We start from the raw sequence: 72089 nt of genomic DNA on the forward strand, positions 1-72089 counted from the left end.
ATGTGAAATCCCAATTAATTGGCCAAGTGAAGAATACCCAAGAGATGCGAAAACAGGAGCTCCTTCAGATGATGTGATAAAGAAATATCACCAAGTAATTACTTTCTTGAAAGGGGAAATGCCTCCTAAAGAAACGGATTGAGTGAAGATAGATAGAACCACCCACAAACCAAATGTATCTGTTCATGCATATTATGAACGACTGCTGCAAGTCTTCAAACAGTACAGTGGTTTTGAGAACATTGTAGTTAAGGGTATGGGTAATTTTGTGTATCGGTTTGTGTACGGTTTGAAGCCAGAAATTAGTCAGGCGATTCAACAACACATTGTGTTGGCAGGGAAAGTCCATTGACGACATTCTAAAATACACAAAATATTGTGGGGACGATATTGAGGCAAAGCATAACAAGTTAATAGAGAAAATGATGTGGGTACAAGTAAAATGGAGATTAAATTAAATGGTCAGGCAGAACAGATAACAGAACAGAGTCAGAGTGATCATGTGGTGAATGGTGGTAAACCAAGAGTATGAATGAATAGAGGGGATGCAAAGAAGAAGTTTCCATGTCATGGATGCGGAAAGCTTGGAAATTGGAAAAACAAGTGTAAGAATATTCATAATGATAATGGGCCAACCCAAAATTTAAATCAACAGACCAGGATGAGGTGCTTATGAATCATCCACAGCAGGTAGTTAATCAGCAGTGTCAGGTGCCACCTGCCCCTATGCCAAATTTTGTGAATCAGCCAAAGTACAGTGCGGACGCCAGATTTCAAGGAGGAAGTGGTAAGAAAAAGTCTGTGATTTCACAATAACTTTTACTGAATTACAATGAAAATGAAGACGAGCAATGATGGTGCCTGAGGGGGGATTAAGAGGAGTGCGTACTTGGCTCATTCTTGCCGGTAGATCAGTCAGGTCCATTTATTGATGGGAAAATGGAGGCAATGATATAGTTTTTCTGTTGGATACTGGTGCAATCCATTCTACTGTGAGAACAGCAAACATCCCAAACCTACACCTCTCTGGAGAAGCAATCCAAGTAGTCGGAGTTTCGAATCAACAGATTAGAACCCCTAGTACAGATGAGGGTGCATATTGGAAATTTTATAGACATGCATAGGTTTGTGGTCTGTGATTCTAGTCCAGTGAATTTATTGGGGAGAGATTTACTCTGCAAAATGAATTGCACAATTTATTGTACATCGGATGGTGTTACTCAAATCAAATCAAATTCCTTTATTCGGTTTCCATAATTTCATAGAAAAACCATAAAAGTACACATAAAAACATATACAAGCAATAAATACAGTCAATGCATTGCGAGTTCAGCAAATATTTACAGAGGGGCGATTAAGACAAAACACTTCAGATAAAATATCAATGGGTCAGAAATTAGCCAAAATTTGACCGGTGTTTGAGACAAAACTTCAGAAAACAGGCTACATGTTTGGCGTAAGCTTCAATTTCCAAGAATTGAAGCGCGAGAAAAGCTGGGCAACAACAACGTAGACCCATTATTCTCAGTATTGGTACTATCCATCGTTTTCTTGGGTCTGCGTAGAATCTGCAAAATAACATTGCATGAATCGAAGACTGTAAGGAAACGGAGTCACATGGACACACAGAGAGATTCTTGGACCAGTCATTCTGTTGTAGGAACGTTATCAGACGATGAAAGATATTAAATCTCAAATGAGTCAATAAGAATTTCTAGTAAGTGTTCAGGTTATAAGTTAAATATAGCTGCACTGTGAAGGTGGTCTGGATAGCTAAAATGTCTGCACTGAGCTTTTTCCAATCTCACTAGAGAGTCGTAACTGCTCTAGATGTGATAAGTATAACTATTTTAATTCTTTCATCGATAGATCAGAGATGGTTAACGGATGGTGAAAATATCTTACTAGGCCTAAATCATCAAGAAATTTGTTCACATAAACAAGCCAACTGATCTTGTGCATCTTTTCTAGCGTAAGGCAATCGTGAATGAGGCATCGGGACAGTTCGCACTGTTCCGATGTCCAGACACAATGCCATAAAAGGATTGGTTGAATTTTGATGGTATCAGATATACATACCAACCCTAATTCTAGGTGGCAGCAATATGTTGAGGAGCTTTGAGGAACGGCAAGTAAATATCTCAAGAAGCTATTCTGGATCTTCTGTAAGGCTTCCACCTTAGCATAGCCCCAGACCCCGGCGCCATAACTGGCTACGTTAGTGCATTTGGCTTGGTATATTGTAATCATTTCTGGCGGGGACCTCTTCCCTAGCTTCTGTGCAAATGCTACAAGGGCTGTAGTGGCCCTAAGAAATAATAGTTTTCTCGCAGTAATAGCCTGCTTCCATGAGGACTTATTATATATTAAAATCCCTAAGTAGGGGTAGGAGTTAGTATACTCCAGTTTAGTGTTATTAATAAAAATATCTTTTGTTTTTTGGGGTCTTGTTCCTGCGTGCATTACGTAAGTTTTTTTTATATTAACTATAAGATCCAAACTCGCCATAAAACTGTGCTATCTGTGTAAGACATGCTGGACTTGCAGGGGTGTTCTTGCCATAATCACAGTGTGGTCAGCATATAAAAGTGCCGGTATTGGACGACGATCAATGGTAGGCAGGTCCTGTCTCCCTTCCAACATTGCTGCTTCTAGCCCGTTGGTATAAAGGGTAAATAGGAAGGGAGCCAGGACACAACCTTGCCTGACCCCCTTCTCCACCCCAAATGACGCGGTGAGTTCTCCCCTCAGCCCGTACCTGACTCTTGCTGATGCACCGAATAGAGCTCACAGAGAAAATGTACCAGCGGTAGGTCTACACCCATTGCCAAGAGGATCGACCACAATTTCGTATGGTTAACACAATCAAAAGCCGTAGTCAAATCAACATAGGCCATGTGTAAATACCCCCCTTTGGCTCCAACGTATTTCCCTAATAGAAGAGAGAGATTTAGGGCTTGCTCCACAGTACCCAAACCCTCTAGAAAACCCATACTGTAGGTCAGAGATTATGTTGTGGTCATTGGCCCAATCCTGTGGACGTTCTAAGAGGATGCGGCCGGCGACCTTACCAAGGGAATCTAAAAGGGATATAGCTTGGTAACAAGTCGGTCTCCCTTTTTAAAGATGGGTACTAAAATGGAGGCTGACCATGATTCGACTAATCCTATGGAGTTGCCTGCTTCAAGTACTCTTGTAAGAATGGGGGACCATAAGTCCAAATTATATTTAAAGAGATCGACCAGAACCCCATCGGGTCCTGGTGCTTTCCCAGCTTTACTGGCCAATAAAGCGTTGACCACCTCTGAGTGAGTAAACGTGAGTGGGATCAGATATACAGGATGGTTAGGCAATACTTCCCTCCCATCTTTCTCAGATTGCTCAGAATTTCCATGCGGGGCTGAACTAAATATTTGGGTAAAATGATTGACCCATGTTTTGTCGTTCACAGCAACGTCTATCTTGGGGGAATCGTTCATGTCTGAAAGAAAAGGAGATTTAACATCTCTCCAAAAGTTGACACTGTCGTTCGTTGAACAACTCTTATGGAGTTGATCCCATAAACCATTTTTTAATTAAATTTTGGGGGGTTTTAGGGCAGTTTTATAGGCCTTTCTAAGTCTAATAATTTCGTCTTTGTCCCGATTTGATTTATGGAGTACAATTTTTAAACTAGAGTAAGCTTTTGTGCACTCTGTGTTAAATCACCCTTTATTAGAGTTCCTTTTTTTTGTTTGTTTTTGACGTAATACATCTTGTACAATTCTGGTGATGTTTGTATAGCTGGACAATATTTTTTCATGAGAAGTGTCAGGGTTAAGACATATTTCGAGTAGAGGCAATGCTGGCTTAACTACTTTGGCTGTCGTTTGGACGGGGTCAATTTTTGCCCATTTTATGGAGAGACCATTTAATCTGTCTAAATTCAAAGTTTGTTGCTCCAAAAGACTCATTGGATTGGGCTTCCCCAAGAGAGTTGGTAAAGATATTGAAAGGCTATTGGGGAAGTGATCTCTGATGGCACTGTTAATAGTGGTAAACTTCCGGATAATGAGCTCCATATTATAGGAGACAAATATAAAATCAATTATACTAGAGTCCCCCTCCTTTTGAATGTGGGAGAGAAAGGGACTAAAGGAACCACCAATTTGTTAGCGAAACCCAGTTCCATGGCAAACAAAATTTCATTCATGCGATTGCCGATATGAGTGTGAGAAAAGGGTGTTAAGTTATTTTCACACTGGTCCTGGATTCCACAGTTTTTAGTGGTGTTATTTTTACAAAGTGATAAGGGATACGTTAAAATCTCCGCCCCAAATCAACATGAACGATTTGTTCATGTACTTATTTCGCAAATCTTGTAGAAAAGAAAAAATATTATTTAAAACAATAATAAGATCAGCTTGGTTAAGATTATTATAAAAATTTACCAAAAAATAAATGGACAACTTATTTACTCTTAGGATAAGAATCTGGTAATTACTCTCCAACCTCAACGGGACAATACCCTTGAGTTCCAAAACATTTGATATATACGTTGTTAGTCCCCCCTTTGGCCTACCCGAGGCAGAAGGGAGAGCATTCGAGAAATAGGTTTTGTAACCCTCAAGATGGATTGGGGTGCTTAGCCAGGTTTCTTGTAAGCACACAATATTATGTTTCCCCACCAGTTCTAGCCAGATGTCATTTGACATTTTAGAACGAAGACGCACCATGTTCGTTCCAAAAGATAATATCAAGTTTTAGGTCTCTTGATTCAAGCTGACCTGTTAAAACATGGGTGGTTGTCTCTGAATTTAATCGAGGGGACATCAACGGGACTTCACCCTCCCCAACATGCGAGTGAGACCCCACATCGTCAGATACTGTAGTCGATACTAAAAGTTGGGGTTTTAGAGTTGGGGGGTTAATTACTAGAGGAGTACTTGGGCAGTTACATAGCGTTTGCATTTTGACTTGAAATGGGACCAAGCTAGGAGAAACAGGCGGTGAACCCGATATTGAGATGTCCATAACTTTCAGTCAGTCATTGTCTTCCAAACCTGAAAGAACATTAAATCTGGTATAGATAGGAACGGACTGCATTTGAGTGTGGAGGGGGAATGGATTTCTCCAGTTGAGAATACTATGATGGTTTCTTCTAGGAGAGTAAAGAAACCCTAACTGTAAAATATTAATCCCAACAGCATCTACAGTATGATATACACCTTTCTTTAAGATTTCATTAACAAGCAACGATGAACCAAATGTCATGACTATACAATCCCCTGCTAACATTTTTTCACATGGCCCCACCCACTGCACTCTTCTAACCATCTTGAACTTGTGGAATAAGTGTCTGTTCAGACCTACCCTGGTGCCCAGCCAATGTAATGATTTATTTTTGAGGTCTGACCATGATTCCTCCTCAGCGGCCTTATTTTTTGGGACTTTACCCAGCACGATAATTTAAGGGGTAGCTTCCGGGGGAAGATCAAGATGAGTGTCTGAAACAAGTGGATCCTCAGAAAGAAGTGGCTTTGAGTGGACTTGTTGTTGCGGTTGTTGAGGAAAGGGTGATTGTGCCTGATGTATCGCTTCCAAGGCGCTTTTTGGAATTCTATCACAATCATTGGCCAGTGTAGTAGATAAATGCTGTACCCATTTACCTTTATTTACTACTACAGGTCTATTATTACTCAAGGGATTTCCGCTTACAACCTGCTCCGCCACCCGATTTACAGTAGCCACAGTTGGTGGAAATTTTGATTTCCCTGCAGGGATGTTAGTATTCGTGCTGGCATTATCACAACTATTCGAGCTTTGGGTAGCCATTACCGCTTGGTTGTGCTTGCTGGTAAGAAGATCCTCAATGAGGGTCATTCTGGATGATAACTGATCCAGCCTGACCCTCAAGTAAAGATCTAATCTTTCTACTAAAGATGACAGGTTCTTGATATCCGATTGAATTGTAAGGCTACTGTTTGCTTCAGCCTTTCACTTAGGTTGGCCTTTATTCTGCCCTACTCGTTTTTTCCCATACGGGGTACATTTCACCGTTTTTTTTGCGTTGGAAGATAAATGAATAACAGCTTGAACTACATCTTTAGAGATATATTGTGCATCATTGGGGTGTGGGTTTTTGGACTTTTTTAGGGGCGGTTGCGTTGGAGAGTCACTGACGATAGATAGAATCTCGTCAGGGCTCGGTTGGATACAACCATTGGAAGGATTTTCAACTGGCTTACCTAGGTCTCATTGAATGATTTCATCTTGATGGACTGAGTCCAGGCTTAACTTAGAAGAGGTCCCTTCAATTGATTCTTCAACTGATAAAATCTGTTTGTCTAACACTCCCACCACCCCAGTAAGATAGGTCAATAAGGTTTTCTGAGAATCAGCAATTAGCTTATTACCCCTGGGCGGTTTGGGACTCGGTAGTTTCCTTTTACCCATGCTGGTGGCCTTATACCTGATCTCTTTCCAAGTCCAAATAGTATTTATTTTAACAATACACGTTTTGCAAACAACAACTATTGTTGATAAAAATATTCAAAGGACAGAACCAAGGGAGTAAGCCCGGCCTCATATGGTCACAGATAGGCAAGGACGGGCCCGCGCCGCGGGAGCCTGCGCACAGTTTTGAAGCCCCAGGGGCGGGAAAGTTGCTCCATGCCTCTCGCGAGACCGCAAGGGGGAGAGACGCCAAGCTTTACAGCGGCAGACCCGAGGCAGTTGACAGTCCCCACAGCAGTTGACAGTCCCCACAGAAGTCCAGGGGCAAAAGAAAATCCAATGGCGAGAAACCAGGTAGGCAATTATAATTAGGGCTCCCGGTTTTATGGTATTTTTTTTTTCAACATTTCCATCTGTATTTATCCATTTTTATTTTTGGCTATTTTATATGTATTTATCCATATTTATTTTGTGTTTTGCGTATAAAAGAAGTTAAAAAACTGTACATTTCCATATTTATTTAACTGATAGAGGCTCACTCATAATTTGAAGTTAGCTGTGTTTTAGCGATTTAAACTGTCAAATATTACATACCAATACATCCACTGGTAAATACTAGCATTATACCATGAAGATTTGTTGACATATGCCATTATTTACAGAAATGTCATCCTGTTTTTGAATTTCCCATGCTCCCCATATTCTCTGGTGCTGGCCAACAATTCATTAAAGACAGCATGGAGAGTCACTTAAAAAGAGCACCATTTTCTGTATTATTCTCTTTTAAATATAAATGCAGACAGAGACCGCGTTGCCCTATGGGAGTTGGAGTCTAGGGCAGCGAGCGGTCCGCGAGGTGGAGAGACGCCAAGCTTCACAGCGGCAGACCCGAGGCAGTTGACAGTCTCCACAGCAGTTGACAGTCCCCACAGAAGTCCAGGGGCAAAAGAAAATCCAATGGCGAGAAACCAGGTAGGCAATTATAATCGGGCAGAAATCTCAAAAGTGGTGTTACTCTTCGAACCCCTGATGAAGATATGGTATACAAGATAATGTTAGCTAAGCAAGACTTAGAAATAGACAAAATGAATTCTTTGATGACATAAGATGATTTACCAGAGGAGCTGAATACCACTGTGAATCCAGAAGTATGGGATTTCACGGGAAAATAAATCGGGCTAGTGGTGTCAGGAGTCCCCAGGTTGCGCCTGCATTATCGAACTGTGGGGCTTGTATGAGGAGGAAAGCACAGTACAGTTGGTAAGGGAGTAAAGACTACAACTCCCAGACTCCCCGGTGTGGGGAAGTATATGAATCAATCAATCAATCAATCAAAGACATTTATAGAGCGCACTACTTACCCGTAGGGTCTCAAGGCGCTTGGGGGGGGGTGCCGTTACTGCTCGAACAGCCAGGTCTTCAGCTTCTTCCTGAAGGAGAGGTGGTCTTGGGTCAGTCGCAGGTCGGTCGGGAGGGAGTTCCAGGTCTTGGCGGCCAGGTAGGAGAAGGACCTTCCTCCTGTTGTTGCTCTTCGGATGCGGGGTTGGCTGATCGGAGGTGGCGTTTGGGAGCGTAGAAGTTGATTCGGTTGTTGAGGTAGCTCGGGCCTTGGTCGTGTAGGGCTTTGTGTGCGTGGGTGAGGAGGCGGAAGGTGATTCTTTTGTTGACGGGGAGCCAGTGCAGGTCTCTCAGATGTCCGGAGATGTGGCTGGTTCGTGGGATGTCGAGGATGAGTCTGGCTGAGGCGTTCTGGATCCGCTGGAGTCTCTTCTGGAGCTTGGCGGTGGTACCGGCGTAGAGGGTGTTGCCGTAGTCCAGTCGACTGGTGACAAGGGCCTGGGTGAAGGTCTTCCTGGTCTCGGTGGGGATCCACCAGAAGATCTTCCGTAGCATGCGTAGGATGTTGAAGCACGCCGAGGAGACGGCGTTGACTTGCCTGGTAATGGAGAGGGAGGAGTTCAGGATGAAGCCCAGGTTGCGAGCGTGGTCTGTCGGTTTGGGTGCGGTGCCCAGGGCGAGAGGCCACCAGGAGTCGTCCCAGGCGGAGGGCGAGGTGCCCAGGATGAGGACCTCCGTCTTGTCTGAGTTCAGTTTCAGGCGGCTGGTCGTCATCCACTCGGCTACATCTTTCATCCCTTCGTGCAGATTGGCTCTGGCGGTGGCATCGTCGACACGCATCCTGTTGTGTGTAATTCATTGTTTTTTTTCGGATTTCGCCCTGGAGGTGGTTGGGAGACGCTGCAGGCCACGGCTGCTCGGCTGGTTGGAGTAGGGCGCCGCCGGAGTTCTTCGGCATCCTATGACCCAGGTAGGATCTGTATTGTCAGGCTTAACTCGTCAGCGAGCGGTTTGCCTTTGCCAGCCCCGCTCGGAGTTTCCAGTATCGGAAGAGCGGAGCGCGGTGGTGTTCTGCCACACGTTCCCGTTCTCACATTTCGGGAGTGAGTTTAACTTCTGAAAGGACCTTGGGGAATCTCTGCTTATTAGTTTTGTTTCGTAAAGACTTCATTTGTGACACAGTTCGTGGGGCGTGGTGGTGGTAGAAACTATGCGCTACCGTGTACTGCTATTTACTTTCAGACAGCATTTCTAATCAAAAGGCATTGCACTTGTGGATCTATTATTGAAGACTGTGTACTTATACCTTGTTGGAAGGGTTATGAACTACATTCTTTCCTTATGCTACAAAGAGCAGAGTGTAGTGGTTCTTGCTTCCCACGCACTACCGTTTCTGATAATAAGGGAGCCTTGAGTTTCTACCATCCTTGTGGATATATATTCATTTGCTTATACAGCAGGGTGATGTGCCTTAACAGACTCCAGTTTCAGCGTCTCTCGTCTGTTGTCATGGTATGCAAAATACAGGGGTTAGCCAATTGTGATATATGTGTTCTGGAGAGTGTGTTTTGTTGCTGACTTGTATTTGTGTCTAAATAGGCGGCTTGAGGTGACAGGAGGCGATAGAGGAGACGTATTTGCCAAAATCGTTTTTCATTCATTACCACAAGGTATACGCCTGTTCTTTAGCGAGACCATATGAGAGTAGCTTGTTAACACAACTATCTTTCTAAGTATATGTTTTTGTCGTTACAGGATTTCCCTTCCCCGCTGGCCCTTCCCTTTCCCTTCCCTGTTCATTCATCCCTCACCTAATGGCTCAAGTCCTCTGTGTATTTGTACAAGAGGACTTGTGATGTTTGGAGGTGGACCCTTATAAGCATCAATCGGATTCCGTGGAGCAGAACTGGACAGAATTACACGCCCACGAATACAGCTTTACCCGATCCGTTTGTGCTTATAATGGCTACTCTGGAGGATGTACTACAGGCCTTAGTGTTAGTCCAGCAGGAATTAGCTGCCTCCAAAACAGAGGCAGCAACCTTGAGGGATAAGGTAGACAGGTTAAGCAGAAACCCCTTTGATGTTTCGCCTTCGCAGGTGCAGGTCACTGTCCTCCCACCCATACCGTTGGCTAGTCCAGAGCGTTACTCTGGTGATCCAGCCAAGACACAAGTATTTCTAACTCAAATCATGCTGCATTTCTCATGCAAATCGGCCTCCTTTCCAAATCACCACTCGAGGGTGGCTTTTGCCATATCCTATTTGATCAGGGATGCTGCTAACTGGGCAGTGCCCCTGGTGCGAAACGACGCCATTTTATCAGATTGGACAGCCTTTCGTGCTGAGTTCGAAAGGGTTTTTGATCGTCGTGCCACTACTTTTAGCGCAGATAGGGAATTGCTCACCCTTAGACAGGGTAGGAGGGATTTAGTGTTCTACTTGACTGATTTCAATAGGTTAGTGGCAGAGACATCATGGCCGGAGGAAAAGAGGATGTCGCTCTTCTATCAAGGGCTAAGGGACGGACTAAAGGATATCATTGCCCAGATTGACCCACAACCGGTTACTTGTACTGATAGGATCAATCTAACCTTGCGATTAGATGGTAGATTAAGTGAAAGAGGAGGAGAAAGAAAAAGATGGGACATGGGATCTTTTGGGTCTGAAGCAAATCCTAGGAAAACCTTGCCTTCCTCTGAAACAGGCTCAGAACCCATGGAGATCGGCGCTGTAAGAGCAGCCTTGTCTAGAGAAGAAAAAGAGAACCGTAGAGCACTGGGTTTATGTCTCTATTACAGAAAGAAGGGGCATTATGTAAAAGAGTGTCCCACTAAACCAAAGACGTCAGGGGCATGGAACAGAAGCAAAAGGTTAGCAGTCTCCGCAGTGGGTGCATCCGAGGCGGTGACAATAGAGGTCTCAGGAACAACAAAGGGCATCACAGCCATTAAAGATTCCTTCATTAACTATCCTGGCTTTGCAGGATACCGAGACACATATAGTTCTCCCTATGAGCTTAGAGAGTCAAAAACAGATACACCAGGTCAAGGTCATGATAGACTCAGGGGCCACGGGAAACTTTATAGACAGTGGTTTGGTCTCCTCTTTTTCCTTAGATAGAGTGACTAGGGAGACACCCGAGGAAGTACTGGCCGTAGATGGGAAACCTCTAATATCTGGCCTCATTACTGAACAGACTGACCAACTGGTGTTGACATGTAAGGGACCAGAGGGTCTGCACAGAGAAGAACTAACACTAAATATAGAGGCCCCACAATACAAAGTCATACTGGGGATGCCTTGGTTAAGCTACCATTACCCGTCGATTGATTGGAAAACCAAAGAGGTCCGGTTCTTGTATGAAGAATGCAAGGAGCATCTGAACGCCTCCTGTACACAGCTAGCAGCAACCTTATTTCTCCCTGTAGTGGTAGCTACTGCAGCTGAGAAAAAGGTTAGCCTGCCCCCTGAATACAAGAGTTTCGAGAATGTTTTTAGTGAAAGTCAGGCAGAACAGTTGCCCCCACACCGATTATATGATTGGGGCATAGATTTAGTGGAGGGAGCTACACTACCATCTTGTCGAGTCTATGCCCTGTCGATACCTGAGACTGCCCATTTAAAAGAATACCTTGATCACTATGTTGATATCGGGTGTATTCGACCCTCTAGATCCCCCGCAGCCTCTCCTTTGTTTTTTATCAAAAAACCAAACGGAGAATTGAGAGCCTGTGTGGACAACCGGGTACTTAATAAGAACACAGTAAGAAACAGGTACCCTTTGCGTCTCATTTCAGTCCTCCTGGATCAGGTGAGAGATGCCCGGATATACACCTGTTTGGACTTGAAAGGTGCGTACCATTTGGTGCGTGTTAGAGAGGGGGACGAGTGGAAAACCACCTTCAAGACTCGTTACGGTTTATACGAATACACTGTTATGCCGTTTGGGCTGTGTAACGCCCCCGCGGCATTTCAGTACTTTCTGAACGATGTTTTGAAGGAGTTTGTGGATACATGTGCGGTCGTCTATATAGACGATATTCTCATTTACTCAGACAAAACCGAGACTCACAGACACCATGTCTCTCAGGTTCTACAGAAGTTGGGGGAAAATCAGCTCTTTTGCAAACTGAGTAAATGTGAATTTGGAGTGACTGAGGTGGAATTCCTGATGGTGGTTCTGAGTCCTACAAGGTTGCAAATGTCGGAGAGAAAGGTTCAGGCGGTTCAAGAGTGGCCGATTCCCTCCGGTGTAAAAGACGTCCAGAGATTCCTGGGATTCGCGAACTATTACCGCAGGTTTATTTCGCAGTTTTCACAGGTAGCTTCACCTCTATCTAAACTACTCAGAAAAGGAATTGCTTTTCTTTGGTCTCATGATGCGCAAAAGCTTTTGCGACTCTGAAAGAAGCTTTTACCACTGCCCCTATATTGGCCCATCCTACACCGGAATTTCCTTTCATAGTGGAAGTGGATGCTTCCGATACTGCGATAGGGGCTATCTTGTCACAGAGGAATCAGACCACAGGGCAATTACACCCGGTTGCCTACATGTCTAGGAAATTGAGCACAGCAGAGAAGAACTACACCATAGCAGAAAAAGAGCTGTTAGCGATAAAGAAAGCCTTTCAAGAATGGCGTCATCATCTGTGGGGGGCGGCGTTCCCGGTCACTGTGTTCTCTGACCATAGAAATCTCCAATACATGAAAACAGCAAGGAATCTCACTCAGAGGCAAATGAGGTGGATGTTATTCTTCTCAGAATATGACTTCATAATCACTTACAGGCCTGGGGTAGAGAACAGGAAATCAGATACCCTGTCCAGGCAAAATCATGCTGACACTGCACTCGGGAAAAAAATCCCCAGAGGCCATTATAGATCCAAGAAAGGTGGTTTGCACTGTTCAAGCAAACACCTTTTTGGATCTGGTTCGCCAATCTAAAACCCAAGATGCATGGGTGACGTGGGCATTAGGGGAAGCGGTCACGCTTTGAAACAAGGGCTGCCTTTTCAGGACGGTAAATTATACCTACCCAGTCTCGCATTGAGAAAAAAGGCTTTTGAATGGTGCCATGATACCTTGTTGGCAGGTCATGCAGGTGTGAGAAAAACGTATCAATTGTTGCAACGACATTTCTGGTGGGAGACAATCCAAGGAGACGTAACCACATGGGTAGGAGCATGCGAAGAGTGTGCCCGAGCCAAGAGTGAGACAGGTAAAAGGAAGGGGTTTTTGATGCCTCTACCCACACCAAAACGACCTTGGCAAACCATCAGCATCGACTTCGTTACAGGACTGCCCCCGGTTCAAGGTAAAACAGCTATCCTGGTGGTAATTGATAGTCTCACCAAAATGGGACACTTCATTCCCTGTGTGAATCTCCCCACCGCCGGACAAACAGCACAGTTGTTGTTGAGTAACGTAATTTGTTTGCATGGGGTGCCCGAAGTTATAGGCTCGGATAGGGGCCCACAATTCATTGCCAGGTACTGGAAGGCCTGGTGCCAGGCCTTGCAGATCCAGTCTTCTCTCTCCACTAGCTTTCACCCTCAGACTGATGGGCAGACAGAGAGACTAAATCAAACTTTGAAAAAATACCTCAGGTGCTATGCTGCTGAAGCCCAGGATTCATGGGTCTCTTTGTTGTGGATGGCCGAGGTGGCCTACAATAACGCCTGGCACAGTTCACTGGGGGTGTCACCTTTTCGCGCCACCTACGGTTTGACGCTCGAATACTTCCTATCAGCATTCCGGAAGGGGTAGCTGATCAACCTACAGTGTTGGGGCAGATACGTAACCTACAATCTGTGCACAAAAAGATCAGGGCTCATCTGCAGAAAGCAAAGATTGAGTACAAAAGAGGGGAGGACAAACACCGGAGAGCAGGTCCATCCTATGCAGTAGGGGATAAAGTATGGCTATCCACCAAGAACATACGATTCAAACTGCGCAGTATCTTTCACCCCTGATACATCGGTCCTTATGCCGTCGTAAAACAGATTAATCCAGTGGCTTACAAGTTGAAACTGCCAGGAACGCTCAGGATCCATCCAGTGTTCCATTGCAACTTGTTAAAACCTGCTTTTGGTGCCAGGAGGCGTGCGCCTCCTCGCGTGCTTTGTGATGATGGTTTTGAGTATGTGGTGCAGAGTATCAAGGACTCAAAATACCGGAGGGGTGTGTTGTGGTATCTGGTTTCCTGGAAGGGGTACTCGGCAGAGGACGATTCATGGGAGCCGGTGCAGAACATCCCTGCCCCTGAGGCTATCCGTTCCTTTCATCGTAGGTTCCCTCTGCCGCCTGGCCCTGGAAGGCGCTGAGGGGGGGGGGGACATACTGTCAGGAGTCCCCTGGTTGCGCCTGCATTATTGAACTGTGGGGCTTGTATGAGGAGGAAAGCACAGTACTGTTGGTAAGGGAGTAAAGACTACAACACTCAGACTACCCGGTGAGGGGAAGTATATGAACATCGTCGACATGCATCCGGTTGCGTGTAATTCATTAGTTTTCCGGATTTCGCCCTGGAGGTAGTTGGGAGACGCTTTACGCCGCGGCTGCTCGGCTGGTTGGAGTAGGGCGCCGCCGGTGTTCTTCGGCATCCTATGATCCAGGTAGGATCTGTATTGTCAGGCTTAACTCGTCAGGGAGCGGTTTGCCTTTGCCAGCCCCGCTCGGAGTTTCCAGTATCGGAAGAGCAGAGCGCGGTGGTGTTCTGCCACGCGTTCCCGTTCTCACATTTCGGGAGTGAGTTTAACTTCTGAAAGGACCTTGGGGAATCTCTGCTTATTGGTTTTGTTTCGTAAAGACTTCATTTGTGACACAGTTCGCGGGGCGTGGTGGTGGTCAAAACTACGCGCTACCGTGTACTGCTATTTACTTTCAGACAGCATTTCGAATCAAAAGGCATTGCACTTGTGGATCTATTATTGAAGACTGTGTACTTATACCTTGTTGGAAGGTTTACGAACTACGGGCCATATGCAGGTAAATTGCAAATACCGACTCCTTAATACCGAATCATACCGAATCGGTATTAAGAATGAGGTAAACATGATGTAGGTAAAAATTCGTTAAACATTACCGATTCGTTGCAAATCGGTATTAAATACCGATTGTGAACAGATCGGTAATAAAAATACATACCGAAAGGCTATTACCGATTCGGTGTTACCGAATCCACACCCAAAATCGGAAATACCGAATCGGTAATTTAAAAAACAGCGTTTGGTGAATCAGCCAATCCTGATACACCCATTTACTTCCCAAACAGGAAGTTGCCACACCCAGCCAGGTGCACAGGGCCTGGAGCTCACTGTGAGGCAGGCAGGCAGGCAGGAGAGCTGAGGAGCCAGCAGCAACACAGCCAAGAAAAAAAAATAGATAAACCACTGAACAAGCATTGAAATGGCAATCCAGGACAAGGAGAAGGAGGGAGGTGAAAGAAAAAGATAACTCAAGTTCAGCGACAAGGAGCTTGAGATCCTGATCGAGGATGTCACCCAAGAGTACCACAAGCTGTTTGGAGCCCAGTCCCACCAAGTGCCAGACGCACAGAAGAGGCAAATATGGAGTGGCATTCGGGACAAGATCAATGCCATAGGTGTGACCCTGTGCACCATAGAGGACATCAGAAAGAGGTGGTACGACCTCAGAAAAACAGCAAAACAGAGGATGGCAGAGAGACATAGGCTGGCAGGGAAAACTGGAGGAGGAAAAAATCGAGCCCCAGTACCAACACCACTGGAACAGATGGTGGAGTCCACCATCCAGCGGGAGAGTGTGAGTGGCATAGGAGACGCAGACAGCTCCGCCAGAGCAGCTAGAAAACAAGGTAAGAAGCATGCCCAGCATGCTGCCCTACCCCCTCCCCAACCCCAACCCCCATAGTGGTAAAAGTGCTCCCACTCCACACCATGTCTTACTGCTTACCTGCAATGCATTCTGGGTGATGTAGTCAGTGTGAAATCATGATGAGGACTGTCAGGGCAGCTAACACAATAGCATGGTAATAGAATTGGATAGGTCAGGATAACCACTGTGCACTGTTGGCATGTACTTTAATGCAATGGCATTGCAGACAGAGCATTGAGAATATTTACATTTGTGTCATTTCAGGCGAGTCATGTCACAGTGCAGCTGAGGGCAGCAGAGGCAGGTCAGCCAGGCCAGAGGGGAGTGAACAGGATGAAGACAGCATGCCTGCAGGGAACACCAGCTCTGCGCCATCGCAGCCAGCCAATCCTCCACCACAGACATCACCACAGCGCCAGGGAGGGCCGCAATCCCCTCTCACTCAGTCACCACTGCGACGTTCACCAACACCACCACCACTACCACAGTCAGACAGGAGGCATGCCGTGATCACCCTCCATCTGCTGGAGGCGTCGGAGGAGGAGGGCAGCCAGCGCGAACAAAGTCCTATTGTAGAGAGATCCAACAGGGAGCGGGCTGGTTCAGCATCCGAGGGTGCGAACATCTCATCACGACGCCGCAGGGCAAGGCCGGACAGTCCAGTGGCATTTGAGCAGGGTGACAGTGTGTTTGCTGGACTGGAAGGCAACATGCTGAAGGTCCAGCGCCTGCAATGGAGGGAGATGAAGTCGTTACACAGGGAGGTGGCAAACATTAACAGACATATGCACAAGATGGAGAAGGGTATCAGTGCCATGGGGGAGAATATGTCTGCAGGGATGGAGAGGGTAGCAACCTCGGTGGACAACCTCTGCAGCCAGCTGGAGCAGGACCGTGTTGGCATGCGCCGACAGAGACTGAGACTCCAGGACTATACCAAGTCGGTGAACCGGCTGGCCACTACGACATCACTGATGTGTCGCCAGTCCATCGCCATGCAGGAGGAGATGGCGCATTGCAGCAGGGATGTGGCCAGGGGGATGGTGTCCGTGACCTCAGTGCTAGAGCTCATGCAGAATTCTAAGGCCTCAAATATGGAAGGGGGGGGACAGTGAGGAGGCTACCAGCCGTGGTAGCATTACACCCTCACCCACCGAGTGCAGGAGGCGTAGTGGACGTAATGTCCCAGCACAGGAACGGTCCAACTCACAAGTCTGTGTCGATGGGGAACATGCACGTGCAGCACGGGGATGCAAGAAGTGAAGGACACTGGCTGTCCACATGCATGTGATGGGTGATGTAACCCATGTCCAATTGGACAATGCTCACAATGCTGGAGGTGTGCCAAATAAACACCTGTACATGTAATTTGAAATGCCTCAGTGTCGTTACTCACTCAGAAATAGTGTGATGTTATCTCTGCCCGTCTATGTCTCCCATCATGTTCAATAGCAGCACTAGCCGCGCTGGGCTCTGGCTGAGGGTTGTCCTCGTCCTCGTCCTCTGACTCAGTTAGTTCCACTGCAGTTCCTTTTTTAGTGGCCAGATTGTGTAGCATTGCACACGTAGCAATAATCTTGCAACATTTGATGGGGCTGTACAGACGCGCACCTCCTGTTTTGTGGAGGCAACGGAATCTGCTTTTGAGCAAACCAAAAGTGCGCACCTTCGGGTGGTTGGGTTCAGATATGGTGTGAGGAGATACGGCCGGAGGGCATATGCGCTGTCACCTATGAAGAGAAGTAAGTGGCATTGATTGGTGTGACCAACAGCTTGTGGCAGGGTGTGGCAGGGTGTACATCAGGGTGTGTGACATTTACTTACCTAGTATGTATCCGTCGGCAAATTCACCAGCAAGCAGACGTGTATGTATGCCACTGTTCCTGTAGATGGGGTATTTTGCCACAATGTCTGTGATAATGTGTTTGGCATTGCAGATCACCTGCACATTGATTGAGTGGGTGGATTTGCGGTTCCTGTAAATGTATTCACTTGCTGCAGGTGGGCAGATGGGAATGTGGGTCCCATCGATGCAGCCGATCACGTGGGGGAAGTGGGCAAGTTGATAGAACTCCAGCTTGGTTCTCTGCAGCTCCGCCTGCGTACTGGGGAAGGATATGTAATGTTCCATTCTGTCCATCATGGCGTCTAGGAAGGTGTTGAAGAACCGGGATAGGCAGCTCTGTGATACTCCACCCACTGCTGCTATTACACCCTGGAAACTTCCTGATGCAAGGAGGTGCAGGCAGCAGAGTACCTGGACATGGGTGGGGATTGCGTGGGCCCTTGGCGTCTGATGCTCCAGATAGGGTGTTAGGTCCCGTATTAGCTCCAGGATGGTGTCTGGGTGCAATCTGTATCTCTCGTGTATTTCTGCGTCTGTCAACTGGAACAGAGTGATGCGTACTCTGTACACCTGCTCCTCACGTCTCCAGATCCTCATTCCTGCTGCTCTCAGGCGTAGCCGCCTTGCTATGAGATAGAGGCCTGCCATTGTGTTCATACTGATGCATTTTGGGTCTGTTTATATAGACTCCTCCTGATTACCACATGCTCCTGAAACGTGGTAATTAGCGATTCGTTATTACCGATTTTGGCCAAAATCGGTATTACCGGGGTTTGCTACATAGCATATTTGGGGGTTTTACCGAATCGTTTCTACCGATTCGGTATTCATTGTTTCGGTAATTCCAAGTCGGTAACTTAGGGTTTTTACCGATTCGCTATTATCGATCCTATTCGGTATTACCTACATCTCACATGGCTACATATTTGTCGGTAACACAGAAAATGACCCTTTTTCGGTGTTACCGATCGGTATTTGGTCACCTACATATGGCCCTACATTCTTTCCTTATGCTGCAAAGAGCGGAGTGTAGTGGTTCTTGCTTCCCACGCACTACCGTTTCTGATAATAAGGGAGCCTTGAGTTTCTCCCATCCTTGTGGATATATATTCATTTGCTTATACAGCAGGGTGCTCTGCCTTAACAGACTCCAGTTTCAGCGTCTCTCGCCTGTTGTCATGGTATGCAAAATACAGGGGTTAGCCAATTGTGATATATCTGTTCTGGAGAGTGTGTTTTGTTGCTGACCTGTATTTGTGTTACAATAGGCGGCTTGAGGTGACAGGAGGCTATAGAGGAGACGTATTTGCCAGAATCGTTTTTCATTCATTACCACAAGGTATACGCCTGTTCTTTAGCGAGACCATATCAGAGTAGCTTGTTAATACAACTATCTTTCTAAGTATATGTTTTTGTTGTTACAGGATTTCCCTTCCCCGCTGGCCCTTCCCTTTCCCTTCCCTGTTCTTTTATCCCTCACCTAATGGCTCAAGCCCTCTGTGTATAGAGGACTTGTGACGTTTGGAGGTGGACCCTTATAAGCATCAATCGGATTCCGTGGAGCAGAACTGGACAAGTGGCAGACGTAGACCCAGTGAAAGTGACAGTGAAGGAAGGTGCAGTTTACCCAAACACCAGACAGTACAAAATGAGTTCAGAAGTGAAAGCAGGAGTGGCTTCTGAAATTGACTGTATGATTAAACAGGGCATTTTAAATGAAATAATGAGTAGTCCTTGTAATTCGCCTATAACAGGACTCAAAAACCCTAGTGGAAAGTAAAAGATAGTACAGGATTTGAGAAAAATTCATAAAATTGTAGTGCCTTATTGTCCCGTGGTGCCAAATCCAGCAGTGATTCTTTATCAGATCCCTTGGAATGCAGTCTGGTTTACCGTAATTGATTTGTGCCAAGCCTTTTTCCCAACTCCTTTGCATCCAGACAGCCAGTATCTTTTTTCATTTAAGGTTGAAGATTGTATCTTGGCATGGAACTGAGTTCCTCAAGTGTATACAGAAAGTCCCTCCATTTTTTATCAAATACTGAAAAAGTGTTTAGAGAAGTTAGTTATGCCCATAGATTCGGTTTTAGTGCAATATATCGATGTTTTACTTGTGGCATTGAAATCCAGAGAAGACTGTGTTACTCATTCCATTGCATTACTAAATCATTTGGCTGAGGGAGGACACAAAGTATCTCCAGAAAAATTACAATTTTGCCGAACAGGAGTCAAATACTTGGGTCACCAAATAGAAAGGAGAGTGAGGAAAGTGACCACTGAGAGAATTAAAATAATAAAGCAAATGCAGTTACCACAGACACAAAGAGAAATCAGAATGTTTCTCGGAGTGGTGGGGTATTGTTGATTATGGATTGTAGGTTTTTGCTTGCTAGCGAAACCACTGATACAGATAACACAGAAAAGATTGAAAGATCCAATAATTTGGGATGATGAAAGTATGGAAGCGTTTGAAAAATTGCGAAATTGTCTATGTGAGGCTCCAGCTTTAGGTATGCCTGATTATTCGAAAGAATTTGCACTATTCTGTTGTGAAGGGGAAGGTTGTGCACGTTCAATCCTAACCCAAAGACATGGATTAAGCTTACGTCCAGTTGCATTTTCTTCTGCTACTTTTGATCCTGTGGCTTCAGCATTACCTGGCTGCTTAAAAGCAGTAGCTGCTACCTGTATGAGCCTAGAACAAAGTGAGTCAATTGTGATGGGACATCCAGTGAAAGTATATGTTCCACATTCAGTCGAGATTCTGTTAACAAGGACTCGAACACAGCATCTTACTTCTAGTCGAATGACTAAGTATGAAAAAATTATTCTGGGAGCAGAAAATGTGACAGTAATCAGGTGTACTATGGTGAACCCAGCTACTCTATTGCCAGACTCACTTTTGCGAAGAAGTGAAAGATGAAGTAGACCATGATTGCTTAGATGTAACTGAAATGTGTACTAAGCCCCTTCCAGACATACAGGAAGAGCCTCTGAAAGAGCCAGACCATGAACTATTTGTTTATGGTTCTTGCTTAAGACTTGAAAGTGGAGGCCTAAGTGCAGCTTATGCTGTTTGTAAAATATCTGGAATCATTGAAGCGTCCTGTTAACCTGGAGTCAAGTCTGCACAAGTAGCTGAATTGATAGCTTTAATAAAAGCATGCAAAATTGGGAAAAACTGGAAAGTGACCATATTTACTGATAGTCAATATGGTTACAGGGTTGTGCATGACTTTGGCCAGCTTTAGAAGCAGAGAGGATTTCTGACTTCTTCAGGGTCTCCTATTCGAAATGGGAAATTTGTGAAAGACTGTTGGAAGCAATACAATTGCCAAAAGAAATAGCAGTGGTCAAGTGTGCTGCTCACCAGTCAGGAGATGACTATGTAGCGGTTGGTAATCGATATGCTGACCAGGTTGCACAATATTGTGCAAGACATAATATGTCAGTAAATAAGAAAATGGAAACATGTGGAATCAGCTGCCAACTTATGCTATTCTCAGCTTTCGAAACATGGGATGAGGTGAGATAGTTGCAGGAAGAGGTAGAAGGGAGTGAATAGGAAAACTGGATAAAATCAGGTTGTGAAAAAAGGACAGAGATGACGTGTGGGTGTACCCTGATGGAAGACCAGTCACGCCAGACTGCTTGCTCTCTCAATTTGTAAGAATGTATTATTGAGACACTCATGTAGGCAGGGACGCAATGATCTGACAATTTAGACAAGATTTGTATAAACCAAGGTTTAGGGTAGTCGCAGAAAGTCTTTGCCAGAGATGTTTAGTATGTCAACAAATAAACCCAGGCAGGAAGACAGTGGTCAGTTAGGAAAAATTGGAAAGGCAGAAGGACCATTCTTAAGATTACAGATTGACTTTATAGAGTTACCACCATGCAGGGGAATGAAGTACGTCCGTGTCATAGTGTGTTTGTTTTCACAATGGGTGGAGGCTTACCCCACTAGGAGAAATGATAGCATAACAGTTGCCAAACTGTTGTTGAGAGAGTTAATTCCACAGTTTGGTTTTCCAGTAATTTTAGAATCAGATAAAGGACCTCATTTTAATAATGAAATAATTGGATTAATCTGTGAAGCCCAGAGGCTTCTGGAGTGGTAGAACAATTGAATGGCACAATCAAGTCAAGACTGGCAACGGTGTGTGCATCCACATCAATGGATTGGCCAGATGCATTGCCTCTTGTCTTGATGGGACCCAGAAGTATTCTTGAAAAAAACACAGGATTGAGCCCCCATGAGATTCTCATGGGAAAGGCAATGAGACTAGCATTTATACCAGGACATGAATTACTGAATATAACTGATGATCTGGTACTGGATTATTGCAAAGGATTGTCTGACCTAGTGCGTTCTGTCTCTCACCAGGATGGAGAAGATGCAGTTGCCAGGCAGCCCGCTCAGGCGCATGATCTGAATCCTGGAGACTGGGTGGTAGTGAAGAAGCATACCAGAAAGTCGTGCCTAGCACCCAGGTGGGATGATCCACGGCAAGTCAGACTGGTCACTACTACAGCAGTGAAGTGTGCCGGTTTGCCCAATTGGATCCATGCCAGCCAGACGAAAAGGGTTCCAGCCCCTGCAGAAAAGAGACCACAACTGACTACAACAGTTGAGGCTGCTGAAGGATGTACAGTCGAAGAATCTAGAGGAACAGATACTGAAGGGACTGACAAAGAACAACCGAGCACAAGTCAGGAGGACTGGATACCAGTGCTTGACATACCTGAGGTGGTTATTAAAACAAGAAGTAGAACAAGATTAGAAAGACAAGAAAATAGTGAGGATCAGATGGGGGAAAAGAGAACAAAGCTACAGGAGATCCTGAGCAGGACCAGCAGGGACAGAAAAACATACTCAGGTTAACAAATCAACCGGAAATCCTGAGCAGGGACAGACAGGTAAAGAAGAACACGTTCATGCAGCAGAATAACCAATTGTAATAAGAATCGAACATTACCAGTTAGGAGAAGAAGAACAAGTTTGGGTGGAAGACGAACAGGAAGAAAAAGTTCAGGCAGGAGAAGCAACAATAACAAGACCTGAACAAGGACAGACAGAGAGTGATACAGAGAAAAGGAAAAATCAGATTGTGCCACAACATAACAAGAATAAAAGAGCTCTTGAGAAAGACAAAGAAGGTGAAAGTGCAGTGCAAGTTAAAGGGGTCTGAAAGGGTGATATTTGGCCAGGTGGAGTCAAAAGGCTAACATATCACTTGAGAAAAGAAGATGAAAACCCAAAACAAGTAAATGAGGTTGCCAGTCAAACTCAGTCTGAATAGTCAATTGCTAAAAACATCCGGAGAAGTCCAAGACTGAAAGTCTTGAACAATAAGTTCAAGTGTCCTGAATGGACCTATGTGTTACTAGAAGAGTATCTAGATTTAAATGAAGAGACAGATGAAGAAGTAATTGCAGAACAGATTGACAAAGGGGAAGTGAGGCCTCCTTGAAGTACTAAAGATTGTGATTCATAACTAAAAAAAAGGAAGAGGAATCTTCTTAAGTCAAAATGGCTAAAGACAGGGTTGCTGGAAGACCAAAATGAAGTTGTATAAAGAAGTGATGTAGTGCTTGCATATGTAGTGTTTTATTAGTAATCTTACTATGGCTAATTCTAACAATAGCAGTATCTTATTAGAAGCAGCAGATGAGGTAGACTTATATCACACAGTAACAGATAATGACACATCTTTAAATGTATTTACAAAGTTGTTGTTACAGTACGTAGACAAAATGGAAATTAGTGATTGTTATGTTTGTATGAAATTACCAGCCTCCATAGCAGAAAGAGACACATACTATCATTTGCCCTTAACCTATGGTACTTCATGTAGTATATTGTCAAGTTTATTTTATAGAACAGGAACACTTCAAAAGTATTATTCAAATATAGATATAGTATTTACATACATTCCTATTAAAAAGAATATGGATCCAGTGCTTAGTAGCCTAGAAGCACAGTTTATGGGCAAATTTTTCTTAACAATTAAGTCATTAGATATAATGAATGCACATTAGAATAACCTAACATGCTCATTACGTGAAGAAGAAAAAGTGTTTTTGAATTTATTTGAAGAAAGGAGACAGGATTTCCAAAGAAAGGCTACTGAACAGAAAGCCCATATTCCACCATGGGCTGAGAAAGAGGTAATTTATACAACTGGCAAAGCTCATGCTGCGATGTCCCTAGACTTTGTAAAGACAGGGGAAACCTACCTCCATAGATTAAAGACAGACTATAACAATGTATTTATTGGTTCCAGTGAATGTGAACACAACTTCCTAATTTTGGGAGGTTGGGGACCAAAAGGGGAACAGATCCAGTATATTCTGGAGTTTATTACGTGTGTGGGAATAAGGCTTACTATAAGCTGCCTGCATGGTGGTACGGGAGTTGCTACTTCGGAATAGTATTTCCGAAGATATATCATATAATAAAGGAATCACTGGAAGCAATGAAAACACCAATGATTTAATACGAAGAAAGAGAGCTCGTTTTTCAGAAATAATAGGTGACATATTTAGTGCATTGATACCTTCAGTGGGAGTCGTTCTAAATTCACATAGAATCTGTCAATAGTCAACAGTAGGAGATCGTCTTTCGACTGATAGTGCTGGATGTTTCTTGATGATTAATCCAGAAATGGTTGCAATTGGATCTATGGTTTTGCAAAATTGACTTGCGCTTGACAGACTATTGGCAAAGGAAGGCGGAGTCTGTAAAATGTTGAAAGTGCAACACTGTTGCACTTACATACCGTATAAAAGGTAAGAAGTTAGAGGATATATTAGAAATATTACAAAACTTCAGGAAAAATTTAAACCACTGGAGGTTGACAGTGTGTGGGAAAGACAAACAATAAGTATTTTTTCAAAAGGGACTTGGTTTACTGATTTAGGGAAAAGTTTCTTTAGTCAAGTAGTCCTTCCATTAGTTGATATAACAATAATAGTTTTAAAAATAGTAATATAACCTCAGTCTTGGGAGTGAGCTGCCATCTTGGGCCAAGCCTTGTGGCAGTTGACTCATTTCCCTGTGCCTGCGCTGCATGCTGCTCTCCCTGCCCTCCCAGACAGGGTCTCAGCCACTGACCCCCAACACTAAAATGGGGAGAAAGGAATGGCTCCACAGCTATGGATATCCACTGATATTGGAGGGGGGGGGGGGGCGGGAACACTCCAACTTGCGGCTGCCACTTTGGCCACCATAGCCACGCCCTTCATATTTACTAAACTTAGCTCCACATCTATAGCAAGGAATGCAGATGTGAAGTTAACAATAGTAAATTTATGCTTACATTTGTATACTTACCCTCTTTTTATTTTTATTGTTGACATTCTAGCTACCATACTTTTCTCACACAATATGTTTGTGGTTAACGTTCCCACAAACAGCAATCTCCTCTGGAGTTATGCTTACTTTGAATGGAAGAAAAGCCAGCCTCTGGGTCCATGGGTTTTCTGCGCTATTATATTAAATCTCCCTATAGGAGGGGAGGGGAAGCACTATTGAAGAAAGATTTTTTTATCAAATCCTTACTAGGTAGATGACACTCTCACAGCGTAAGTATGTAGGTATATGAGGTATTTATAGTGCAAACCTAGCCAAAAGTCAACAAAGTGCTGTACATAGTCAAAGACAAGCACAAAGGGTAAGTTGGGTGGTGGATTGCAAATGTATTTTGATATAGTGTTCTTTAAAGAGGTGAGTCTTCAACTCTTTCCTAATTTGCAGCATCTTTGGGGCGGTCCTGATGGATACAGGGATGTTGTTCCAGATCCAGGCTACAAAAACGGGAAAAGCTTGTAGTCTTGTTTTATTTTTTCATTTTCACACTTGAGAGTCTGCAGATGTATAGTGTCCTGTCTGTGGGTATGCAGAGAATCATGAGACATGGTCCACTTATCTGTAAGGAAAGCGGGGGTGCTATTTGTGATAGCATAAATGATGCAGCTGGTTTTGAAGATGGTAAGGGCTGGCAAGGGGAGTTAATGGAGTTTCATCACAGTGGAGAGAATGTGATTATATTTCTTCAGGCCGTGGAAGAGGCATGCTGTAGCATATATGATGCCCCTAAGTGGTGGTAGTGAGGGTATGGGACTCTGTGGAGTAGGGTATTACCACAATTCAGATGCAAGAGCACAGGGCTTAAACAACAGTTCTGAAGTAGCTTTCTGGAAGAAATGGTTTGACTTTCTTTAGAAGACAGAGCTGATACTGCACCGTCTTTGTTTTTTCGCAATATGGTCTTTGATGGTGAGGTTGGTGTCTAGGGTGAATTTAAGTAATTTGGCATTTGGTGAAAGTTGTGGTTTGAAAACGTCAAGGTTTATGTCATTGAGCCAGTTTTTTGTATTGTTCTTGACGAATAACAGGAATTCTGTCTTTGTTGGGTTGAGCTTTAGGTATGAACTGGACACCCAGGTCTGGATGATTTTCAAGCAGTGTCAGAGGCATTGGATGTCTGAAACCCAGGAACCTTTAAATTAGATTTGTGTATCATGGGCATATTGGTGAATCTGAATTCTGTTATCTGTGAGTAAAGCTCTAAGCAGCTTGATGTATAGGGTAAAGATGACAGGACAAAGTATGGAGCCCTGGGGGAATCCACAAGTGATAGTAATCTTTTGTGACCTTAAGGGGTGTTCATATGAACAAACTGGTGTTGGTTAGAAAGGTAGGAGGAGAAACAGTGAAGGACATTGCTGGTAAATTCCATTCAAGACTCCAGAGTGTGTAAGAGGGTAGAATGGTTGACTCTGTCCAATACAGATGAGAGCTCTAGCAATATCACGAGGCAGGGGTCATATTTATCTGCAGTCTGGAGGGCTTCATCTACAATGTGTAATGTTGCAGTGTTCATGTTGCAGCATGATCAGAAGCCAGACTAGTAGATGTGCAGGAGATGGTTAGCATTGATGTGATTTGGAGTTCAACCAAGACCGCTTTTTGAATGATCTTTCTTATGAATGGTAGGTGAGTGGTGTGCAGTTGTTGTGAGTTCTTTACGGTCTAGGGTAGGTTTCTTTAGGAGTAAGAGGGTCTGCCCTGTGTTGACAGCTTTTAGGAAGATGCCTTGAGTGAGGGAGGCAATGGCAATGGTAAGTAGGGGTGAGAGAGCTTCTGCAGTGCGACCTTTGATGAAGGAGGATGGTAATACATCATCTTTATAAGAAGGAACTTTGCACAGTCAGGTATGTCAACAAGATCTGCAAGAGCTAGGGCTTTGAAGACTGATCATTGCATGATTCTACAGGGAGAGGTGGGTGTAAGAATTGAAGCAGGCTTGGTATAATTGCTATGGCTGTTGTAATGAGCTGTCTGGTTGTTAAGCGCAGGGCCTCATTAGTTCTATTTTTCTTCCATTTTCTTTCCTGTCTTCAGAGGGCTAATTTATTGTCATCAAGAATACCAGGGTGCTGAAGTCTTAAGCCTACACTTGTGTGTTGTAATTGGGACATGAATATTCATGTATCTTTCCAAAAAATTGTTGAAGTTGTTTATAATGTTGGGTGCTGCAGATGTGGAGTTGACTGGGTGGGAGATGAGTTAAAGCAGTAGGTTATCTACTGAGAAGTTTCTAACGGCTCTGATGAATTAGTATTCTCTTTTGTGTTGACCTTGGTTTGTTGGTAAGACGTTAATCATTGAAACAGAGATGGCAAAATGTTCAGTTCATTCCTGGGAAATATGTGATTTGTATTGGATTGTGTCTTCCTTATCAGTTTGCAAATAAAAAAAAAATAAAAAAAGATTTGTATTGGATTGTTGGTGATGTTGAGAAGACATGGTTGAAGATGTAGCCTTTGAGTGTGTTGGTTGAATGACACGCAGTATTATGTTCAGTGTATCAATGAGACTGAAGAGGGTGCTATAGGCATGTCGGATGCACGAGTTGCTAAGAAGAGGAGAAATGTAATAATCTCTTGGGTGCTGCTTGATCAAAGTCTGGTCAAATAAAGCAAAATTGCATGATGGGTATATCTTTCTAATGTAAGCACATGACTGGTTATAAAATTTGGTTCAGCTGAACTAGATAGTGGTAACTTTGTCTTTGTAACCAACTGTGTGTGATTTTTGAGTAGATATAGCTGGCAAGTAAATTGCCATTGTTAGTTATTTCTAAGTACAGATTCTGTATGGGATTCATCTAATTTTCAAGTATTATTCTCTCGCAAAATTATTTTCAAGCTGCTAGAAATCCCTGAGATTAACATCACACAGAAACAACAATAAAACTAAAGTGTGATCCATATCCACCTCCCCCACCTGCCAGGTAGATTTTTCTAGGGTTTCAGACACTTACATAACACAGCAAATATAACTAGATGCACACCTCCTACATTGCACAATGTCATCAGTCTACACCTTCTCACTTCTCCCAAACTACATTCTGTCCGTTTAAGATGTTGGTGATTCAGCCTGCTCAGTCCCAGGAACGAGAATGCTCTTCTCAATTATTGAATGGCTTCTCTCCCACTACCTAACCTCGCTTGTCTTAAAAATTCAAATAATGTAACCAAGTAGATATTATAATTTACTTATAATTGTTTTATCACTCTCCATGTTTCATCAGTACAGTCTTCTGCCTATATAGATGGCAATCTAATATTTTACTATTGCTTGCTATGCACCACATTGGCCTATGAATAACATTCATGTTTAAATAGCTACCTCATAAAGAAGCTTGACAAAATCAGTGACACCAACAAGGATAAAGTCCCACTGGGGGAGTTAGTGGATGGCTGACCTTCACTTGTCTGCTAAGGCCCACATTCCCAGAGAGAAAGCTTGCTGAGAGTGACCCATTATGGCTGACAGGAATAATAGAAAGTCACAGGCAGCTTGAAGCAGGCTTCAGAGAATAGAGTGACTACATACATTTTTGGTTATGAAGAAACTCCAGAATAGATAATAGTGAAATATGGAGGTCACTTAATTCAAAATTCATTCACGCTCACAAGCAGGCACCATCCACAGCGACTATAATAGTGATTGCTAGTAACATGGAACAAAACACTGAAACCCTAACAAAAGGTTGGTCACCCAGGGCATTTGACTTGCTGGGTTGCAAGAGGGAGGTATTTTTAGCTCTGTACACTGGTGCTATTTGATAAGCATTAGTCAAATAAAAAATAGACTTCCAGGGTCCCTGAGCATGGGACCATATGTCTTTTTTTCCCACAGATTTGGAAACAGGGGTCTTTTGAAAAGCATGAAGCAGGTCTGGAGACAAAGATGTGGTCAATGGGTATAGCTCTCCTACCTTCTTGTAATACCTAGAGTGAGCAATTTCATTTTCAGAGAGTAATGTATCTATGCTCATCAGACTCCCGTCTGGAGATGCTGTGGGCGTCATTGATGGTGGGCCTTCTATACCATTGTGTGGGTTGGGAGTTTCGAGGTGGTGACTCTGCATATCAGTCCTTTCTTTTTCTGACTTGGACTAAGACTGAATTATAACTGTCAGCAATGAAAATAATAATCCATATTTATAAAGCTCAAACAATCACCAGTAAGGGTCTCTAGGCGCTGGGGGCCGTCGGGAAGATTAAGCAAGCTATTGCCCAGAGTCACATGGTACTGGGCTAACCTGCCGCCGGAGCCAGGGATCGAACCGGGATCCTCAGATTCCAGCATCAGTCGCCCTGGCTGCGGCGCCACACCTCTGCCTATCTTTGTAGGTGTCTGACTGGTGGCACTTTTAGTGGCAGACTTCTTAGTTGAACATATATGTCTAAGATGTCTGCAACTAATAACCATTATCTTGGATTTGTACAAATGTAGCTAAAACCAGTTGCTCTCCTTCCATACATATGTATGCAGACCTGGAATTTCTGCCCTGGGACACCTGGGTTTCATCAGAATGTCAGGACAATCAGAGAATCATTGGCATACATAATGAACAAGTGGCCCTCAGAGCAAATAAAGTGAGTCAGAGGTTTAAGTTGAACAGGGGAGGAGATGGTAAAGAGTCTTGGAGAGCAATGCAAATAACACATTACTGGCAAAAGTGTGCAGAGAAGGCTAAATGTGATTCTGAGAGTGCAATCAATCAATCAATCAACAAAATTTGTATAGCGCTCTACTCACCCGTTAGGGTCTCAAGGCGCTGAGAGCATGTGCACAAAAGCATGATTTACAATCTTTCATCTGATGGACCTTTGTAAGTTGACTGAGATGAAAAAGGAGTTAACAATAATAAAACAATTCAACTTTTGTGAAGCCAATTTGGTCCCACAATAAAGACTAAGAATCACTGATTGAAGTTATGAGGTTTATTTCAAATTTACAATAAAACCAATGTATGCGAATATCAAATGAATATTAAAAAGATACAGGATCACAGTGAATCAACTAATATTTTGCAACAGGTTCAGTCTCAGAAGGATAAGGTATGAGTTAATCAAAACAACCCAGATAACCAGAAAAAGAAATAGATGTTCCATAAAGAAACTCTGGTGTTCACTACTAAACATGAAAATGTTCTTGAGTCATCTAATCGAAGTTCTAACTCTAAGTAAGGTTGAATTCTAGAGTGGGATCTCCAGGGAATTCAGAAATACAAGAAGGTGTCAGCAAAGTGAAGACTTCAATAGAAGTTGTCAGAGTTTGACTAAGTGTTTAGCCTGAAGCATCACACGTGCATGAATAAAGAGAAGAAGAGAGGGTTTTACCTCTCAAAGTCCAAGGGAATCAGTCCTCTTCTAACAGTGTGAACGGCAATTAAAACCAACAGAAACTTCAGCAACAATGGTATTTCTTTCTGCCTCTCCAGAGACCAATCATCTCCAGCCTCATGTTGTGTATTTTGCAACATTACCAGACTTTCCCATCTCACACTTCTTGGACAGATACTGTAACATTGAACCCTACCTGATAGGCGATGAATAGGAGGCCACATTTCTCATTAGATCTTCAGGTTTCTTGCCTAGAATTCTCTTTTATGATCTTACTATCAAGAAACCAATGCAGACAACAAAACCTCACTGCAGCTTCGACAGATGCTGGGGATGTGCACACGGGCTAGTACGGAAAAGCTCAGGTGTCTTAAGGGTCAATGGAAATTCAATCGATGGTTGATGTAGGTCAGTCCTTGATTATGTAGAGCTTTGAAGGCGTGTGTGAGGATCTTATACAGGCATCTCTTCTGGATGGGGATCCAGTGGAGTTGTCTGAGGTGGGGGGTGATATGAGTCCTTTTGGGGAGGTCCAGGATTTGTTTGGCTGCTGCATTCTGCATGGTCTGCAGTCATCTGAAGAGCTTGGTGGAGATGCCTGCATTGAGAGCGTTGTTGTAGACAAAGGTGGCTGGTGACGAGGGTGTGAGTGATGGTTTTTCTGGATGTGCGGGTACCTTCCTGCAAAAATATACAAGTCGCTATTCCCTTCTGAACCAAACAGAATCAGTTCTATTGGCTTCTGGTTGTGCGCACTTCTGCCAAGATCACATTAACCAACAAAGGTATCATAACATAAATAGTGTATTTCCCACTGATTTCTTAAACTTGCATTTACTTTTCATTTAAGGTGTGCATTGTTTTATATGCAGTTACATGATAGTGAAAGATCAAAAAAGTCACAGAATATTTTGTTCTTTTTAGCTATGCCTTTAATTCCACCGCCATGCTCACTGACCACACCCGTATTGCACACAGAATCACAGTATCCATACATTTTAATGCCCTCCGGCCACTGAGCAAGCCAGTGTTGTTAGCATATGTTTTCCCACAGACGCTCACCATCAGTGTGTATCTTTTTTTTTTATAGACATTTTGTGTCAAATTATTGGTTTTTTAGACATAGTGTCAAATTAACTAGTGATCTGTATTTACTTAACACAGTGTACTATTCATCTGACAGAATTATACTAAAACACTGTCCTCTAGTGTTACAGGTGGTTTAAAAAAAGAAAGTAATCTAGCCAGTTGTTTAATTGCACTATGTGTGACCAGGTAACCAGGGTTCAAATACCGGCTCACCTGCATGACTAAATTGTGTGACGTAAGTCAAATAAAGTTACTTCATGTGTCTTGTTTACTTGATAGTGACATTTGAGAGCACATTCAAGTAATTCAGTTCAGGGTGGATTCTGAGTAAAAACCTCACTTGTATATGCTTCAATAGTCTGCAATCTCCCTCCATCCATAAAAATAATATTGGCCATGACATAAGGGACGTCTGAGAATTTGTACGCTTTGTTCACTCATGGCTTTGTCAGGGGGAGGGTAAGTAAATGTTTAAAAGTTCATGTTTAAAAACTCCAATTCAAATAAATGTCAATGCAACTTTGTGATCCAATATACTAAATTGAAACACTTCCATGAGTTGAAGAAACACTTTCTACATTTTTATGTCTTTATCATATCCTTCTATTTTGATTGTTGTGAATTTTATATAACCCAAATATTTTTAATGTTCTGGATGCTCTTTGGCACTTAGGGATGAGCCAGACTACAGGTTCGGTCTTGGCTGAACTGCAGAGGCATTTTAAGACATGAAAAAAGTAGGAAATTGCCAGAGCCCAACATTCCCAGGGGTTTGCCCTTTTCCACCCTCCACAAGCACTAGACCATTGCAGTTTGCCAGGGTGGGAGGGTGTTGCTTAGTCAACCACTTGACAGTGCCTCTTCCGTTTCTGGCCTTTCTGTTGAGACTACTCTCCAGGTATGCAATACTTTCCATTACTCATGGGGGATCTATCTGATTTTAGGAATTGTCCTGCCTTATTCTTCTCTTTCTTATTTATCTGGTTCTTAGCAATGACCCTTTGAATCAGTTGCTGCAGATGTCACATCGGATCTTGACTCCATCCTGCTCTTTTATTCTCTGTCTCGTGGTCGGGCTCCCAGTTCTGAAATAAGTATAGTGTCCCTGACACACACTCTAATGCAGCAGTCGTGCCTTTGGTGGTGTGAGACCACAGACAAGTTGAGGGTATCTCAAATCCTAACATTAGGTGTGAGTCTGTCATCCACACCATCTGCTCTGCCTCATTTGTTTTTTAGGTCCCGCCTAGGCAGCACTTGCGCTGTCTCTTTGAGACATGCTGTATTCAGGATATGGACATGAAGTTCTGCCCACTTTCCGCCCGTCATTTTAATTGGATCCTGTCACTGTCCTATGTAAATGGTGGCTTTTCATTGGTCAATAGGTTTAGTAGTCCCTCCTTAGTACCGCCTTTCTCTTCTTGTAACCTCCTAGGAGGACACTCCATTACATGTGTTGTTACTTAGTAGATTTTAATTGCAGCTTCAGAGCACCATTTTCTTTCATGGCTTTCTCCTGCCTGCTGTTGCAGGCAAGACACACTCTCCAGCAGCGTTTTTTATCTTTATGTACCCAGCACGGCACGCCTCGGCTAGCATAATGGCGATCATGCCTTTTTTGTTATTTGTGGTGCCGAGAGTGGCTGCAAGCTTTTTTTCTCCTGTTTATTTACTTTGGTTAAAATGACAGCACCCGCGCTTTAGCTGTAAACATCTTAAGCCAAAGTGTAGGTGCCACAATTACCTGTGCTTTAGCTTAAGATGTTTAAAGCTACAACGCGGAAGCTGCCATTGTAACAAAAGTAAATAAATAGAAAAAAGCGTGTGGATGCAATTTTTTTCAGTTTGTTTACTTTTGTTACAATTAGGGCACTCGCACCTTAGCTTTAAACATCTCAAGCTAAAGTGGGATGCCACGATTGCTTCAAAAGTAAATATATAGACATTTCTTTACTTTTGAAGCAATCGCTGCACCAGCACTTTAGCTTAAGATATTTAAAGCCTAAGCGCGAGTGCCGCAATTTCTTTTCATGTAACTGCAGATAGTACATCAATTTAGTGGTAAAGAGCTGTGTATCATAAAGAAGAGGTCAAAAGTATTTCGCGTTCATATACTCATGCTATTAAAACAAAAATCCAAGTTCTCATACTTGGAAAATTGTGAATATGTTTCTCTCGATTCAAAGTGGTGTTTTTTCAGTGTCTATTGTTATGTCTCTTCAGCACTTCCCTGTACATGGAGAAAGGAGGTGCATCTAGTGTTACTTTTCTGTGTTTACAGCCGATCTGTGATCTTCAGGTCTCGTTTCTACCTGATTCTTTCCAGTGCCAGCTTGGCTGTTGGAAGGGAGCGAGTGCTGTTAGATTCCAAGAGGTAAGGAAAGGGTTTTGGAAGCCTGCTCGTAAAACAACGAGCCTCCTTGAGATAGATATGTGTTGACGCCCAGCATATGCTTTCACAGGTTGCGACACAAGCTGCTGAATCTGCACAGATCATAATAGGCACAATAGGTTCCAGACACGTGTTGCAGGCCCCCACATACAGAGCGGCTTTCATTTTCTGGGCTTCTTGTCGCTTATATACGTTGCATTTGTATAACTTGATAAACCCACATTTTGAAGCTCTACAGAAAGGAAGGGAAGCACCATTGTTTATAGCAGCATCTTTTTTTCTTTTTCTAGGACGTGTAATAGTTTCAACTGTTGCCTTTTTTTAACATAAGTATCTTTTTCTGAATCTATTTCGGTACCATTTCCGCCTTTCATGGCAAAGGAGAAAATTACTTTAACTTTGACTTAGGCACAGAGTCTGGCACCTCAGTGCAGGCGGCATGCAAGAAAACAAGCAACGTGCACAGCACTGCTTCCTAGCAATGTGCAACCTAACAGACAGGACCAGCTACCAGCATCTATTCTTTTGTTCTGTACCCAAACATTTTTAAATTAACTCCACACATTCAACGCAGTATCATTCTGCGAACGTCACTTCAAGTTTTAGTCCTTACCAAAACACAACAAATTTGTATCAGGAAGGCATACGATTTGTGCGTTCCATCCTCAAATTGTTTTGTTCTCTCACCGTCTGGCAACTCTTTTGAGAGCTTTGGCTGGGGCGCTTACAGCAAGTGGTATGCGAGGCAAAGGGCCCAGGTCAAACAGGATTACTTTAGAAGCCACTCTAGAGTCATTCGATGATCACCCAACTACATTAGAAGTCATTTTCACATCATCAGACATCATCAAGCTCTTGAAGTCATCAGCAAAGCTGAAAAGCTCAGCCTCATGATTTGAGGATGACTTGAAAATGAGCATCTGATGACTTTAGTAGGTGTCATTATTCGTGATGATTTAAGGATGAGTTGAAAATGAGTAGCTAATGACTTTAGTAGGTGTCATTATTCGTGATGATTTAAGGATGACTTGAAAATAAGTATCTGATGACTTCAGAAGGTGTCATTATTCCTGATGACTTTGGGATGATTTGAAAATAAGTATCTGATTACTTCAAAGGTACTATTGTGTTTTCAATAAGATGTTTTTGCTTCTGGTGATTTTAACAGGAATTGCTTGTCTATATAAAGAGCACATCCACCACTTTGGTTTCAGTTTTCCAGAAAAATGCAAACTGTTGGATGATTGCACGATTAATTGCAGATAAACGCCAAATGGCATATACGTTGTCTATTATACACAACTGAGCATACAATGCGCTTTAGCAAACTGTTTATAAGTCAGAGGTTATTTTGTAACACATTTTTTTGTCACTTTCTTTTGTACAAAACAGGTAAAATAAGCATCTACTGTAAAAAGATCAATGCCTAACATTAATGAAGATGAACACTGGCCATTGTATGCATGGTCACTGAAGTTAAGGGACAATGAAGTATGAAATATGTGGCAGGATAAACTAAATACCGTAACCAAAATAAATGCTGCAAATTATGCAACCACTGGAGGCACATTATGCAGCAGAATCTTTACCTAGCCATCTGATATTTGATACTTTTTAACGCAAAACAATACACCAAATGACGGAAACAAGCATCCATCGAACAAAAACACAAATTCTGAAATATTTAATTGCATTCTCAAACAAATGCAAAAAAATAACATTTTACTTTTAATGGGAAGGTTGAAGCTTTTCTAAAACCAATTGAGACCACCCAATGGCCATACCGTATTGTATTTGATGTACTTGCACTGCTCCCAAAAATCCATTTGAGGATACCAAATGAATTAATAGCCTCCAATTTCATATTGCTGCACATTTATAAAACATTGTTTAATGTTCAGTTGTACATTTTGCTTCTATATTGATATACAGTTTATTATTTGGCCTACATTACAATGTTTTATGAGCAGTCTAGGACCTCTGCGTAGGTGTCGCGGACCTGTAGTTGTCCTTGGAGCACAGGTTAAGAATGCTTATCAAGAGGATTTCTAATCAAATGCGCTATGAAAAGAGACATGCATGTAGAAGAACTTTCTAGCATGACTTGCCTTAATCTATTTCAAATCGATTTGGCATTTCACTTACAAATGATTACTTTTCTACCTGAATGTAAAAACAGACACATTTAATCATTGTTATCCTGATAGCTTATCTACGACTACCAGATGAACTGGTTCCCTGATGTCATAGGATTCACACTTAAGTGGAACCATGAGTGCTAGGTTAACAGACATGTCTGTCTGCTTACACTGAATGAATCTAGTGAGCCTGCCATAGGAAAACACTCCAGATTCTGTTTCATATTTTATTACACTTTGGTTTCTCCTCTGAATACGAGTGTAATTTGAGCTGTAAACAAGTATATTGCTTTGTTCTAAAAATATTTTGTTATAAGCTACTACATCAGAGCATAAAATATGAGTGATCTGAGTCACTGCTACATATTCATTCTCTGTTAAGCTGAAAGGGTAGGTAGAACCAACGCTGTAAATGCAATTTTCTATTTTTAAGTATCGTTCTCTGTTTCTCTTATATGGACACATCATACTCTGGTAAAATTCTGCCTCAACACTATCAGGAGGCAACTGTTTTTTTCATTAACACAGGTATTACTTGTATCATATTTACTGCATCTAGAATGTGTTTTTCTACACCTACTGTACCATGCACATGTTGTAAAAGGAAACCACTGCGATCTTCAAAAACAAAACAATTAGCAGTAAACAGAGGCCCTGCTGCTCTTACACTGTCTACTAAGCGGACCAATTGATTTAAAAAAATTTTTTATTGCAGATTGACATATTACATATCCATTCCGATCAACAGTTCAGCTTCCAACATGTGTTGTGCACATGTCCCTGAATAGTGCATCATACGGCCATTTAGCCCACAACCCGGAGGTCGGGCGGCATGAGTCAGGAAGGTGGTAGAGGCATAAAAGCAATAAATATACAATTTTGATCGTTTAGCAAGAAGTTTTTGTATCCGCTTTTCTTTGTCTCCCGTTCACCCACCCCAACATACAAACTTTAACGAACCCCTGAAAGCGATATCTAATTGTCATTACAGCTAATACTCTGTATTATCCCCCCTGCCTTTCTACTTCTTTACCCTTCCCTTTTGAAAGCATGCGTTATCGAGTCTAAGAAATCACCACATAATCAAAAGAAACAGATATCATAGTCTTCCTCATCTTTCAGATATGCTCCCATATCAATACCCAACCCACCCCTCAACACCCTCCCCCCCTTACTGAATCGATGGTGTGGGCATTTCCAGAATCTCACAATCCCTCGTAACAGTTTTCCAAAGGGCTAGCAAATCTTTGTACCTTACGTATCAGTCACATGGATGTTGAGCGCTCACTTCTCTTCCTCTGTCATTTGATAATCCCTCAGGGCTTGTGCTAGGGACTCCCATGCTCTAGCTACCTCCAGCGCTTTATCATTGCCCATGCGGGTAGCCTGTATGAGCCTCACAACACTCTCGCAGTTCGCTCATTTGCAGAATTCCTTTCGCCATCGCCAGCTCGAGGGTCCCTCCTTTGCCTTCCAATGCCAGGTTATTTCTCGTTTGACCAACAAGAGCCCCAGATCAATAAATGTGCTGGTTACCTTAGTCTTAGCCGTGTGTGGGAACCAGTGCAATAAACAGGTGGCCATATCATATTCGAGTTGTCTCCCTGTTACTGCATTTAAAAGTTTCCCTATTTCCTCCCAGTAACCCCCCATTCGTGGGCAAAACCATAGCATATGCTCTAGTTCAACATCTTCCTCTAAACATCTGGGACACGCCGCGTCTCGGACCTGGAAATATTTCCGGATCTTGCCTGGGGTCAGATAGGCCCTGTGCAGAATAAAATACTGAATCTGTTGGAGCCTAGCGTTCCTATTTCCCTTCCATGCCCTCTTAAGAATGTGTTCCCATGTGGCATCCGGGATCGGGCAGCCTATGCTCTCTTCCCATTTTGTTTTAAGATCCGCCAAGGGGCGTAAGCCCTCCCGCAGCATCCGGGATTAGAGGCACGTGACTGCTTTAACAGTCCCCGCCGCCATCACGGTATACTGGCAAGCAAGTGTCAGCACAGGTTCAGTTCTTCCATTTCTCCAGTGCTTTTGAATCATGGTCGAAACCGCCGCATGGATCAAAAAGTCACCCTCCGGGAGCCCATACGTGTCTCGTAGTTCTGGGAAGGGCAGCAGTTCCTCGTTCAGGTACAAATCCCCTACGATCTGGATACCCAACTGTTCCCAGTTTGCTAATGAAGTCCAGTCCCCCCTATGCGGTAGTGCCGTCAACATCCCCAGCGGGATCTCCGGCGCATATGGGTGATGAACCCCCGCCTTACACTGGGTTCTATTTCAGCAAAGCCGCAGAGTCCGCTCCTCCCCAGTCAAATCCTTCAGACCAAGTTTTTGTTGCAAAACTATGTAGGCCAGGACGTGGCGCTGTATACCTTGTCCCTGTCTATCTTCCGGGCCTCGATATTCTCGTGCTATATTTTGTGTTAGGACCTGCAGTTGTGCCACTAGATAGTAAAGCTCAAAATCGGGCACCGCCAGTCCACCATCGAGCCTGGGTCTCATCAGCGTCATGAGCGCTACTCGCCGACTGCCGCTGCCCCAGAGGAAGCTCACAGTCATTGATCTCAGGTCTTTAAATATTCGCGGCGGGATCCAGATCGGTAAAGTACGGAAATAGTGCAGTAGTCTGGGGAGTGCTACCATCTTAAGCAACGCTATTCTACCCATTACTGACAGGGGAGTGTCGGCCAGAACTCCATACAGCCCTTTAAAGCCCTAATACAGCGTCCGTAATTTCCTTCTAACAGGTCCATGTTGTTATGATAGATCCGAACCCCCAAGTAGGTGAATCATGTGGGTTCCCAAGCGATCTCCCCAAGGGATGTTGGAGGATGCAGGCCCTGTCGAGTCGGGAAGAGGCATGTCTTATTCCAGTTTACTTTGAGTCCTGAGTCCGCCCCAAATTGCGACAGCATGGACTTACCCCCATGCAAATCGGTCTCAGCATCTCAGAGGAAGAGAAGCAAATCGTCTGCATATAGCGAGATGTAGTGTTGTCTATCCCGGTGCAGCAGCCCCCTGTACAACAGTCCTGACCTCGCTTGAACTGCGAGAGGTTCTATTGCCAGTGCGAACAACAGCGGCAACAACGAACAGCCCTGCCTTGTTCCTCTCATGATTGGGTACTGGTCAAAGATCACCTCTCCCAATCGTACCCTGGCCGTGGCTGAGGAGTACAACACCGTTGTCCACTTCACAAACTGATCGCCCAGTCCAAATCTGCCCAGGACGTTATGGAGGAAGGCCCATTCCAGGCTGTCGAACGCCTTCTCTATGTCCACTGATAGGACTGCAGCGGAGCCCAGCTGCAATAACTCGCAGGAAGCGACGAATATTCAAAGCTGTGCACAGTGTAGGGATAAAACCTGCTTGGTCCACGTGAACCAGCGATGTCATGTGCGGTAGGAGTCTGGTCGCTAATATCCGGCTCAAGATTTTGTAGTCCACCGTTAGCATGGATAATGGTCGATAGGAGGCCACGTCCACATCTGACCGTCCAGGTTTCAGGAGGGGAATGATCAGTGCCTCACGCATTGAGCATGGGAGTCGGCCTTCCTTCCCTGCCTCCCGATATACCTCTAGCAGGCGGGGAGCCAGTGCGTCAATATACTGAGCGAAAAATTCAACAGGGAGCCCATCTGGTCCCGGTGTCTTGTTCCGGGCCATGTGTTTGACTGCACCGCGTATCTCAGCTAAAGTGATGTCCTGCCCCAATAATGTAGCTTGGTCCTTATCAAGCTGTGGCAGAGGGACCCTCTCCAGGTATTCCTCTATGTCTGCCTCCGTTCCCTCCCGCTTACTGCGATACAGGGACTCGTAATAAGTAGTGAACCGATATAGCACCAGCTCCTGCGAGTGAACCAGCAGGCCAGAATCCGATTCTATCCGCATGATCGGGCCGCTCCTTGGTACCGGATCAGCCAGTTTGGCCAACAGCGTACCAAACTTTATCCCCCTCCGCATGCACTTTCGCCAGATAGCCCTTGTGGTCAAAGCATCGTAGCCTCTCGGTCTCAGCCGCTAGCAGTTCTTTAGCCTCCATTTGCTGCCCCTGTAGCGTTGTTGTTCCGCCGGCCTTCGTTGCTCTAGGTCGCTTAGTGCCCTCTCTGCTTTCGCTACATCTTCCAGCACTGTCTTCCTGGTCCCTGAGTATTTATTAATACAAATCCCTCTAACGACCACCTTAAAGGCATCCCACTCTACCGCTCTCGTGGTCGCCGTTCCCTGGTTCTCCTGAAAATAGCGATAGATACCTTCTCCCACCTCTGTTCGAAATGCCTGGTCTTCTAACGTGTCAGGGCGCAAGTGCCATGTCGGAACTGCGGATCGCGCTCGTTTCCAGTCGATCAACATCAACAGCGGGTTGTGATCAGAAATAGTTCTGGTAAGGTACTCAGTATATGCCACCACACGAGCAATCGAATGGGAGCTTAGGATTACATCAATACGGACATGAAGCTCGTGCATGGAGGAAAAGAATGAGTAGTCCCTATCATATGGATGCTGTGCCCGCCACACATCAATCAGCCCCCATCTTTCTTGCCAGTCAGATCTAGTTTTAGCCAGTTTCCGAACCGGGGCGGCAGCCAGAGGAGGATGTGATCAATCCATGTCTACATCTGGAATAGCATTGAAATCGCCCCCACCACAGCCGGGCCCGCCAGGTATGGCGCCAGTGCGCCCGACAGGCTGGCCAAGAAGTGAGCTTGTTCGACATTAGGGGCATATATACTGCATAACACAATATCCCTACCATATAGCCTACCCTCTACCGCAGCATACCTGCCCTCTGGATCCAACACTTGTCTGGTGGCCTGAAAAGGGACTCCGGCCCTCATCCATATGAGCGCCCCCCTAGCGAACGCAGAATACGCGGTGCTGAAGACCTGACCCCTCCATCTACGCTGTAGCGCCTGACCCTCTGCCCTAGTAAGATGTGTCTCGTGTAATAGAGCTATGTGTATTCCTCTCCTCAGTAAATAAGCATGCACTTTGTGGCGCCTAGTCATTGTGTGCAAGCCTTTCACATTCCATGTGATACATTTCAAATCAGGTAACGTCCCCATCATAGTAACTTTGCATTCTCGCCCAATTCACTGCAGTTCCGCCCACACAATCGTCAAATCCCCAAATATCAACACCCCATAGAACCCCCGTAACCCTCCCCCCCAGAACAGGACCCAATAATAAACTATCCGCCCCCATCCAAACTTCTCAACAACACACACAACACTATTCTGTGGTAGTCACCACAGTTAGCCTTAAGGGCAATGGAAGGGCGACTCGGCCCGACAGGGAGCAGCGTTCGCCCAAGCCCTCCCGCTGCAGACCCCAGAGAATACCAGTCTGAGAACATGAATGCCCAAGTGCTACCAGGCGCAGCTATATGAGTAAGTGGGTCATGACGACCATTCAGCCCTCGGGAGTCGTCTTCGCATGTTATTCGTCCAGCATTCCTTCCGCTGTTCGTGGTGTAACCGCAGGTCCTTTAGTGCTGTCCAATTCCGAATGTTCTGCCTCCAATCTCCTTCTGTCCTCGTCAGAGTCTGTCCCTACTACTGATTCCGTTTTCTACGATCCCGTTATTTCCGCTGTCGCTATTAATGCACCCTGCCTGTCCCTCACCATTTGGGCCAACTGTTGTTTCTGCAGATTTTTTGTCCGTTTCTTTAGGCGTTGGGACTTACGCATCTGATAGGGCTTTGGTGGCGCAGCGATTCGTGCCCGCTTTGTACGTTTCGAAACCAGGTCCATGCTTCCTCAGCCGTTTGGAAGAAATGTGTCGTGCCATCCAGGATCACCCTCAGTTTTGCCGGGAATATCAGGGAGTATTGGATCCCCTTGTCTCGCAGTTCCTTTTTAATCATCAGATAGGAGGCCCTGCGTCTCTGGACATCTTGGGTGTAGTCCGGGAATATGGTGACTATGGCATTGTTGACTTTAAAGGGTCCTGCTGAGCGTGCTTTTTGTATCAGGACGTCCCTGTCTTTGTAATGAAGCAGCTTAGCCACTACCGGACGTGGAGGACGGCCAGGCAACTGCGGCCGAGCCGGCACCCTATGTGCACTCTCTAGCGTAAAGAAGGAGGACTGTCCCTCCGGGGCAACCTCTGTTTTAAGCCAGTTCTCTAGATACGCAATCATGTCAGTTCCCTCCGTTTTTTTCCGGCAGACCCACCAAGCATATGTTATTGTGCCGGCTTCTACTTTCTGAGTCTTCAGGTCTCTTCTCCAGCACCGCAAGGCATTCAAGGGCATCTCCTAGCCTGGCTTCCGATGTAGTTTGCGCCGGTTTCAGTTCTTGGATAGCTAGTTTGTTCTCCCTTACCCTGTCTGCTAGTTTCGTGTGATCTGCGCGCAAGAGCCCGAGCCCTGTCGTCACCTGCGCAATGTCTTGGTGAAGGGACTCTTTTGTTGCAGCTATCGTCTCCAGTATCTTGTTGAGGTGTTGGCGCAGTCCTATACCTGACAGCTCTTCTTCAAGTCCACTTTCCGCACCCTGGTTATCATCCTGTCCTACAGCGTCCTCCTTCTTGCCCTTCGGTTTCATGATTTATGGTGGTAGTCACACTGTCCAGTCTGTACCTCGCTGCTCAGCAATCCCTCACAAAATCGCTCGAGTTCTCAAAGGCCGGGTATGGATATTCCCGTTGGGCCCAAGCCTTATCGCAGCCTGTCCTGCATGCGATCAGTTCTGTGGAAATTTAGTGCTGCCTGTGTAGCCTACAAGACTAGGTCCAGTCTCCCGCACCGTTCTGGTGCCGTTGGCGCCTCCTTTATAGTATGTATCCCAAAAGAGCACTATGCAGCCCGCCCTCTATCGCGGAGTCTACTGTGTTATCTCCAGGGAGGTGGTAACTGCACTCCAGTGCAGCCGGCCTCCCTTTAGTTCCTCTCCTTGCCCGTTGAATCCACAGGTCCCCAGGGGCACCCCCGTCCACCTCGGTGGGCACCGATGTTGATCCCCGGCCGCTTGGCTCCCGCAGCTCTCCTAACTCGGGCCTACTGGGGCAGTCTGGCACCGCTAGTCGCGCGCTCCCATCCCCCGCTCATGCGATGGCCCAGACCTGCTTCCCGCCCCACCTCCACAGTACCGGGTGCAGGCCCGGCCCACCACACTTACTGGGGACTGCAGTTGGGCGCCCTCAGCCGTAGCACACCCCTTCCGCCAGCCGATGGAGCTCCGACCGCTCGGTTGTACCTCCGGTGGCATGCCAGGCCCCCAGGTGTCTCAGGCAGCTTTCCTTCAGCGTCGTGCAGTTCTAGGGCGCTGCACAGCTGTCTCGCCGGTCTCAGTTCTCTATGGCCTCAACAACAGCCAGACGCTCACACCGCCGCCCCAGGCCGACCACCCCGTCGTTCGAGCTCTTTTCCCTTCATCTTCGGGTTACAGGCTGGAGTCTAGCCGGGTCCTGACCGCCATCTTGATCCCAGCTCCGGCTCGGCGTTTCCTGGGAATGCAGCAATCAGCACCGCCTGCCGATCCGCACCACTGCTCCCTCGTCCCGGTGGGTCCGCCGCCAGTGTGGACAACAGAGCCCTCAGGACACTCTTTCTTCCGGCGCGAGCGCTATGCCACCAGTACAGGTCCGCCTCCGCTAGGAGCTTCGGCCGCCATCTTGCCCTCCTCCTCCAGTCGCCAATAGCAGTAAAAGCTGCGCCGGGGTCGCTTTAGGGCTTCAGGATCCGCAGTGTCGGTCGGATTGCCACCTCCTAATCTTCCGTCACCCCTCACGCCGATCTCAGCTGTTTACAGGAGTATTTAAACAGGATAATCTAGGGATCGGGCATGGAGCTATCGGCTCACGTCGCCTCACCCATCGGCGCTCAAGCCACGACCCCCAAAGCGGACCAATTGATAAACATTCATTGTCAAAAATCTTTTTTCATATAAATCATTAAATATTTACACAAACAAAAGTAAACACTGTTCAGCTATATTTAAATCTTCCTGGCTAATTTCATCACTTAATAGCTTATGAATTGCTTTCATAAAGACACAAACGTCTAAATAGCGTGATCTATCTAAAACATGTTTTAACACAGGCATTCCATAAAATAAAAGAAGGTTTCAAAACTCTGGGGCCTTCCAATATGGTAGTTCAGACCTTGGAACTCTACTAACATCCAGAGTAGGCAAAATCGCTCGAGTTCTCAAAGGCCGGGTATGGATATTCCCGTTGGGCCCAAGCCTTATCTCAGCCTGTCCTGCATGCGATCAGTTCTGTGGAAATTTAGTGCTGCCTGTGCAGCCCACAAGACTAGGTCCAGTCTCCCGCACCGTTCTGGTGCCGTTGGCGCCTCCTTTATAGTATGTATCCCAAAAGAGCACTATGCAGCCCGCCCTCTATCGCGGAGTCTACTGTGTTATCTCCAGGGAGGTGGTAACTGCACTCCAGTGCAGCGTGGGCCTCCCTTTAGTTCCTCTCCTTGCCCGTTGAATCCACAGGTCCCCAGGGGCACCCCCGTCCACCTCGGTGGGCACCGATGTTGATCCCCGGCCGCTTGGCTCCCGCAGCTCTCCTAACTCGGGCCTGCTGGGGCAGTCTGGCACCGCTAGTCGCGCGCTCCCATCCCCCGCTCATGCGATGGCCCAGACCTGCTTCCCGCCCCACCTCCACAGTACCGGGTGCAGGCCCGGTCCACCACACTTACCAGGGACTGTAGTTGGGCGCCCTCAGCCGTGGCACACCCCTTCCGCCAGCCGATGGAGCTCCGACCGCTCGGTTGTACCTCCGGTGGCATGCCAGGCCCCCAGGTGTCTCAGGCGGCTTTCCTTCAGCGTCGTGCAGTTCTAGGGTGCTGCACAGCTGTCTCGCCGGTCTCAGTTCTCTATGGCCTCAACAACAGCCAGACGCTCACACCGCCGCCCCAGGCCGACCACCCCGTCGTTCGAGCTCTTTTCCCTTCATCTTCGGGTTACGGGCTGGAGTCTAGCCGGGTCCTGACCGCCATCTTGATCCCAGCTCCGGCTCGGCGTTTCTTGGGAATGCAGCAATCAGCACCGCCTGCCGATCCGCACCACTGCTCCCTCGTCCCGGTGGGTCTGCCGCCAGTGTGGACAACTGAGCCCTCAGGACACTCTTTCTTCCGGCGCGAGCGCTATGCCACCAGTACAGGTCCGCCTCCTCTAGGAGCTTCGGCCGCCATCTTGCCCTCCTCCTCCAGTCGCCAATAGCAGTAAAAGCTGCGCCGGGGTCGCTTTAGGGCTTCAGGATCCGCAGTGTCGGTCGGATTGCCACCTCCTAATCTTCCGTCACCCCTCACGCCGATCTCAGCTGTTTACAGGAGTATTTAAACAGGATAATCTAGGGATCGGGCACGGAGTTATCGGCTCACGTCGCCTCACCCATCGGCGCTCAAGCCACGCCCCCCCAAAGCAGACCAATTGATAAACATTCATTGTCAAAAATCTTTTTTCATATAAATCATTAAATATTTACACAAAAACAAAAGTAAACACTGTTCTGCTATATTTAAATCTTCCTGGCTAATTTCATCACTTAATAGCTTATGAATTGCTTTCATAAAGACACAAACGTCTAAATAGCGTGATCTATCTAAAACATGTTTTAACACAGGCATTCCATAAAATAAAAGAAGGTTTCAAAACTCTGGGGCCTTCCAATATGGTAGTTCAGACCTTGGAACTCTACTAACATCCAGTGTGGGCTTTATCTGTTTCAAATAGACCTTAACTACTTTGACTTTTTCATAAAAAGAGTATGAATGATGCTTATATTCTTTAGTGAACCAGATGGTCATCAACAATTTCATAATGGGAGGAGCTTAGCGCGCATCCAAGATGGTCGGGTGAGCTGTGAGCTCCCGAGACCCTCGCCGCCTCCGTCTATCCTGGCGCAAATCCTGTTTCTGACAACGGGTTCTAGTAGCTGAGACTCTCCTGATCTGAAAGGCCTTTTTCAATTTTGAATTGGATGCCGAACGCCCGAATTACTCCTTCCTGAAGCATGAAGGCCTACACCGTGGCTCATCCTGGGACTTGGGCATCCGGAGCACCCCAAAAGTAGTTGAACAACAACGGCGTGTGGAAGGGGACGGCTACCCGGGGTCTACTTTCGGTTTCGCTTTTCCTGCTAAGAAGGTTGGAAGTGGCTGCCTAGTGACCAAGCTCGCCTGTGAGCGCACTCGCTTGACTGATCTTCACCGACACCCTGCACTTCAGTCTCTCGTGGTTTTTCCTTGTGGGGAGCCATTTACACCAGGTCCCAAAAGCCCCTTAGGGGCGCGCAGCCCACCATGGCGGGCAAGTTTGATAGTGACAAGCGGTCCCTCAAGAACGCGACTCGTGGTGGCGTAACTCAGACCACCATTATGTACAGATTTGCGCGCAACAAGGGCTCGCCTAGCGGGACTGGCAAAACCCCGGAGGACCTTGGTGGTGGCCCCCCTGAGTCGGAGGAGCCAACTCTTCGAGACATGATGGGCGCCATTGCGAGTATACAATCATCAATAGGTCAACAATACGAAACTTTGGCGGCCAAGATCGACACGGTGGCGGTGGATGTAGGCTTGATTAGGGCGGACTTGGCCAAGACTAACAAGAGAGTCAAGTCGTTGGATGTCAAAACAGCCAGTCTCACCACCGATGTCTCCGATCTCCAGACTGAGATCCGGACTCTTCAGACCAGACCAGTTTGCCCGCCGGCTTGAGGATTTCGAAAGTCGCGCTAGGCGCAATAATGTCCGCATAGTCGGAGTTCCGGAGTCCTCAGCCGATCAATCGACGGACTTACTCGTTGAAGATCTGATCCTCAACCACCTCGCCCCTAAGGGCCTGAGTAACCTTTTTGCGGTGGAGCGTGCCCACAGAGTCCCGGGCGGCAGACGCAAACAGGGGGCTGCACCGCGACCCATCATTGCGCGGATCTTCAACTATAGGGACAGAGACGCCATTCTGCCGGCCTCGAGGACTAGCGGCCCCAGCGAGATCAAGAATGCGTCCATCAACTTCTACCCTGATTTTACCCCTTCGGTGCAGAAGCAGAGACTGGGATTTTCTGGAGTGAAGCGGAGACTAAGAGACCTGGGCATGAAATATGCTATGCTTTTCCCCGCCCGATTGCGCATCGAACATAATGAGCGGGTGCTGTTCTTTGATATGCCAGAGGTGGTCAGTGACTGGTTGGACACACTATCTATGCCACGGGACAATGCGGAACAATCCAGATGTGCTGAAGGCAGCCAACGGGACCAGGAGGAGTAGGGGCACCGGCGTGTGCTACGATCGTACCGTGCTGCGGTGGATTGTTATCCTTTTTTGGGTCAATGACACTCTTACAGACAAACCCTGCGGCGGCGGGGAGTTCGGGACTTTTCCTCCTCCGGGGGTGTTTCCTTTTCTACTTGTAGTTTAGTTTTCTAGGGTAGGGCGACAGGCACACTGCAGAATGGGGTGGTTTTCTGGTTTTATCGCAGGGGTGCAGGGTGGGGGGTTGTTGTTTTGGTGTTTTAGGCGAGGGGGGGTCTTTTCCTTTTACTGTTTGCTTTGTTTTCGAGGCTACGTATTTTTGTATGGCTTATTCTGTGTTTCCTTCGTGGGGTTCGGGGGACCCTGCTATTCTTTCTCAGGATGGGGGGTAGGGGGCAGAGAGTCTTGAGTTGGAATGTCAACGGCTTGGGGGACAAAATAAAACGGGGAATTGTACTCCAATATGTGAAGCGCCATTCCCCCGACATTGTATTACTGCAAGAAACACACTTGGTTGGGAACACGTTTCATGCAATGAACCGGAGGGGCTACTGGTTGGTGGCACACTCGGGATTCACTTCAGGCTCTAGAGGGGCTGGTGTTATGATCCGTAGTTCCCTTCCCCTGGAGATTGATGAAACAATATTGGACGATAGGGGAAGATATGCGGCGATTGTTGATAAGTGGGAGGGGAGAACAGTCGCCATCCTCTCGATATATGTCCCCCCGGGTTTGCAGGCCACCACATTTGTCGACCTGGGGAAACTGATGTTGAGGCTTCCTGAGGGGATTCTAGTGGTTGGAGGGGACTTCAACTCGGTGGTTAATGGCCTGGAGGACCGACATCCTCCCAGGGCTCTTACACCATCGCAGTCCTGCCTGAGTGTTTTATTGGAAACGTTTGGTATGGTGGATTGTTGGCGGATGCTTCACCCAGGGCAGGCTCAATATACTTTCCACTCCGGGGCCCATGGGAGCTTAGCTAGACTTGACTATATTCTGGATATGTATCCATATAGATCTCCATTTAGACTCAGGGGGCCGGGTCGCCCCAATTAATCCCTGGCATCTCCGTGTTCCGGAGACCACGGTTGGGGTGATTAAAGCCATAGATCACTACTTCGTTGAAAATGTGGGATCGGTGTCTTCGTCTGTGTCCCTATGGGCGGCCTTTAAAACTGTGATACGGGGTCAGACGCTGTCGCTAGTCGCCAACTTTCAGAAGCGCCACAATGGAGAGGTTGAGCAGCTGGAGTCTGATATAGTGGCTTTGGAGAAGGATCTTGAGTGTGGGGTCACGTGTGAAAAGATGCATGTTTTGCAACTGAAGCAGTCTGATTATAAAGCCTTGGTCACGAATGCCGCGAAGGCCATGAGTCGAGAGCAACAGGGCCGTCTGTATGATGTGGGTGACAAGGCGGGGAAGTTAATAGCTTGGCTGGACAAGAGGGAGACTGAATCGAATGGTACCGGTGGTTGAGCGAGTGGATGGTGTACGTGTGACGGATCCGTTGGAGATCGTGGAGGAGTTCGCTTGCCACTTCCGAACGGTGTATGTGCCGGTCTCGGACCGGCCGGAGGAAGACTCCCATCTTTTGCTTAGGGATATCGCTTTGCCTTGCTTGTCCGAATCTGACAGAGAGCTAATGGAGGCGGACTTCTCCACTGATGAAGTAGCGCTCGCTATTCGCTCCATCCGCTCTGGAAAGGCCACGGGCCCGAACGGCATACCCATCAAGCTGTACAAGTTGTGTCCGAACAAAATGGCGCTGTATCTTCGCTCGATGTTCTTGGAGTCCAGGGAGAGGGGCTCGCTTCCTCGTGACCAGCGTTTAGCGTCTATCGTGGTGATCCCTAAAGAGGGTAAACCCCGTGAATTCTGTACCTCCTATAGACCTATCTCACTTCTCAATGTGGAGCCTAAAATCTCGGCAAAAATGTTGGCTAACCGTCTGATTAAAGTGATCGGAGATTTGGTGCACCCGGACCAGTCTGGCTTTATTCCGACCCACAATACCTCGTTGAATTCACGCCGTCTTCATGGCGTGCTGGCGAGGGCGGAGACGCTACGTGAGCCAGCCATTTTCGTTTCTTTGGATGCCACTATGGCATTTGACACAGTGGAATGGCCGTACCTATGGGCAGCCCTGGCGAAGTTCGGCTTCGGACCGGTATTAATCGGATGGGTCTGGTTACTATATGAGGAGCCCCTAGCCCAGGCAGTTGTTAACGGTTGAGTGTCGGGTCCCTTTGTTCTGGGGAGGGGTATGCGACAGGGGTGCCCGCTGTCTCCGCTGCTTTTTGCCTTGGCTCTGGAGCCCTTGGCCGCTTGGTTGTGATGGGAGCCGTCCCTCCAGGGTATCAGGTGGACTCCCGGTTTTGAAGATCGCATCTCACTTTATGCGGACGACATTCTCCTTTACCTCACCTCCCCTCGGAAATCTCTGGGGGTATTGTTCGACGTCCTTAATTCCTTTGGGAAGAACTCTGGACTGGTCATCAATTGGGGTAAGTCCTGTGTTTACTCGCTCACAGACGATACTCCACTCGTACCGCGCAATTGTCCAATACAAATTTCATCCAAGTATTTAGGTATCTATGTTTCGCGTGATTCAGCTGTCAGGTATCAGCGCAACTTACTCCCCCCGCTTATTCGCCTAAAAGCGGACGTGAAAGCTTGGAGCAGACTGCCGCTGTCTCTGGTGGGCAGAGCAGCCTTATTCAAAATGATGTCCCTCCCCAGATTTTTATATGCGCTCCAAAACACACTGGATCTAGTGCCTTCCAGCTACTTCCACGAGATCGAGTGCCTACAAAGAAAACTGCTGTGGGACGGACGTCCCCGGATTGCCTTGGCTAAGCTTACGCTGCCTTGGTATGATGGTGGTATAGCCTTACCGGATATAAGACGATATTACTGGGCTTCACAACTGAGCTCAGTTAATCATGCGATGTATGGTCCAGCTTCGAACCCGGCTTTCGCTATGGACAAATGGTTGCTGCCGGGCGAGGACTATAACAGGGCGCTTTATTCCAAACGGTCTGATGTAGCATTGACAGGGCCCACCAGAGTCGCGGTGCGGGTCTGGTACAACGCTAATGCTGTAAGGGCTGGTCGGACACTCTCACTCGAGCGACTCCACTCTACGCAGCCGAGAGGTTAGGCAATTTGTGGACTACCAAGGGTTTCGAAAAATGGGACCTCATTGGGATTAGTAGGGTGGGGGACCTTTGGCGGAAAGACAAGATAAAGTCTTTTGAGGAGCTGCAACTTGAATTCAAACTCAGCAATCGAGAATACTTTCGGTACCTATAGGCCTGACACGCCCTTTCCTCTGTTTTTCCGGCCGGCACGCTCGTTCCAGAATCCTCACCCCTGGAGGACAGAGTACTCGACAGCCATGTCCCGGACAGTACGATCTCACTTATATATAAAAAGCTGATAAATGACAGAGCGGACCTTCTTCTACAGCTCCGTACGGCCTGGACCAGCGATGGACTGGAACTTGATGATGAGGACTGGCAGGCGGCGATATCCTCCCCGAAGAAGGTAGCAATCTCGGCCCGTCTGAGATTGGTGCAGTTGAAAATCCTACACCGAGTGTACATGACGGGTCCTCGCTTGTTACGTATGGAGTATGCTTCGGAGGATTTGTGTAAGCGCGGGTGTGGAATGGTGGGTACATTCCTTCATATTCTGTGGGAGTGTCCGGCGGTAGTGTCTTTTTGTAATCGTGTGCATGGTGTTATGACCGAGGTGACGGGTGTTTCACTTTTGCCTGAGGCCCGAAGGGGTCTGTTGAATGTGTGGGAGCCCAATGATTATAATGTAGCACAGACGCAGTGGGCCACCTTGGGTAATATGATCGCTAAGCATGACATTGCGCAATTGTGGGGATCGTCGAGGGCGCCCAGTCTTTCGGCCTGGTCTAGAAACATGGACTGGTGCATGTTTCGTGAAAAAACAGTCTACATTGCTCGGGGCAGGCCCAGGAAGTGGGGGAGGGTATGGAACCAGTGGAACCAGTATCGTGGTGAAATTTGTACTCTCCCTTTTGTGCCTCCACCGGAGGTGTTACACTCCCCTTAGCGTGATGTTCCTTCTAGTCTGGATTTTTGTCTATGTATTGCTGGCTTGCTCTCTTTCCCCCTTCCCCCTCCCGTCTGCTCTTCTCATAGCTGCAATTTCACTTGTTACTACGTAACAGTTGTAGATGTGGTACTCCCTACCCAGAAGGATTACTTATGTATCTGCCCTGCGTTTAGCCTCTGCAGTTATTTTCTTACTTTTTGGTTGGTTGGTTTTTCAAAAAAAATAAAATAAAGACCTTATTCCTCCTGTTTGCTTAATTGCCGCCGGGCCCTAGGGTTGTCGGCTGAAGGGCTGTGTATTCATTCATCCTGCTATGATCATTGGGAATGTTGCCAGCCGACCCGATGTGGCTGTATGATTGCTATTGTATGTCTATGTTTATCAATAAAGCTTTTTTTTTTAAAAAAAACAATTTCATAATGCCACTACATACACCATGCATGTAATCAATCACAAATCCTCTGGTTACACAAAAATGTTTCAAAAACATGAACCACATGGGACCTTTGATCCCTCTTACACTGTAATCAGAAAGTCCACTCTTGATATTAGCTATTGCACTATTTACATCAGTATGCAAATTATGGTGGGTTATCTTACGGGCGATCCAAGGGCAGGTAGCCGTACTAACCTATGCTACCCTGCCCGCTGATGAGCCAAGCACTGTGGAAACCCAATCAGAGTTACCCTTAAAGGGGTGATCCCCTTACTGGATGAAATTGGACCTCGAAGACCGGAGAAAGAGCGACTGATGCGTTGCGCGCTCCAGCTCCGTAATGGCGGCGGTGTGAGGATGGGCAATGCCGCGGAACATCACAGCAGATCTGTGGACTGAAGTACCGGGCTGGATGTGGTGAGTGAGCGGGGCGCGTGCTGCGGTGGCTGGCAGTGACTTTAGAAATCGAGCGCATTATAGTGCAGGCGGGAGGCCCGTTCAGCCTCCTGCTGGCTGCATAACGAGCTTCCCCCGGTAATCTCTGGAGCGGCATCGCATTCACCCGCTGGGGGTTGCTTGTGCCCGAGTCCTGCCTGAGCCCGGCTGTTGTTCTGCCCGCCCCCCCTGCCGCTTTTGCCAGCGGACTTCCTCCGTCGCGGGCAAGCCTATCTTACTGTTGCTACCTTCAGCCTCCGGTGAGCCTATCACAGCAGCATTCAACAGGTGTGATTGCCTGCCCTCGCCCTGAAGATTTCCAAACCAACCATAATGGCCGCTGCTTCGACTGAGCTGCCCGCTGCTGAGAGGAGCTGAGCTGGCTACCCCTCCCCCCCTACCTTACCTGGACTCGACCCTAGTGCTGTTCGTTCTGCAATTCCCTGTGTCCACGGCACAAACCGATCGGTGTTTCTCGTGAGGTGGGATCGGAGGGCACACTCTGACTGCTCCCGGGCGTCCCGCCCGGATGTCGGCGGAGGAGCTTTCCTGTGCTGGAAGCAGAGTCAACGGGTTGGTGGGGCCCCAGCCAGACCGGACCACCTGCGGCATCTGGTGTATTTCAGTGTGCTCCCAAGGTACTGTTCATTTTAAACGCTTGCCGGCAGTGACCCTTGTTCAATTCAGCAGCCCTGATCACTGCCTGACCTTGTGATGGTGGCACTCCCCTCAGTATGTGTGCTGAACGTCCTGCATTTCACGCACTGGTCAGGGCAATCTGCTTCTAGCTGTTTTTGATATGTGTTTTCCACGGCAGCTGTCTCCTGCCACTGACGGACATTAAGGTGCCTCTCGACATCCCTGATCTCACTCTTGCCACTGCCTGACAAGATGGCGGCAATTGAATGTATCAGGGAAACCTTTCTCCCTACAACCTCACACTGTGATCTATATACACAAGCGTCTGGTAGGTTGGGCATGTCTACCACACTATGTCTGGACACCTCATCGAGGCTGCAGTCATGGACACCTCATCGAGGCTGCAGTCAGGGCCCCGGACTCAGATTTCCCCCGCCTCTACAGCAGACAGGGTCGGGTTTCTACTGCTGAACTTCTCTTGATGACCTGAGAGATGTTGGTCCAGGTGGTATCGATTTCCAGCAGCCTTCGTTCCTCTTGATCCTGCGCCTGCCTTCCCTAACCAGTCCTGCTCCTGAAGGTTGGTATTAGCTCCTCAGATTTTTTTGGGGCGCTCATTTTCTGGTGATCTGTGAATATGCCATTTTGTGGCGAGGGTGTTGGGGACTGTGGCTCCGGGGACTCCACCTTGAATGCCTTTGACCGGTTCCTCAATCACTGCTTATCGCTGGTCCAAGCCTTTGGCCGCCTGCCCGTCCATTGCCCTGGGATGACTCCCACTTGGACGCTCTCCCCCCTCCAGACTTGATTTTCCACTTATGGGGCTCCCTTGTCTCACCCCCTCCTTATGGTCCCCCAACTTTGCCGAGCTAACCCAACGCGGTGATTGAATTTGGCGCTGGACTTAATGACTATGTGACTCCACCTGTGCTATTGTCCCTTTCACTCTTTTTGAGCCTTCATGATGTACTGTTCCTCCACTGCCAGTCTGACAGAATCGACCTGCCTCCCAGCCCCTCATTTTCAACTCCCCCCCCTTTCCCCCATCCTCTATTGAGACATGTTATTCTATGTTTGACTAGGCTACTGTATCTAATGAAACTTTGCAAAACTGTTATCTTTATTTTTCCTGACCGCTGAGACCTGAGCTACATGGCTGATTATTATTAGAGGAGATTGGCCTGGGCTCACCCCCTCGACCATCACCTACCCAGCCAAACATTGGGCACAGTTCTTCTCGTCTCCCTGATGTGTCTCCATTCTCCCCTTCACCTGTCTCCTTTCCTCCCCCACCCCTGACCTTTGCCCTCACCTGTCCCGGCCCTTAGTCCGCACCCTGTTTATCTGTTAATTTTCCCTCGTCAATTGAGATCTAGCTATTTTTTCTGATGTACGATGGAGCTACCTGGTTTAGTTATAGGGGAGACTGGCCGGGGACTCCCTCCTTGGACGTCACCTACCCAGTTGGTTTTTAGACAGACTTCCTTTAGTCTCTCCTGTTGTCTCTTCCCACATCTTCCCTCTATTTATGTCTCTCCTTCTCTCCTCTCTAAATGTATTGAGACTGAACTATTTTGTCTGATGCCCGATGGAGCTACCTGGTTTAGCTATAGGGGAGATGGGCCTTGGTCGTCACCTACCCAGTCGATCTTTAGACAGACTTCCTTTCGTCTCTCCTTGTTGTCTCTTCCCTTATCATCCCTTTCTCACCTCCCCTGCCCCCTCCACTACTTTTCGCTCTCCTTTCTCTCCTCTCCTAATTGTAATGCCTATTTTTTTTATGTATGGTGTAATTGTTGATCTTTTTCTGTTACATTGTTGATTCTCATGTAAAGCGCTCTGAAACCTTCGGGTCTAGCCAGCACTATATAAAACTCTTTAAATAAATAAAAATAAAATAAATACATAAATAAAATCGAGTGTCCTTGGTGGGCCTTTTGGGTTTTCAGCATTATAAGGAAATACTCTGCAGTGCCCTTTTCCTGAAACAGTGACTTCACCCTATTGTAGACAATGCCAGCACCCAAACTTCCCATTAAACTGGGTGCTGTTTGAAACAAGACAACGAGCTGGTAAATCACAAGTGATTGTCAGAAGTGTAGCATGACAAGTAAAACTACAATTGTTGTGATCTTTAAATGACACTCCACTTTCCAGCTGTGCAGGTTCGTTATATAATGGTTTTAAGAAAGACCACATTATTGGCTTTTTTGCAGAAACCCAAATACCATATAGTAATATATTTTCACGCAGCTTTCTTTGAGATGCAGGCAGCTCGTTTACCATTAAGTGCACTGGCCACGTTGATATTTTAGAACTTTTAAATACAGGAACACCATCTGTGTTCATTGCAAATGAAAGGCTGTTAGGGCTCTTCAGGAATCCACTCTTGAATAAATCCAAATACATTTCCCCATCATATACATCTTTCATTGATTGTTTCTCATTCTCCATATAGTGATCAAATTGATGTTTCCTCACCTTTTCAGTAAAATGTTTTCGCCTAAACATAGTCTGTAGCTGTGCAATTATGCTATGCTGAATGAAATAAGACACCAAGTCACTTTGAATCAAATCTTTCACACAGTCTTGGTTGGGACAGGTCTGAGTGTTTTTATCAACATGTGTATAGCAAGTAGCACAATAGTAAGTAATATTTGGGGCCTTAACACTTTTTTTGATATATTTGTGAAGGTGATACATGGTTCTGAACATTCTTTTATCACGTGGCAAGAGCAAATAGATGAGACTCAGCATATAGCCAGCTGCCTCATCACTCAAGCGAAAACTAATAATAAAGCAACAAAGCAATAATATGACCACCCCTAAACATTTGTTGGAGCCCTCAAAAATAGGCGATGATTCATCTGTGGTATTAGTTTGATCAGAACAAATTTGAATTTGAATGCTATATCCAACTTGCTCCATAAGTTGTTCAAAACCAGAATCGGAGTCATTAATTAAATCATCTTTAAGCTGAGCATCCATTTCCCCATTTAAGCTGCTACAAAGTGTATCCCAAACAGCGTCAATTGGATCTTCATCTGTGTCATCTACGGGTGGGGTATAATCTGATAATGCTGTACTGTTGTCTGAATGCAATGTACACTGCTCTGCAGAAGGTGATGTATGAAGAACTATAACAAAAGAAAGTACGTCAATGTACATTTAGTAAGCAAAATATGTTTAATTAGATTGTAAATGTATTATGTGTCAGTAACCAATTACATTTTCCGTGGCAGAAACTCTATGTGAGTTGATGAGGACCTTCATTTTTGCAAGTTATGTGCTTTCAAACTATATACTTTCATACATCAAATTGTTAACGCAAGCGGTATACAAAAGGAGTTTATAATTTCATACTGTACCTTTGGGGATAATGTCATCTTATGTGGTTGAAGTCTGCAAGGATCCTTCTTTTACTTTCTTAGGTGCTGCATATTCTATACTGTTGTCATCTGCTTCTTTAATGAAATGTTCTGTCTACTCTCATGTAGAAAAAGGGCCAATTAATTCAATTCTGCACTTGGTAATATGTAGCACAGGACTGTTTGTGTCTTCTAAAAGTACCCCACTTTTCGAGCAATTATTATACCCACAGCATTAAGTATTTTGTGTCTTGTGTGCATTCACCACATATGCATGGTTATTAGGATGGGACATGAGAATGAACAAATAGTGTTTTGGTACAATAACCTACAGATGGTTGAGTGTGGTGGTATTGATTTGGCTTCATGCAAATCAGAGAAGCTGGTTTGGTGACTTATTATCTTAAAAATGTATTCTCAAAACTGAACAGTATAACTTTGTGATCACGTTAAACTTACTGCACCATTTTATTCCAAAACGCAATGCTTTGTCTCAGCAGAACATGCATTGGAAGACGATTACAGTAATATATTAAGTACGTGGCTAACATTCATTTAATTACTTACATGTTCCTTCTATTAAGGGCTTACCTAACTAAACTATCACAAGAAAGAAAACTCATACTTTTTGCAGGAAGCCTTTTTCACACTCTTGCCTCAAAAAGAAAGAAGAGCCACCTAAAGTAACTGCATCTTAGTGTCTCTGTAAATTGGACACTTGATATCCTCCTAATCTCAAAACACAAACCTCTAGGCAATCTGAGGCAAATGTTCAGTTGAAAGTGACTGGTTTCAAAAGCAGACTTTAATAAAAAAATTGTCATTATAGAAGAAAGTGTCTTCTGAGTGAGTAAATTGTTTTCAGATTGAAGTGTCCTCTGAACAGATTTGATGCAATGTTTTATAATGTGTGCTTACCTCTAATAACCATTGTTTGTATGTCCCACGTTTCTTTTCCTTTACAAGTTGTCCTCCTTTATTCACTGGGATAATTTTTTCTGCTTCCAATAGTCTTGAGTAATTATTTGCACATTCAACAGATGTACATACTGTGGAGTATAGATTAAAAAACACCTTAAATATGGAAATTGAGCTGTGAGTCTTTCTCGCACAGACAATACTTTGACTTCCTCACTTAGTATTATTTTATGATGCCAAACATCTCAGTTCAGTATCTTCATGGCTAATGGAAGGCCGCTAAAGGGTATTTACACCTGACAAACATACAATGCTCTAGTAGCTGCGTTTTCAAGATTTACATTTTTCAGAAATTACTGATACGTCCCTTGTACGTCCCTTGTAAAGTGGTATATCATATACCCAGGACATGTACTTGAAACGTAAACAGTAAACGTCTAGCACTGATTACACCAACATAAGTAGCCTTTCAAACCTGTCTCAGGTCTGCCATTGTAGAGCCCATGCGTGCAGTGTACTGCCACTTCGACTTGGCATTTAAAGCTACTTGCCAAGCCTCAAAATCCCCTTTTATTTCATATTAGTCACCCCAGGCAACCCTTTGGAGCAGGGTGTCATGTAAATAATGATCAGGCATGTGTGCTTAATCATTATATGTCCTGTCCACCAAACTTCGAGAGTCCAGACACACTTGGCGCCTCCTCGAAAAAGGCCTGGAGGAACACCAAATCCACAGAAGTCCACAACAATTTCAGAGCCGCAACCAACGCCCACCACCAACTCATCAGAAAAACAAGAAAAAAAGCGATTGAAGCCAGAATCTCCACTCACGCACACAACAGCAAAGAACTCTTCAACATCAAGGATTTCGCCCAACCCACCATCGAGTCCACCAACATACCTACCTCACAAGACCTCGGCGACAAACTCAGCACCTTTTTCCACCACAAAATCAAGAGCATCTACGACAACTTTGACGAAGACAACTAACACACTGAACGCTCACCAACCACCCCTACACCCTGAAGCCATCAATTGACAACTGGACAGCCCTCACCACTGAAGACAATGAAGTCTATCCACTCAGGGGCTCAATAAACCAACTTGGCCCTTCTGTCTTAGGAATACGCTTTCAAATAAACGCAAAAGGTGCAAAACAAGCTCTCTTTTAAAAGGTAGTCAACACTGGGTGGCACTAAAAGCCCATCACGGATGACCTAAAAAGCAACATAAAATTAGATCTGAAACTAAATTTTGTAAGGGACACTATCATATATTATTAGTCATGTAAAAGAATTACCATCTTTCAAAAAGTACTATAAGTACTCTAGGCAGAAAGCAAGCAAACTCATCAATCTATTTCACAGGCACCTTCGCCCTCAGTCACAATTAAAGATTCAAAGCAAAGCCCAAACCTCTGACAAACCTATAGGTTTCTACCCATGCCCGAACTGCTCTATATTTAAATTTAAAAACCACAGTTGATTGGTCCATTACCACCCCCTTTTGTACCGCTTTTGGCCGCCATAAGTGTGGCAGGGTAAGTTCAGACGTGAGTCCCTTGCTCACTTTGCCACTGGATTCAAGCAAGCCGGGCTGAAGACGGCTGGAATGCCAGAAACCGGTCCTCGGAAGCTTGTTTCCGGTCCAGGGAAGGCTTGGCTTGGCAGTTCGGGCTGGACTGTTCCCATGAGGCACAGGGGCAGACTGAATTGCATATAGCCTTGTCTGAACTGGGGTGCCAGAGTGGGCTAAAGAACGGTGATGGATTAAACCCAGATCGTTTGACTGGGTGTGAGTGTTTGATTGGTTCAGATGCTCCGTCCATTACTACCCCCTTTTGTACCGCTATATTTAAATTTGGCAACAGAGGAACTTCACAAAAACACTGCCGACGTAGACATCTTTAGCATTAAGCAATGTCTGAACTCCAATACCTTGTTTGTTATTTACATGGCAACATTCCACTGAAAAATGATACACAAGGAGTAATTAACTAATGTTTGGAAATTAGGAAACAGGAGCATCACTGCAACATTAGCAAATAAGAATTCAAATTTCCTCTAGTAAAACATTACAAACACCAGCCATGACCATCAAAGACACTTTACGCTGCATGAAATTAAGAAGATACAAAGGAAATCAAGGAGGTGACCTCTAATTTAAACTTCATCAAAAACAGATAACAAATGGATTACCTGAGTTAATCCTGTCACACATGGCTGAATAAAGAAGCAGAAATGTACCACTGCTAGAGAAGCATATGTACCTGCCTTTGAATAACTGTCATCTTATTCTAATTTTTGGCCAACTTTTATCTTTTTTGCATTTGTATTTTTTTTCCGTTTTTGTTTTAAAAATGGCTTTATCACTTTCTTTTTCAAATGTTGATATTTTTCTGGACTTTGCATTATTTCGCTACTGGCACTACATTTATTTGTGCCATCTTTAATCCTACCTCCACAGTTCTGCATACAGAGCCATGTCATTAATACAATCCTGATTCCAGAGATGAATGTACAGGACCTAATGTTCTGAAAATTGTACTCTTAGAGCAGTTTTATGTGACATATTGAGTTAATGGCTACTTATGTATTTTTCGTTTACACTGAAGTGTAATCTGACATCAGATACGCCAAGATGGCACATTACCAAGTCCCACATGCTACAACAGTAGCACTCTATTATCTTGTGTGACTCAGGCATGATGTACCTCAATGTGCCCAGCCCTGGCCAATCCTCATAAAAGCTCAGATTTTTCACACACAGTACCTGCTCACTAGCTAACTGATATGACTATGTCCAAAGGTTACAAAGACACTATTTTTTTGTACCCCACTATACTGCACTGACAAGCCCTGGGTGATATAAGAAAATTTGGCAGCGCTTCAATTGTTGAGATTACTATTTTTTACTTGGTCCCAGTATTACAAAGTAGCCAACAATGCTGTAACTGTGAGTACAATTTTTTCAACACTAAGTACAGAAATTATGGTAGAAATGCTTCATAGATAGTTTCAGCCATAGATAATTTTAGCCGACGTGTGTTTTGTCCCCTCTTGGGACTTTATCAAGGTTAAATACAAAAGTAATCTATGAAAGATTAAGTGGTGTGCATAGAGTTCAAAGTTTTCTTATGAACCAAACAGGATCATATAGGTCACTCAGATGAAAACAATTGCAGAAAATATGAAGCAGCTGAACCAAATAATGTGTATGTGCTGTTTTTCATCCAGTAACTTGTATATAAATGTGTTTCCTTCCTTTCAAGATACACAACATGTAAGCACCAATCCAAAGAAGAAACTGTCAAGTTCCAAAGGTCACAACTGATGACGAAAAGTCAAAACTGATGATGAAAATAAGAAGCCACCAGGAAATGAAGACCTTGATAACCTTATAAATACCATAACTTTAATTGCGGGTTGTGCCCTCTGACCGTGTTCCTGGAGGCCAAAAAAGACATGTGCGTTGTATCATGAAAGGAATTAAATACATTTATATACATGTTACTCAATAAAAACAGCACATATATTTTATTTGGCTCAGCTGCTTCATATTCTCTTTAATTGTTTCCATTTGAGTACAAGGGAGACATGGGTGTACAAGAAACGCAGTTAGAGGCGGCTCAGCCTGTAGCGTGTCGCAGGGAGCCCGGGATACAGCTCCCCATGGATAGGATCGAACAATGGTTGTGGGAGGATGTGGCTGCATTGGACTGAACCCAAAGCTGCTTCCCGGGATCACAGTGCACACCATGACAGAGAGAAAGAGAAAGCTATATAATGTGGGAGGGGCATGGAGGCGGACAGGGGAAGAACGAAAAGAAAAAAAAGTAACTTTGGAAACCAGCACAAATGAAGCAGAGGGGAACCAACGACAACAAAGCAAGCAACAACAACAATGATAGGGAAAAGAACAGAAAACAAAGGTACCTTGGAAAGCAACACCCCACTGGACTTCATGGTAGCGCAGCCGCCCAGTGCGCTATGAAACAACAAACTTACTTGTGTGGCTCACTGGCGGATCCAAGATGGCGGAGTGAGGATCTACGCCAGCAGCTCACCTGAGTCTACCCTCTCTTCGCAGGCGAGATGCGAAATCCACCGAGGCTGATTTAAAAAATACAGAGCTGAAACCGGGAGGGCTGAGCGCTGAAAAAAGAAGGAGCGGAGCTGGCTTCCTCGCGCCGGTGCAACGAACGCGAGGAAGGCAATTACAGAGCTGAAAACCCGGCATCAAGCACGGATGCGGGTGCAAGGGATTCTATGCTATGCTACGTTGCACTGCTGGCGGCTGGCGGCTGAAAAGATAAAAGCTGCGAATAAAAGCTGCGGAGCTGAAAAACCCGGTATTAAGCACGGGTGCGAGTGCGAGGGTTTCTATATTACGCTGCACTGCTGACGGCTGACGGCTGACGGCTGAAAGGAGAAAAGCAGCTGGCGGCCATAAGAGAAAAGCGGAGTCGGCTTCCATGCAACGAGTGCAGGGCTGACATACCTGAGAGCAGCAGCGGCAGTCCTGTGAGCGAACGCGGACGCGGGTGCCGATTTGAATAATTGCTCCATGCTACACCGAGCAAAGGTACGGCAATGGCAATGGCGTGCTGATATCTTTTACCTGTGGAGATTAGAAACGTGATCTACTACCAGAAGAGTGCAATTCAAGTTAATATAAATGCTCTACTTTGTTGCCAAAACCACGCTCCTCTGGCAGGCGATTTTTGATCGGTTCAGAGGCTCTGGGCTCCACTCATCTGGACTAGCACACTTGAGTAGCTGGAGCCACAAGCTTACGAATTCTTTGAAACAAGGAGGAAGAATGTCACCAAAGCACCCTCCTAGGACTACAAGGAACAGTAAAAACACAGCAAGTAAATGGCCACCTTCTCCGCATTCACCTGTACAGCCACAGAGTGGCTCTACTAGCGGCTCGTCTAGCCTGACAGCTGGAAAGACATCTACCACTCCATTGCCCCCACAGTCGATGCCAGCCAATACACCTCAGAAAGGGCTCACCTTCGCAGCCTCAACTATGCCAAACGCCTCAGCTGCTAGCAAGGAGGGTGAAAAAAAGAAAAAAACTAAACTTCCTGCTCTTACAGAATGCACAGAGAGGATTGAGGATTTAGGCACGGTGGGAGCTCAACGACTGGAGGACTGCAACACCACAAAACAGGTACTGAAAAAGAATAATATTTCTAACATTTCTTTGGCTACAATGGGGGAAAAAACTGGGCATCTGGAGGAAGTGGTTGCTAAAACTGCAGTTAAAAATGACGCTAAAAATGATATAATGACAGTAGCAAGGACAGACAAGGAAACTTTGGCGGATATTTCAAATGGGATCCAAGATATAGCGATAGCCAAAGTAACAGAATTAGAAACAGAAACAGAAACTGAAACAACAAGCAAGTTAAGTTCTAATCCAGGCACAGATATTCAAAGTGATATTGGTGGGGCAGATGCAGACCTAACAGGCTTAACAGGCTTAATAGCCAGCACTAATAAAGGAGATACGGTCATGGCTCCTATAATAGACTTATCAGAAGGTGGGCCAGTGGAAGACTTGTCAGTAGAACAGACAGACATCACGGAACTAAGCTCTTTTGAAGACTGTGATGCCGAAACAGAAGATGAGCTAGGGGAGAAAGAGAACAATGTTGATAAAGGCATAAAATCAAAAGCCAAGAAAGGACGTACACAAAGAAACAAATCCAAGACAAAAAAAAGAAATATTAAACCTAGCCTATCGCTAAATAGCTCTGTGATAAATAACAGCCAGACTTTGACAAAAACTCTACAAGACAAAAGCCCGCTAATAAGATGGATGGTGACAAAGGGACTAGTTAAAAATATGACTCAAAGACTCTCTGGAGCAAGCCCAACAGAAATATCCTCAAAAGCTACACAAGGGAATATCAATGACACTAATAATGATGATACTAATAATGAAGACGCCAACAATGGGAAAAGTGATCCCTCAACTGTTCTTCCCAACTTATCTAACACAACATGTAACTATATATCAGACACTATCTCTGAACAAATGCCTATAACAATGCTGTTTGAGCCGCAAGACCCTACTATAGATACTCCTGCAGCAGAGAGAGAGATATCTGAGCCACAAATATGCTCTTTAGCTGTAACAAATACAAATATAACAGAGAATGCTGCTCTTCCCATATCTACTGTGAGCCTCTCTCATGAACCTACACGGTCTCATAACAACTCGGAGAATGATAGCCATATAACAGCTTACATGACTACACCTGAAGAGGAACCAAATTTACGAGACTCAAGCGATTCTTCTCCGCTGGATATCATACTTCAGCTATTAAGCAATCAACGGACTGAGGCTCAAGAACATTATTTACAATTAAGAGAAGACAATAACAAAGTACAGACAACTCTACAAGAACTAACTGGGAAATTTGGAGGAATCTCACAAGATATCGCGGAACTACAGCAAAGAGTTGCTGATGTGGAAGAAACAAGCTCCAGAAATGCATCCTCATTCGATAAACACGAAACACAGATTGCGACTCTACAGCAAAAAGTGGAGGACTTGGAGAACAGACAGAGACGCTCGAATCTTAGAATTTTTGGCATACCTGAAGGAACAGAGGGATCTGACCCGAGGGCTTATCTAGTGGGGCTACTTCAGAAAGCTTTCCCTGATCTAGCGGACTGGGACTGGGACTCACAAATCCAGAGAGCGCACCGCCTTCCTATAATACAGAGAAACAGAGGGGGCCAGTTCCCCCGCCCCTTCTTGGCTTACTTTGGCAACTTTTTACTCCGCCAAGCAATCTGGCAGAGAGCCCGTCCTAACACCCCGGTAACTATTGGTGCAATCTCGATTTTTGTCCGCGCTGATCTTAGCAAAGAAACCATGGATAGGCGATGGTCTCTACGCAAGCTGATAGATCCCATTAAGTCAAGCGGTGCCCAAGTATTTCTTCAGGAACCAGCACGTCTAAAGGTAACAAAAGGGGGCCGCACCCACTTTTTTACGGACATAAAAGAAGCAGAAGCATATTTAGCTGACACTGATGCTGGCTCAAGCAAGACCAACTCCAAAACGAAGAACTAAGTACAACAGCAGAGACACTGCAAGAGAACTTTGTTTTTCCTCTTTTTGCTAGAAGCTCCCTTTTTTTTTTTTTTTTTTTTTTTTTTTTTCTTTTTGGCATTACTCTCTCTGTAGTGTTTAGGTCTATAAATTTGCTATAAATTTACTTAGTTAGTGTGTTTCCATCACGCAAGATTAACATTAGCTTACTTTTTTCTTTCTTTTCGGTGGACATATAGATTATGGATTGTCTAAGCGCAGAGAGGGGGAGGGTCTCGGTGTGGAGCTGCCAACCAGCTGCCCATCCAGCGGCAGCAGATGCTGAGGGTTGGCTCTACCCTGGCTGGGGTAAGAGCTAGGGGGGAGGGGGGCGGTGGGAGGGTGTTCTCCGCACTCTGGGGGGTTGTGGGTGGGGGAGGTAAAATAAAAGAAAAAAAAAGTTTGCAGGCTGAGGGGGTGGAACTAAACAATAATATTGGAACCTTTTTTAAAGGAATTATTAGTACACAATACAGGAGACTAAGTCAATGCTTTGATAAATATAAGACAAACCTCGATAGCAAAGCTTTATTTTTGTTTCTTTCTTGGGTTAAATCAACATACAGATGTATGAAATAAAATGCCTAGCCTGGAATGTTGCAGGGCTAAATAGCAAGAATAAACGAATGCTGATAAAAGAAGAACTAAAATTACATAACCCACATGTAGCTCTGCTGTCCGAAACACATATCACAGGAAAGGATAGAAAACTACTTAACCATTTAAGATACGAAGTTATCATCAGTTCATCATATTGTCAACCTATTAGGGGAGTTGCTATACTTAAAGATAAACGATTTAAGGCTGAGACAATACAAACATCGTGCGACAAAAACGGCAGATGGGCAATTGCTCAGATACGGTTGGAGAATGCTTACTATGTTTTGTGTGTGGTTTATGGAAGTAATGTAGATGAGCCTACTGTCTTTGACGAATTAAACATCAAACTTCTAGACTGGGAGGGAGAACTCATTGTTATGGGAGACTTTAACTGTATCATGGATTATAGAATTGACACTACTAGATCTGGGGGACATCAAAGAATGCACAAAACAAGGGCTTCTATACTGGACATGTGCTATATACATAATTTAAAAGATGCATGGAGATACTTATACGCTAGTAAGCCAGGATATACCTATTACTCGGCACCCCACAAACTATGCTCAAGGATCGATATGGCATTTATAAGTGATAACTTATTGAACTCAAGCTCTATGATCCTATGCCCACGCATCTCCTCCGACCACAACGCTATAATTTTATCATTTAAAACAACAGAGCACAGAGCCACTTCTAGGCCTTTTTCCTTCCCAAGACACCTAATATCAGACACAGAATACATAACACAACTAAAACTACACCTTACAGAATTTATAAATATAAACTCAAATACAGCATCACCAGCAATAATCTGGGATACTTGCAAAGCCAGCATTAGAGGCTATACTCAAACTTATGTGATTAGACAGAATATAGAAATAAAAAAAAAGAATGAGACTTTGACGTCAAAGATAATTGCCCAAGAAGAACTTTTGTCATCATCCCTTCTGGCCAACTCGACTTCAAGCACAGAAATAGGGCTTAAACTCACGACACTGAAGAATGAAGCAAAATCTAAATTTATTAAAAAGAGCGTCAACAGCCTGCATAAATTTAAAATAAATGAATATGAAGGCGGGGATAAAATTGGGAAAATTCTAGCGTATAAAACAGCGGAAGACAGAGCAGGTGCTACAATCACTAGCATTCGGGGGAGAGGGAACAAAATATACAATAAACCCCAAGACATACTTGAACAATTCGCTGACTACTATAAGAATCTATATACTCCAGAAACAACCCCCAGCCTAGATGACATACAAAAATACACTGAAAAATATATCATAGATACTCAAAATATTACTGAAATAGACTCACTGTCTGATGAGATAACTATGCTAGAACTTCATCAAGCCATTGCCTCATTACCCTCAGGAAAAGCAGCAGGGGAAGATACCATACCCTTAGAAATATACAAAATATGCTTAAAAGAGCTTGAACAACCCTTACTAAAAGTAATTCAATATGTAGGCCTAGAAGGGAAAACACCACAATCCTGGAATAGGTCTAAAATAATATTTTTTCTGAAGAAGGACAAACCAAAAGAGGAGAGAGGGTCTTACCGCCCAATTTCGTTGATAAACACAGATGCAAAAATCTTCGCCAAAATCCTAGCTCTAAGACTGGCCCCCATCATGCCCATGATTATCCATCCGCAACAACACGGCTTCATTATTGGGAGAGATACTACCATACACGTAAACACGGCCATAACAGCATTTGACATTGCGGAGACCAACTCCACCCCACTCGGTATGATTTTGCTAGATGCTGAGAAAGCTTTTGACCGAGTGGGATGGGATTTTCTTTGGTGCGTACTATCTAAATTAAGGTTTGGCGGGGAATTTTTGAATTGTATCAAAGCATTATATGATAAACCAACTGCATTCACTAGCTATGGGGGGTTGGTATCTTCAGACTTCAGGATTTTAAGAGGAACTAGACAAGGCTGCCCTCTCTCACCTCTTTTATTTGCACTTTCTTTAGAACCTTTTTTGTTGGCTCTTCAATCCCAAACTCAGATTATACCGTTTAAATCAGGACCCCAAGAATTAAAAATAACAGCATATGCTGACGACATAGCGGTTTACACGGAAGATGTAGTAGAGGCTCAAAAAGGAATAATTTTAGAAGCTGAGGAATATGGCAAAGTGGCGGGTTATAAATTAAACTTACAAAAAACACAAATAATAGTTAACTATGTCCCTCCTGTGGCGATGCCTGAGATATGCAAAATAGCCACTTATTTGGGAATAAAAATAACAGCTAATATACAAGACATTAATAAAATAAACTACGATGAATTAATCAAAACTATTAGACTACAGCTAAAGAAATGGCACAGGCTACCCCTCAATATAATTGGCAGAATAAATCTGATTAAAATGAAGGTATTACCTAAATTTATATACTTATTTCGATCCATACCACTAGCACTAAATAATCAATTTTTTAAGAAGTTGGATGGAATATTTAGCAGCTTTATATGGGGTTATAAAAAGGCGAGAAGATCACTGAACTTTATGAAAAAAGATACATCCGAGGGCGGGCTCAATTTTCCCGACTTTAAATTATATTTTTGGTCCGCCTTTACTAATCGGCTACGCTCATTACTCAATGAAGGAAGGGCTTTATTTTTTCATTCTTTTATGTTAAAATCTGATTCAAACCTATTCTTATTTAGAACGAACGATCCCAACTATTACAAGAGAGTCAAATTTAAGACAGCCAGAGATATAACAAAGATATGGGGTAATATCCTATCCTTCTGTGACACTAATTTTTTCCATTCGAACTTATCACTATGGGGAAACCCAGGCTTACCAAATATTTTTAATGATAACACTGGCCACCGATGGTCTAGACTAGGTATTAAAACCTTAGGGGACTTATATAACGCACAGGGCTTTATGGAATTCGACACTCTTAAACAATTATACAACTTATCCGAAAACATGAGATACAAATTCCTACAGATACATGATTTCCTGATCAATAAAAAACAAATCTTTGAAGTCCCAGAATCTCCAGAATTTGACATCTGGACTTGTTTATATTCATCAAAAATCAAATCTGTTATAAGCGAGACATACAGTACTCTTATCGCTACTAAACCTAACGATTGCAGCATACTAGCTGACAAATGGAGCAGAATATTGGGATTAAATATAACCTCCACATAGATAACAAACTCTTTAATGAATATTAACAAACGAGCAAGATCATCCAGCTTAAGACTTCAACAATTTAGAACAACATGCATGTTATATTATACCCCCGAAAAAATCTCTAAATGGTCTCATAACAACATTTATAGTGACCGCACGAAGTGCCCTAAATGCTCTATGGAGGCGGCAGATCTGACACATATGCTGTTCTCATGCCCGAATCTGAAATTTTTTTGGTGCAAAGTTGAAATTTTTTTACATATGAAGCAGATACAGATACCAGCTCTAACAGCAGCGTCAGTTCTATTAGATATATATACAGATCCACTTCCACATGCCGCCTTGATTACAATACTAATGTCCTGTGCTAAACTAACGGTGGCAAGAGCTTGGATCAGCTCAGAAACACCAAAAATTTGGGACTGGTGGATACTGGTAACCGAAATACACTCAATGGAGTTTGCTTTAGCAAATATTAGGGGTACAAAAGCAATGAAAAATTATGAAAAAAACTGGGGTACTTTTATAGAAAGCTGATGTTATATCTTTGAAAAACTGTGTTATTTGACAGCTGTTGTAATATTTTGGAGATTGCTAACATGAAATTGCTATATCGGTTATGTATGATGGCCATTATATATATGTATTGTGTTTTATGCATTGCTATTACCCTTTTTTTTTTTGTATTTTCCGTTCTCCTCTTCAGCCTGCTAACAATAAAAATCTTTTAAAAAAAAAATAAAAAAAAAAGAAACAACAAACTTACGCTGCCAGCACAAAGTTGTTGTAAGTATGTGACACACTCCCACAGCAAAAGCACCCCACCCTTACCCATGTGCCGCCAATAATGGACAGAGCGACTGAAAAGCAGAACAGGATAATTAATTCAAAAAAATAAATAAATGTGACTCAAAGAAAATTAAAACACCAGCGCTCCTGAGAAGGGTTGGTAAATGAAGAAAAAAAAGTCATCACATTGTTAATAAAATGAGGGATAGCGGAGGGATTTAGTACTTTGTCCCTGCTCTCGGGGAGGCGTAAAGGTGGAAGACGCATGACAAATGTATGCCATGGACAAATGGGACCGAAAGACTGGGAGAGCGACGATGGAGACAGCAAATGGCAAGCCTATAGGCAGGCTGAAGCCTCCAAAGTACACACAAGAGGTCTCTTTTCGAGACAGCGCATGCGTGCCGTCTAGAGCACAGACCTAAAAAGGATGTGGGTTGAGTTAAGTAAAATCTCCTAAATATATTACAGGCAAGTATACCTTTTTATACGCTCAAAATATTTTAACAGCTGATCCAAAAAGTGTGTTATTAATACATGTTATTAGGTTTTCAAAAATAACAAATGCAGTCACAATTTGTGCACATTACCATCTGTTTTAGAAATGTGTCTGATGTGGTTAGGGGGGGGGCTGTGAATCTCTTACAATTAAATCGTAGTGTGACTAGGTTTTTTCTCACTTAGTCTAATTCTTTTTATACTGCCAGCAACTGAATACCAGCTCTGGGGCACTAACCTTTTGTTAAAGGAGTGAGAAACCTCTGCATTATTCTGCACCAAAAAATTCTTCTGGATGCTCAGATGGCCAACGTTGCCAGCTGATGCTTTTTTCTGTCATATAATTGTGCTGCTAGGGGTTCTTTCCTCAAACCAAAGCTACACACAAATATATTGAATGCTCTTGGGCAATCCAGGCTGGACTATCAAAATCGCAGTCACTCGAAGCACTGGAATAGACCTTCAACAAAGAGAAATATGGAGAAATTATCTAGAATATTTATCAGAAGTTTAAGGAAATACAGTGAAATAGTGTCCGTGTTGTGAAAACTATATTAGCTAGTTGTTTGAAAACGGATATTTTTGCAGGACTTAGGGGCATATTACCAAGCAATAGCGATAATTATCGCTATTGCTTGGTTAGAGACAAAACTTTATCGCTGAGCTGCGGCGATTTTTACCGCAAATAAACCTTGGTATTACCAAGGTTTATCGCAAATGCAATAAAAATCGCCGCAATGCATGAATATCGCTGAAAAGTCAGCGATATTCATGCATTACCGAGCTAATGCTCTAGCCATGTTATCCACCTCCCATTGGATAACATGGCTAAGAACTGCTCAGGGCAGGTGTTAGCTTTTGGAGATATTCGCGCTTAGCGCGAATATCTCCAAAAGTTGGTAATAGGAGATAGCAATGTTAGCGGCTCTTTCCAGTCTCTAACATCTTGGCACGCCCACTTTGCATGTCATTAGTGATAAATATCACTGACATGCAAAGTGGGGCCCAAGATGGTCGCTATCTCCTACTAGCTGTCGCTAACTGGTGTTAGCGGCAGCTAGGTAATAGGGAGATAATTTTATCTCCGCTTTCTTGGCTTTTAATGCCAAAAAAGCGGAGATAAACCCCCTTGATAATATGCCCCTTAGTTATTTATTGTTCAGATGGTTATCTATGGCTCAGTCTCTTGCCTACATGGTAGTAAGTTTCACAGTGATACTACCTCAGAATTAGCAGGGTCCAGAGCTTTTTCTGTTACCATAACGTCTTTAATTCCCTGACCCTCTTCTGACCTTCTTTTCAGGGTGAACTACGGCTCTTGCACATTTGGAAACATATAAAAACATGAGTAAAACTGAATAGTCGGTCGAAAAAGCACCAATTCTGCACTTAATCGCTATATTTCTTTGGGAAACCTGGATTAAGAAGTATTTAAGCCAAAAGGTCGCGCCAAAAATACATATAGAAATAAATATAAACTACAAACATGTCTGACACTTTAGACAACATGAGAACATTCCATTCTCAACCAGGGAGCACTTAAAATTTGAGCTCCAATTTATTTACAAAAGAGAAAATCATGCGTCAAAGGAGGCTCGAACCTGCTGTATTATCATTGAAGGTCGAATGCTTAAACATTAGGCCAAAGCTTCCCCGTAGAAATATACGTGAAATGTTCACTGTTGTGTTTAACGAAGTGCCGGTTGCTGCATATTTCTTTAAGCAGCCAATAACCATTGACAAAGCTGATAGTCCTGCCTTGGTGTATGTTGAGTTATATGTCCAAACGAATGGACAAGCAGCAGAATTTCAGTGGGGCAGCTAGCGCACTCACTGCATGCAGCACTGATCTTTTTTTCAGTAAATAAGGGCCCGTTCGGTTTTAATCCCTCTCATAAAGGGGGGCTTCAGGCCAGGGCCAATTAAGCCCGATCCTTTGCACAGCACAGGGCCATGTAGGGGGTAGCTTTTGTTTTATTTTTCAAAAAATGCAACTGGGAGGACTTAAAATTCGAGCTCCAATTAATTTACAAAATAGAAAAATATGTCATAGCTGGAGGCTCGAACTTGCTTTCCATTGAAGGTCGACACGTTTAGCCACAGCTTCAATTTGCATACCACCTGCACCCCCGCCCGCACTGAAGACCATCAGCTGGAGCTCGGACTTAAACCGGGTCCTCACTGGAGCACCTCGCCCCTCCTTCAGATAGCATGCATATATATGTACATACATAACTTTTAAAATGCCAAAATGTTCAAATGTACATGTCCTGCTTCCACTAACCTTAAGGGATATACCTAAGCCGGTGACTGACTGACTCTGTCTGACTGACTGAATCTCTCTGACTGACTGACTCTCTCTGACTGACTGACTGACTCTGACTGACTGACTGACTCTGACTGACTGACTCAGTCACTCTGACTGACTGACTCTCTCTGACTGACTGACTTTCTCTGACTGACTGACTCTCTCTGACTGACTGTCTGACTCTGACTGACTGACTAACTCACTGTGACTGACTGACTGACTCACTCACTCTGACTGACTCACTCACTCTGACTGACTCACTCACTCTGACTGACTCTCTCTGACTGACTGACTCTCTCTGACTGACTGTCTGACTCTGACTGACTGACTCTGACTGACTAACTCACTCTGACTGACTCACTCACTCACTCAGACTGACTCACTCACTCTGACTGACTCACTCACTCTGACTGACTCACTCACTCCCTCTGACTGACTGACTGACTCTCTCTGACTGACTCACTCTGACTGACTGACTCACCCTGACTGACTGACTCTCTGATTGACTGACTCTCTCTGACTGACTCTCTCTGACTGACTGACTCTCTCTGACTTACTGACTCACTCTGACTGACTGAGACTGACTAAGTCTGACTGACTCTGACTGACTCCCTCTGACTGACTCACTCACTCTGACGGACTGACTCACTCTGACTGACTGACTGACTCACTCTGACTGACTGACTGACTCTCTCTGACTGACTG

General features: G+C 44.8%; 1 pseudogene; it reads right to left on the reverse strand.

Annotated features, from left to right (window-relative positions):
- Positions 1-35771: 35771 nt before the first annotated feature.
- On the reverse strand, positions 35772-59126 carry LOC147688639 (uncharacterized; annotated as a pseudogene).
- Between the last annotated feature and the right edge of the window lie 12963 nt (positions 59127-72089).

The sequence above is a fragment of the Lissotriton vulgaris genome, chromosome 10, assembly GCF_964263255.1.
Source record: "Lissotriton vulgaris chromosome 10, aLisVul1.2, whole genome shotgun sequence".
NCBI classification, from domain to species: Eukaryota; Metazoa; Chordata; class Amphibia; order Caudata; family Salamandridae; genus Lissotriton; species Lissotriton vulgaris.